General features: G+C 35.6%; 2 protein-coding genes, 1 non-coding gene and 1 pseudogene across 4 annotated transcripts; 3 read left to right on the top strand and 1 right to left on the bottom strand.

The window, feature by feature from the left end:
- Window positions 1–25,598: 25,598 nt before the first annotated feature.
- Window positions 25,599–25,705, top strand: LOC149496769 (small nucleolar RNA R71). Its single transcript, XR_016320745.1, has one exon. It is a non-coding gene; the product is annotated as a small nucleolar RNA R71 (small nucleolar RNA).
- A 4,861-nt stretch (window positions 25,706–30,566) lies between these two features.
- Window positions 30,567–34,686, top strand: LOC149496768 (U-box domain-containing protein 5-like). Its single transcript, XM_089720166.1, has 5 exons — window positions 30,567–31,229; window positions 31,956–32,033; window positions 32,593–32,778; window positions 33,166–33,273; window positions 33,965–34,686. Exons 2-5 carry the CDS (start codon window positions 31,977–31,979, stop codon window positions 34,535–34,537), a joined length of 924 nt encoding a protein of 307 aa, XP_089576292.1. The 5' UTR covers window positions 30,567–31,229; window positions 31,956–31,976; the 3' UTR covers window positions 34,538–34,686.
- A 1,543-nt stretch (window positions 34,687–36,229) lies between these two features.
- LOC105634496 (putative disease resistance protein RGA1) lies at window positions 36,230–41,127 on the top strand. Of its 2 annotated transcripts, XM_089720370.1 has the most exons (6): window positions 36,230–39,677; window positions 39,770–39,836; window positions 39,920–40,015; window positions 40,112–40,243; window positions 40,516–40,583; window positions 40,676–41,127. In XM_089720370.1, exon 1 carries the CDS (start codon window positions 36,328–36,330, stop codon window positions 39,646–39,648), a length of 3,321 nt encoding a protein of 1,106 aa, XP_089576496.1. In that variant the 5' UTR covers window positions 36,230–36,327; the 3' UTR covers window positions 39,649–39,677; window positions 39,770–39,836; window positions 39,920–40,015; window positions 40,112–40,243; window positions 40,516–40,583; window positions 40,676–41,127. The 2 variants fall into 2 exon arrangements, with proteins under 2 accessions (XP_089576496.1, XP_089576497.1); XM_089720371.1 differs by lacking the exon at window positions 40,112–40,243.
- A 6,060-nt stretch (window positions 41,128–47,187) lies between these two features.
- LOC149496767 (uncharacterized) lies at window positions 47,188–66,610 on the bottom strand (annotated as a pseudogene).
- Between the last annotated feature and the right edge of the window lie 5,479 nt (window positions 66,611–72,089).

Below are 72,089 nucleotides of genomic sequence, written 5' to 3'. Positions count from 1 at the left end.
ACCGGTCCCTTTACCCTTCTATAAATGGGCGTTTCATTTCCTTCGCATCCAATCATTCAAAGCAGATCAATTTCTTAGTTAATCCCTTTTTCATGGCCTTCAGAAGCCAAGTCTCAACCTTCGTCCAATCCATCTCTGATGACTTGTGGCAGATTCCCCCTATGGATCAACTTGCCTGGTTAAGGTATTTCAAAGATCTAAAACCTAATCATGGCTTCTTGTCTTGGCTCGTTACTCATTTTAATCCGAATACCATGGTTTTCCGGTTTGAAGACACTGAAGTAACCCCGACTTATGAGGAAATGTGTGCTGTAATGGGTCATCATCCTGAACAAGATGAAACTCCTGCCCTTCCCCCAGGTCCTGGGTATAATCTAGCTGAGATCGTAGCCCTATGTCCTGTTTACCTCCCTGATGGCATAAACGTGGATCAAGGTCTTCCCTTGGAACCTTTCTTGAACAAGATTTTGTCCGCTGATCTAGATCTTCCTTGGATCCGAGCTTGCTGCTTCTTGCTACTGAATGTGTATGCCATGAAGAACCGTCAATCCGGAATTGGAGATTTCCGACTTTTGATCGTTGTTCGTGACATGCAATTACACCATCGTACCGTCTTTATGATGATCATGGGAGAAACAATGTGTTGGGTCAGAGATATTGCGCTTCACATCACCGACTTCAATGTTCATTATCGCGGTTGTCCATTGCTATTGCAGGCCTGGGCTCTAGACAAATTAAGCCTAATTCCTCCTGTTCCCGCTCGCTTGATTCCGACCTACAGTGCTGCCATTTTTCAATCTCGGTCTCAGAGACGCTTCGATTTTGGTGGTAATCCTACCATTCGATGGAGTTGTCCTTGGTGGAGGATTAGACTGGTCACGACTGGGAGTATGAATCTCAATTATGTGTTGTATGCCAGTCTGGACCGTTCCATGGCCTATTTCCCTGATAGGATCAGCCGTCAGTATGGGATGATACAACGCGTTCCCAGAATTCACAACTTTGAGAGTGGTCTTATTACGCAACATCTGCTGACCAATCTGGTTGACCGTTGGTGCGACCGAAACACCAGGTACCTAGGTGAAGGAGTGATGCAGGACACTGTGACACCCGCGTACGTGAACTGGTTTTATGCCTTATGATGGTGTTGGGTTCTGCAAGGGTCAGTGTCTGATGGTAGCCCTTGTTGAAATAAATGTTGTTATTGCTTTCTCTGTCTTCTTTTAAGCTCGAGCTTTGAGCTCCTATTTAATGTATCTGCTATCTTTGAATCAATGTATTTACTATCTCTGGCTTTATTAACTCCTGCTTTCTGCACATGTGAATAGACAACAAACTTTTTTCTTTCGAAACTATTTGTTGTGTTAGTTCTTTGGGCCTCCTGCCCTTGGGTTAATAAATGAAAGCTCATAAAAAAAGATTATTCTACAAAGACAAAAAGCTGACGCTTGGAAACAACAAAGAATGGAGTGATTGCTCTATCACCTGTACAAATAAGACAAAAATAACAAATGTAACTCCTTTTATGTATGCATGAACTTATGCAAGTGTAAATGTTTATTCATGGCTTTATTGATCCTTCCAGGGAAATTACTAAGAAATGGTATTCGTCCCTCTGATCATCGTCTTAAAAAAGTTCATTGTTTAGGCAAGGCCAACAGCCAGGATGTTTCAAACCAAGTGAGTCGATCTTTATTTAAATAAGCAGAGAGGAAGATCTTGCATTCTCTGACCACAACCCCGAAACAGGAAGAAAGACTTTGGAATTCAAATCTTTTATTAATCTTACTCCTTTTCAATATTATACAGAAGTAAAGAGAGTTTATTCTAATACAATGATCGTTCGCTCTAACTACTTGATTTCCTATTCTCCTTCGAGTCAAGTTGATGGCGTTGAGCAACCAATCACACATTTATCACGAACGCATGGCATGAATTCTGCATTTAAACTAAGCACCATGCGTTAATCCCGAGATTTTATCATTTTGCATTTTTTTATGCTCTAACTTTTGCCTAGGCCGCCCTTTCGGATTTTCAACCTAGCGAGCTCATCTCTTGCCTAAGCCGCCCTTTAGGGTTTTCAACTTAGCTGATTTTTTTTTTTTAAAGCATCATTTCAGACGTAGAACCTTTTCATTTGATCTTGATTAACGATTCGGTTGACAGGCTCTCCTTCCATAGTGACTAATTCAGTGGCGCCTTTAGGTAACAGCTTCTGAATTTTGAACGGTCCATGCCAGTTGGGCTTGAATTTCCCACCAGGATGATGTTGGGCTTCATGATCCAATAACCTGATCAACACCAAATCTCCGTTCTTTAAAGCCCTTGGATGCACTTGCTTGTTGTAGAAACGAGCAATCCTCCTTTTTCTCATCTGATCCTGGAATCGAGCATTCAGTCTTCTTCCAACTAAGAGTGCTAGGTCTTCATACCTCTTCTTGGTCCATTCTTCTTCGGTCAGACCCGCTTCTACTAACACTCTGAGAGACTTCTTTTCAAGCTCTACCGGTAACACTGCCTCCATTCCGTATACCAATTCAAAGGGAGAAGCTCCATTCACTGACTTGAAAGTAGTGCGATGCCCCCAGAGTGCGAAAGGAAGTTTCTCAGCCCAGCTTCTGTACCTTTCGCACATCTTTGATAGGATTCTTTTGACCTCCTTGTTCGCTGCTTCCACTGTACCATTAGCTTGAGGGCGATAAGGAGAAGAATGGTGATGCTCAACCTTATATTTATAAAGCAATTGGCCAACCTCTGCTTGAAAATGAGAACCATTATCTGTGACTATGTGATGGGGAACACCATAGCAACAGAAAATGTTCTGTTCAATGAATCTTGCCATATGCTTGGCGGTTCCATGTCCTGAATGGCTTTTATCTTATCGGGGTCAACCTCAATCCCGTTAGGCCCTACAACAAAACCTAACAACTTCCCCTTTGTTACTCCAAATACGCACTTCTTGGGATTGAGTCTCAAATTGTACTGCTTGACCCGTGCGAAGAACTTCTCCAGCATCTCTGCATGTTCTTCCTGCGTTTTTGTCATGATCACCATGTCATCTACGTACACTTCCAGTCCCTTATGGATCATATCATGAAATAACGTAGTAGCCATCCTCTGATATGTTGCCCCGGCATTCTTTAGTCCGAACGGCATCACTCTATAGCAAAATGTTCCGAAGTCTGTGGTGAAGGCGGTCTTATGCTTGTCCACTAAGGCCATCAGTATCTGGTTGTATCCGGAGAATCCGTCCATGATAGAATAACATCCCATTCCAGCAGCGCTGTCGATTAAAACATCTATGTGCGGAAGTGGAAAGTCATCCTTAGGTGAGGCTTTGTTCAGGTCCCGGTAGTCGACGCAGACCCTTATCCTCCCATCTTTCTTCAGCACCGGGACTATATTTGCCAACCATTCCGGAAAGTGAACTACTTCTAAAAATCATGCATCCAACTGCCTCTGGACTTCAGCTTTGATCTTGTCCTGCCATTCTGGTCTGACCCTTCTCCTTTTCTGTTTCACTGGTTTGATATTCGGATCAGTAGGGATGAAGTGCTCTGCTACTGATCTGTCAATCCCTGGCATGTCTGCATAACTCCAGGCAAATGCCTCTGAATTTCTTTTAATGCATTCTTGAAGATCCTGTCTAAGCTCGGGTTTGAAGTCTGATCCGATTTCAATTATTTTAGGATTTTCAGTGGTGCTTAAATTAAATGCAAAATGATGCAATGCATTTATGTCAAATATGCGCGTGGTATAATCAATGCCATGAACATGACAGTCAGGAAAACAAGAAAACAAATAGTCAAAGTTCACTTCCATTGATTGAAATAAAAAAGGAAAACCATCCATATTGTTCTCAAAACAAGCATCAGAAAAACAAAACACAGGATTAATTGCCTGTTCAATACATTCATTACAGGTATCTTTTATTGCCTGGATCACTTCATTGGCATCTGCATCTCCTTCATCTTCCTCCGGGGTAGCTTCTTTCTCGGCCTCTCCATGCTCTATCATCTTCTCCGCTTTCCTCTCTGCCTCTTCGGCATCTTCAGCAACTAGAACAGACTGGAGGATCCTCGCCTTGGCTTTTTGCTCTTGTACTAACCTGGAAGCTTCATCCCCAATCCCCAAAAAGTCTTCAAACTCGGATATCTTCTTCAACCAATCAGATTCAGTGCTTGCTTCTGTCATACCCACCATAAACTCAGTCCCATCTACTAGCTGTTCCAAGGAAGGTTTGGGTGACTTGATTAGCTTCTCCTCATAATCAGTCATATATATCTCTAAACCGGGATAGGTCTTCCCCCTACTCTGAAATTCCCCTTCAGCTTGTGGAACAAAGAAGACCTGATTCAAGTTTGGCCCTCTGACCGGAGATCGAATCTCATATCTTTCCTTTTTTCTATTTTCAGAGTATCCCAGTTCGCGCTTGTCTTGCTGCCCCAATGCCGATGAGAGAGGCTCAAATCTTCCTTGCAGTTCCCGGCCCAAACCTTTGCCGTACTGCCAGTTCATCTTCTTCATCATCTTTCTCGAAAAAGGACTCATGCTATTTACTGCACTTTTGCTCTTGGTGGTGGATGCATCAATTACTGCCACTTGAAAGCCCGATAACGGTACTGCCAGCTCTAAGCCCTTTATTGTTGCTACACTCAAATCTTCCTGTGCATTGACTGTCACCACATCTGTACCCCACGGAATTTTCACTTTTCTGTGCAGAGTAGACGGAACTGCGCCTAAGGGATGGAGCCATGGTCTTCCCAACAAAAGAGCATAGTTGGCTAAAATGTCGAGCACAACCACGTCTACCCAGCTTTCCACTGTGCCTGTGGATATCTTCGCTTTAAAGGTCCCTTTCGCATTCCGCATAGTATTGTCATAAGCTTTGACCACCATGTTTGATGGCTCAAGCTCTGATTCCTCGATCTAAAACTTGGACAGCATTTTCAACGGACATACACACAGTGCTGACCCATTATCGACCATCACATTCCGGGTGTCTCGTCCATTGACGGCAATCTGAATATACAGTGGCTTACAGTGGTTCCTTCCTTCTGGTGGAAGGTCTGAGTCAAAGAAAGTGACTTCGCATATTCTCCGCTGTAGCACATTGATCATGTCGACACTTTGAATTCGAGCCGGCACTCTGACGAATGTCATGGCTTCAAGCAAGGCCTCTCTATGTTCTTTAGATGCTATCAGCAAATCCCATATTGAAATATCAGCTCTTGTTCTTTGTAATTGACTCAGCACCGAACTGGCGGTCACCCCACTAGGCACCTTATTCTGACTGCTCTCTCCGATCTCGACAGTCTTTTTGTGACCTTTCACTATCTCCTCTTCTTTCTTTTTCTCTTTCGGCTCCTCTCCGCCTTTTTCCGTCATTCTCTTTCTTGTTCCATCAACAACAACCTCTTTTCCCTTAGCCTGCGTACTGCTCTCGGTATACTCATCCACTCCGGGTCAAACTCTGAACACCTACTTCATTCACTTCTTCCTCACTGTTGTAGTACCATTGTTCCTCTTGATCGGCTAAGCTCTTTTGAATGGCTAACTGGAGTTGCTCATCCTCATCTTCCGGCACATCACCCACCTTTACCGTGATGCTTTTCTCGATTTCGATCTTCACAGGCACCTTTTCTTCTTCATCGCTACTGCAATCGTCCCATATGTTCAACATGGCACACATCCGCTCTTCCCATTCTGCTTCAGCCAATACTACCTCTTCCGGTAATCCACTCTCGATTGCATTGACCGATCCACCTGACTGAGTCTTACGGGAGGGATAATTATACTGATATTGGGGAAGCGGGTTGTTCTTGGTGCTTAGCTTATTCTTGTCTGAAGGCTTGGTAATCTTCCCGCTATCGATCAAACCCTGAATATCATGCCTCAATTTGAAACATTCATCAGTTGAATGCCCTTTGCACTGATGATAATCACAATTTCTGTCCATGTACCTCCCTCACACGGGCTTAGTTGGATCGACTGGCAGCTTCGACAACACTCCGTTCTTGATGCATGACCTTAGCACTGTGTTCAAGGGTCTGCCTAAATCTGTGAATTCTCTTCTGGCTCTCTCATTAACTGCCCCCACTATGGCATTACTGTTCCCCGACTGGTTCTGATTACTGCCCCCGGCACCTCTGTCACCATAAGAAGTCCGGTAGTTGCCAAACCCTCTGTTCTTTTTCTTTTCTTCCTTATACAGCTCCTCGATGTTCAGGCCAGCGCTTTGAACTAGAGCAAAATCGGTGAGAGGCTGGGTCAACATTCTTTCCTTAAAGAAGGGCAACAGGCTCCTACTGAAGATATGGATCAATTCTTTATCCTTCGGCCTTGTCTGAACTCTATACAGCTTCGTTCTCCACCTTCTATAGTAATCAGAAAAGCTTTCATCTTTTCCCTGTCTTAAACTCTCCAGATCACGCAAACTGAACTCATCACTCTCGTCGGTCTTGAAGTGCTTAAGAAAAGCGGTCTGCAGCTTGATCCAATTCTTCTGAACCTCCTCATCTAGACCATCGTACCACCTTCGATAGTCTTTATGCAGTGTTTGCAGAAATGCACGCAAGACATCTTCCTCGTTATACCGGTTCATCTGTGATACTCGGAGGAATTCAGACAAGTGAGAACGAGGATCATTGTCTCCTTCAAATATAGAATGCTTGAATGTTTTAAACGAGGCTGAACTGGTCGGGTGCAAAACATACTCGGTTATGTGAAAGTTGTTGACCGGGTCTTTTTCTTTCATTGCAGCCATTTTGTCAAATTTTTCCTTCAGTTCAGCAAGTTGCTTGAGCACATCATTCTCAACAGGTGTGGCGTTTCCCACAGAAGTCTAATTATCTGACACAGGGTCGGGCACTTGTCTCTCTTCAACCACAGGCTGGCTGCTAGAAGGGGGAGTATTTTGGTTTTGAGCCCTGTCCTGAGCGAGAGCGGCGGCCACAATCTGAGCAATGGTTCTTATCTGAGCCTCAGAAAATCCGGTCTCATTTTCCGTGTTATCTACCATTTCTACTGGATCTGAGTCGGATTCTGAATCTGATGAACTTGGATAGTTTACCGAACTGACCGGGACGAACTCGGGGATTGGGGATGTTCTGAGTAGATGCTGACCAGGATGTCGGTGCCAAACTCTCGAAGCAGTTTCCCGGGAAGGATCAATTCTGATAAAAAAATTCTGAGTTAAAAGGGGGTCCTGCATGTATGCATGCAAAAATGAAAGCACATAGGATGAAAAATGCATTTCTAATGTGCTAAAGCTAGCATGGAAATAAGATCTCGAGTTCAACGACTGGACCAAAAATTCGGTGTGAATAATATGACAATAACTTATTTTGTATTTAAACATTTCGGGCATTATCTGTCGTCGACCGTTCCTTTTGGATTTACGATCGACTATTTTCTCTCAAATCCCTAACTTTTGCCTCGGAATGAAAGAATCTCCGAACGGGATTTTATTATTTTGTTATTATTTTTTTTATGTATTTTATTTTGTATCCTTACTTTTTGCCTTGGAACATATGGCCCCAAGCAGGATTTTCGTTTTATTCTATTACAAATTTTCTAATCTCTCACTTATTTTCAGATAATGCGAGGAATGTAGAAATACAATTAAATCGCAACCCCCTTATATCTCCCTTTTCTTTCGGGTTTTAATTTACAATAAGTGATTGCATAGTATTATTCATAACGAAGTTGAAATCCAGTCTCAAAATCAAGGTCAAATGTCCATGCCGGACATTAGCTCTTATTAATGCATGGCTGAAAAAGAAAAACGTTACATGGTGCATGAATGTCACAACATATGTACAGTTTATATCAAACAGGGGAACGGGAGTTGGGAAATGCATGCCTTCCAACCTTATTTCTCCCACACACGGATTCCGTTGGTATAAAATTTCGACATCTGTTTCCTAGGAATTGGTCTAATCTCGACAACCAACAGGGGGTTTTGAGATTGACGATATCAACTCTCGGAAATGAATGCGGCACAACAACAGCAAACAGAATCGGGTGCACCTTAGGGGAAGTAACTAAGGCTTTCCACTATATGCATTGGCTATAGTCTTATCGGGCTTAACAAAGTCTGGGTTCCGCAAATAGGATTCGGGCTTTGTTGGGCCTACTCCTTTTGACGCACCTTTAAGGTACTAGGCTTGCGGTTGGTAGTAATGTTAATTCTCGGATGGATGCACCTAAATCGCATGGTTTAGGCTAGATCCACCGTCAAACTTAACACCAGTACCGAAGGGTGATATGGGTAGAACGAGGCGAGAAGAGAGAAATGCAAATGAATGCAAAAATCCTAGAAATAAAAAGGAAAGCGATTTCAGCACATACGGACGATTAAAGAATTTTCCAACGGCTTTTCTATTCAATTTTATTTAAAAAGTAGGCTTTTTAGAGTCAATTCCTAATTGCAACCACTAAATTGTTTATCAAAAACAACCGGGGATTAATGGGTGCAAAAATCCCCAGCAGAGTCGCCAAACTGTTTTCGCCGAAATCCCAACCCCGGAAGGATTCCGAAAAACGTCTCCTTTTTATTTGGTTGTCTTGTTTATTTTATTGGAAAAGAGGTGATAAGAATTTTTGGTATGTGATGCCGATAAATCGGTCTTATAAATCATTTTGAGTCGCCACCCATTATTTCGGCAATGGGACCGTTTCCAATTTTATTTTATAAAAGTGACTTCATTTAACCCAATTTTATTCAAGGCCTATTATTTAGAAAAACTGGTCAGGCGAACCAATGAGATTCTAGGTAAGGGAATTGGGTACGTCGGCCCATTGGAAGCCGACGCTCGGAAAACCGGCCTCTTTTAACCTACGATTTCTAATTGATTTTATTTTAGAAAAGCCAATTATTTAAACCAAACCCGAACAAATCGAACCGAGTTCCTACATGGAAAATTATTTAATCGTCCCAATTAGAATTGTTCATTGCATTCATCATAAATTAAACATCACAACCATCATTCATCCACCACATTCAACAAATAAAAATTAAAAGACCCGCTCTTGCCTTATGGTTAAAGGCGGGCCACAAACCGAATTTAATAGTAAAATTAATGATAAAAAATAAATCCTAAAAATCTCATAATCATCAATAATTAATTGATTCAGTTTGGTTAGGACTCAGTTTGCCCATAATTGATCATTTTCCGGGTTATGATTAAAATCTATTTAATGAAATGACGTTAAAATAAAATAACAAAAATAAATTGAAACTGGGAAACAGTCGCGTCACGCGGGTGTTCTATGGAAGAACAGTCGCGTGGCGCAACTCTTGTCCTTTATTCTGGAAGCTATAAAAGTTGCGTCACGCAGCTGTTCTATGAAGAACAGTCGCGTGACGGAACTCTATCACATTACTAGTATTTAGAACAGTCGCGTCACGCGGGTGTTCTATGGAAGAACAGTCGCGTGGCGGAACTCTTTCATATTACTGATACTTAGGACAGCTGCGTCACGCAGGTGTTCTATGGAAGAACAGTCGCGTGACGCAACTCTTACCTACGTGACGAAACTATTTGTGACTTATTCCAAATCCTCAACGTTATTGATTATTTATTCAGGATATCACATTAAATACAAATATGAGAATAAAAGTATACTGGGTGTACAAATAGCTGCGTCACGCAGGTGGTCCAGTCCCAATCAAAGGCTTTTGGACATGAACAGCCGCGTCACACAGGTAGTAGCTGCGTGACGCGACTGCTCTGGTCCGCAACTACCTTTCAAACTACCCTTTTTTACGTTTCTTTTTTGTTAACAGTGATTTAACACAACCTAGAAATACTCAGAAATGGGCAAAATGTCGTTTAACCAATACCAAATTAATCAAATACTATAAAAATGGGATTTTTAAGAGATAGAAAATTAGAAACGAAAAAGAGGAGTTAGAATCGTTACCTAGCCCTCAGATTTGAGGATTGCATGCACTGAGATTGATTTAGAGACGTTGTTTCACGATTCCAAAAGTGTGATAGAACCAAGTGTTTTCTCTCTTTATCTCTTTTTCTTTTCTTATATTTTTTTTTTTTGCTTCTTAATTTCAAAACTAAATGGTTAATGGTTTGATCTTCCTCAAGTTTACTCACTTGAGTTCTTGGGGAAGAAAACCTAGCTGTTTTAGTCGAAAAACTTAGTTTTTTTAGCTTTTGGATTTTTTAGAGAAAAATGAGATAAAATGCAAAAAGTCCCGTTTTTGCTGTGAAATGTTGTATTTATATGGCTAGGGCAACAGGGCAGTCGCATCACGCGGGTGAAAACTGCGTGACGCACCCGTAAACCTGCGTGATGTGACTTACTATTCATACAGTTGCCGCGTATCCATACAAATAGTGCAGGCCGTTGCACGGGCGCGCGCCAGAGGTGTCAGCCCTGTTAGAGCTGCGTGACGCATCTAAGAGTGTCGTCACGCAGGTACTAGCTGCGTGACACAGCCCTAACACGGGTCAGGCTCCTTTGGGCAGTTTGATTCAATTTTTGGTTCAAACACTTCTGGTTTATCGTGATACCTTGTCCCCTTGTCCTCATATCATCATTGGGTCAGGTGGAGGCATAAAATCACTCGTCAACAGCAGTCTACTTAGGTGGTTGTTTTTCCGATCCAGCAAAGTTTTGGTAGGGGCGTTCTCAGTTTTGTCAATTTGGCGTTTCAGGTTATTTTTTTCTCCTGTTTGCGTTGAAAGGCTATTTGATTTTGGGTATCTCTTTCTTCATGATCTGGTTCATGCGCTGGCGCATGTCCAGTGATCTTTTTCACTTCGGTTCCTCTCTCCGGCGTTGACTTGAAGAGAGACGTGTAACCTAGTGAGTTGCATCGTCATTCTTAGGCTTATTCAATACGTTTGTTTGCTGCGATTCTATTGCAGCTGTGTCGGGCAGTCCTCTGCTACTGTTGTTGCTTTAATTTGCTGAGGAAACATATTTTTCCTTTACTGTGACAATTGGTTTAGGTAATTTTTGGTGATTTTCTAGTGATTCCTTTTTGCATTAGGGTTTAGTAGTGCACCTTTGCTGTAGTTACGGGTATTCTGCTTTTGAACCTTCTCCTTTGTCAAGAGCAGTGCAACCCCAGTGAGTTGCATTGTGTTCTTGGCCTTCAATGGTGTGCTCCGTTTGCCAGATTTTCCTTTGCTGTGTTTCTAAATATCTGCGCTATTGGGCTTCCTCTTTGAGGCATTGATTATGGAAGTTTGAAACAGCCCTATGAGTTTTTTTCTGGTTCAATGAGATTTGTTTCGACAACCTAAGTGTGTTGTCTTAATTCTGCTACTACTATTTGGTTTGGGATTCTATATTGCTATAATGAAGTGCGTACAGTTGCTGAGTATGGTATTGTGCTTTGCTGAAAGTAGTAATTTGTAAAAAGTTGAGCATGATTAACTTCTATGCTCCAACTTGAGGGGGAGTGTTAAGGATTAGTTGTAAATAGAGTTCTATTAGGAGTTAGATTCCTAATTAGTTTATGATTTATATTCCCAAATAGCTAGGTAGCATAGGAATTCCTTATATATAGACCTATGAAATCGATTGATAAGATACAAGAAATACAATTACAATATAATAAAGTAATGAAGTAGTAGCTAATATCTAACGTCTCAATACATGATCATCCATTCATAGTTCATTCTTTTTTTCCATTCAATAAGAAGTACAAAATCATCATTTTCAATTGTCAATTCATCATTACAAATTTATAATTACAGTTCAACAATATCACAAATAAAATTCTAGACCTTGAAATCTTTAAATCTATGTCAAAAATTAAATAAAATTATTACAATAAATACACAATTAACATCTGATAAGAAAAACCCAAAAGGTTCTAAATAAATCCAGTCATGAACTAATGAATGAATTGAAAAAGAAGCAAAAAATATTGTATGAAAATAAATTTTAGAAATTGCTAAAACCTAGGTAATACAATATATCCCTCTGTTCTCTTTATTTAGAGAAAACAGAAAAAACTCTTAGATTAAGAAAGTTAGTTAAATGAATTTTTCTCTCTAAAATTTCTTTAAAAAGAGTTCATTTCTTCATCAATTATGAGAACAATAGCTGACACAAAAGGCAATACCAAGAAGTACATTTGTTGCTTATTGCATCTTTTGGGCATCACTTTAAATCTTCTTTATTCACTCTATCGCACTTTATTACAATGAGGATGTTTACATAAATGTGCCCAGAAACAGAAAAATAACAATTACTGTATTTGGCCTCATAACAATTACTGTATTTAGCCTCTTAATAAGCTTTAATTTGAAAGTAAGAAAACTTCTGTGACTTTACTAAACTGTAGCTACATTTTAGTTTTAGTATGAGTTTAAAGCCACAATTTTTTTAAAAAAAGTGCACAATCTAGCAAAATGTGTGATAACTTCACATTTTCTAAAAAGTACAACTAATAATAATAAGTTATAGAGTAACTTACAAAGAGTACAAGGCCAGAAGATAGTTTACAGAAGTGCATGATTAATAATAAATAAGCAAAAGTGGCTTACAGAAGTTCACAATCGTTACCTAACATAGAAAACAATAACTATTGAATATGGCTAGTAATAACAAGGCCACAAAGTGACTCACAGAAGTGCACAACTAATAATAAAAATGCCACAAAGTGACTTACATAAGTTTATAACCGTTACCTAACACAAAAAAAACAATAAATATTAAAAAAGTGCACATCTGATAGTAACAAGGCCACAAAATGACTTACTGAAGTGCACGACTAATAATAAAAATACAACAAAGTGGTGTACAGAAGTTCGCAACCGTTAACTAACACACCTACACTTTTAAAAACAAAATGTGGTGGTTTTCAAAACTTAATTAAGTCTAACATATATTTGTTCCTGCAATCAATGGTTGTGGCCAAATTTAAAATGATAAAAGTTGACATATATTAATCAAATATAGAAATAAGGCTAACTTTGTATTCATGTGGCAATTATTTTGACTTTTAATATCATAATGTAATTTTCTAGCCAAATATAAATAAACGACCACTGTTACTATAAAATGAAATGAAAGAGTGAGTTGATAACTTGTCCCTTGAAACTCGCATACATTGAATGTTGAGAATATTTGTGCCTACCACTTTTCTTGATTGTTGAACTTCAATCCTAAAATAAACATATACACTCCAAGGGTATTCTAGCCTTTTTAACTTGGTTTGCATCCCAAAGGTACTATTTAGAGTAAAATTCTCTAAAAATATACACACAAAAAGGAAATTTTCTCTAAATAAAGAAAAAAAGGAAGTACTAAAAAAACAGAAGAAATAAAATTCTTTCCTGCACAGTCTACACTCCAACTATCCAACATCCTTCCAAGCTTCAAGTATGAGTAGGTAACTGATCCTTAATTCTTGGATTGCAATTTGGAGTCGGTTGGGTTACTTGGCTAGACCTAGGATATTCACGTTTCACGAAGAAGAATTAAATTTTTACTTTCATAGTTTGCCTTTGCTGTTTAGCTTCTTGGATACGATTAGGTAATTAAAAATATTCTACTAATCTTTTTTAATAGCTAATGTAATACATTTTTTACTTGTATAAATTTTTTTTTGTAAAAAAAAACACCTCCCTATATTATAGTGAAATTAACACATGACTCCTATGTTTAGACACTAACTCAAGCCTCCTTAAATTATAATTCATCTAAAATTACCTCCCTCCATCTAAAATTACCTTTATTTTTTGTCAGTGACAAAAGAAATATCCGTATTACCCTTTGACCATTCGTAAATTTGCTGTCAATTTACATCTAATTAATTAACAATAATAAAAAAAGTAAAAAAATAAATAAAAAGGAAACAAAAGAGCCGTAGATGGCTCTTTTAGCTCCAACACACAACCCATGGAAAACCCAACACAGACTGAGAAAAACTCAGATTGAGAAAAACCCAACGCAACAAACATCAAATAGGAAAAAAAAAATCCTTCATTGTGGCCACGATAATCAAGGATTATTTTTTGTTATTGTAGAGTTGCTAGGGCTTCGTCGAGAAGATTATTGTTTGCTTCACAAACTGGTGCCTAGTTCAATCAGATGTTTTCGTACTGTCTGGTAGACAATCTCGCTTCCATGAAACGATTCTTTATTGTTTCGGTGATGAGGACGTCATATTTTTTTCAAAAGATTGAAAAGAATTGAATTGAACGAGCTTGCTTTATTTTATTTATTAAAATGATTCTCTTTATTAAACTCGTTTAATCCTCAGAAAAAGGTTCTCTTACTTTGATAAGAATTATGTTTTGGAGTCGCCACCCTTATTAGGAAAAATTCTTGAATTAGTCCATTCTTTAGAATCGACTAATCTGATTTTAAAACAGAGATAGGGTCCGGGAGTTAGGTATAAAATGGAAAGGTGTTAGTCACTCATTTCGCCCGGTTAAGCCAGCCTCCTAATTGTCCATTAATTCACAATAATTTAGTAATGTAATTGACTAAAAATTGAGATGTAAAACCTTTTATGCATTTTAGAAAACATGTCAAATACACATTCAATCTGATTTATACAACATGAAATAAACCATTCAATCTCAACTTGTGGCATGAGCCACAGGAAAGTGGCACACACCATACGTAGTGGCACACGCCACTACTGTTGGCCTTGTGCTACAGAGGTACAGAAGCCACTGTTTGGTTGACCCTAGGTTCCCCTCACAACCAGACTAGAAATAGTGTTTTAAACACTGAAAAAGTAAAGAAAAAGATTAAGAAAGCGTTTAAAGGTTCTTAGGAACTACCTTTTGTGATTTCTTTGATGATTTTCTCAAAAATGAATGAAGGGAAACCCAACACTTGGTCCTTGATTCAAAAATCTGAGATTCGAGATTAGAGTTTGTGTTTTTAGGATTCTAGATTGTCTACAGGGAGGTTTTTGATTTATTGACAATAAGTTCTCAACTCAAATCCAAGGTTTAACACCAGTTGCGTTTAGATTTCTTTGGTTGAGTTTTCAAAATGCAAGAATTTCCCCTTGTTTCCAAAAGAATCCCCCCTTTTAACACACTCCCAATGCTTATTTATAGGTAAATGAGGGTGGGTGGCCCCATTTTATGGCTGACGTGGTAAAAATGCCACTGTTGGGCCCCGCAACGGGACCGAGCCCGCTTTTACAAAATGAGATCGAGTGGCACGCAAAATGAGACGGTGCATTAGAAGTGTGCCGGGCAGTCCCGACATGCTTGTCGAGCCTCGCTTTATCTCGAAACGTTCGGTAACCTAAAAAAGTAAAAATAGTTAAACACATCTACAATCTCAGCCACGGACCATTGGGTCCAAAAGCCAGGGTAATTGGGTTGGGAAGGGTATGATGCTATTAACGCACGTCATAAAAAGAGTAGTGAATCATATGACCTGCAGTGGTCAAGTTCATTAGCTGGATATGATCAAACCGAGGGAAGAAAATGAGAAAGCAAGCTCACCGAATGTTTCGAAGAAGGAATTAGAAGATGATGCCCCGATGAGACAACTGAAAAGAACCCATGCAAATATGTGTATGTGGGACTTATTTGTATCTTCTAAACAACATCAAGAGGCCTTACTAAAAGCCATGGTAGAGATTTCAGTTTCATCATCCATCTCTCTAGCAGATTTTGTAGGGATGGTGCAATATGATCCCTCACTATCATCTTTTCGGATGATGAACAAGAGCAATGAATCATATGATCCACAATGGTCGAGTTTATCAACTGGATTTGATAAGCCTAGGGAAGAAAATGAGAAAGCAAGCTCATCAGATGTGTCGAAGAAGAAAGTAGAAGATGCTATTAACGCACGTCATAAAAAGATTGGTACTATAGATAAGTGTAAACAATTATTATTAATAAATTTATTTTAGAACAAATATAATTTTAAAATTTATGACAGTGGTTTTCGCAAGTATACAAAATCGCAACAAGTAATATAGAATGAGAAGAGTATCGTATCCACATGAATTTTATACCAAGTACCAAAATTGTGTTAACCTATTATTATTTAAACGGCAATAAGGGAAATTATATTTAAGAACTAACTTCAGTAAATAGAAGATAATAAGAAGAAATCAAGCAAGGCAATTTTTGATTAAAAGAATCAAGGATTAAAAGCTACTAGAGATTTTGACTTCACTTAATTCTATCCAATTTATTTTATTAGTTCGGTAATCAATTTTAATTGTTCAAGTAGGGGAAACAACCCTAAATTCACTAACAAGCTCTCCCGATGTATTGTTAGCTATTTTAACCCAGCCTAATTACCTATCTTCCAATAGCGCAATCAAACATGAATTAAATCATTAAGTTTCATGGTTTGCTAACAAGGTCATTAACTTATGAAAAACCCCCCATGAGTCAAACCATATAGCTTCCGCATCAAGTTATTACCGTCTTGTTATTTATTACCTTTTTCATATCAAAAACCCTTCTCCCGATAGTGATTAATGAAATAAACCAATCCAGGGGAGAAATTCTGCCAAAAGTTTAATAAGAAATTATACTTTGAACAAAGAAAAACAAATCTAATATTATAAATTGGAAAAGAAATTAAGCTACATCAAATTCCTTGTATGAGAGTTTAGTTCGACATAGTAATTAAATAAAACTTAATAATACTTGATAAAAATTTCATAATCAATGTGAATAATAAAAAGTAAAACAAGATTAAGAGTTTAGAGATAAAAACTAATCAATAATTAATTCTAGATGGCTTCCTTGAATCCTTGCATAAATCTTGAATGCTTGAAATCTTGGAAAGAGAAAGAAACAATAGAACAAAAGATATCAAAACTGGAGATCTTTCTACAATGATGGCTCCTCTCTTTATATAAACTTCTTGGGAGAAAATCCGACTTTGTTTAGGAAATAGAATCCTCATTAAGTAAAAAATCTTTTTGGAGATAGGAAATTGTTTAGGCTTTGGATTTCTTCTCAATTAGGACTTTTCCATCTGCCTGAATAGGATTAGATCTTGATTTGTACGTTAGGAAAGTATCTGAGGTGGGCCCATACAAGTTATAGAGACTGGCTGGCGTTCTCGACTTAAGAAAGCACTTAATTTGTGGCACGGTCTGGGCGTGCCAGAGCCTAAGTTCTAAGGATGGTTCAGCACAGGTCGTGCTCAGCGGCACGTCTAGAGAAGAATGTGTGGCACGGGCGTGCTGGGCTTTGAGTCTCCAAGATGAACTGCATCACGAGCGTGCTTAGGCAAGCACGCCTTTGTGTTGATGTCCTCTTTAGGCACGGGTGTGCCAGATAGCACGGTCTGGGCGTGCTAAAGTTTGAGTCTCCACTTTATTTTCCTTGAGTCCAGTAGGGGTGTGCTGCTTTGCACGAACAGGGCATGCTAAAGTTTGAGTTTTTGCTTTATTTTGCTCTTTTCTATGCCAAAACCCTACAAATTTCCTTAAGATCAAGTGGATTATGATTTAAGAAAGCTTTACACAAAAACATAAATAAAATTGGAAATAAAAACTAAATAAGTAATAAAAATGCTAAAAATCCTAATATGAACTATATTAAAAATACTATAAAAATAACACTATCAAAATTCTCCAAACTCAAACCATTGCTTATCCTCAAGCAACAAAACTAAAAACTAAAGAAAAAATAAAAGTTAAACAGACTAACAAAGCTAGCTTATTATGGTTGGAGATAATTATTCACAATTTCAAGAGTATAAAAAATCATCAACATGAGAATAATTCAAGTGTTCCCTATGCTAATTATATTCTAGCAAAAATTCAATTTTCAATAAAACACATTCATTTATTTAATCATAAGTTAATAAGATTTTCAACACCAATAATTTATTCAATCTATGACAAATAGAATATGAATTTCTACAAAAAGTATTTAACCTTTAAATAAGATGTTTAACAATATAAGTTCAACATTCCCATAGGCAAAATTAGTCATTCCTTCTCCACAATTGAAATGTATACAATTTAAAAAGATCAAAAGGTCTTTATTTAGGTTGTAGTGGGGTTTTAGGGATATAACCTTAGCTAACAAAGAAAAGGATAACATTGTAGACAAAAGTGCAAAGAATGCATAATATCAAGGTTTTCTTTATATTAAAATGAAATTTTGTAAAGGGGGATTCACTTGAAGTTCTTTACTAGCTCAATGATTTGAGATGCTTTTGGCAAAGTCTCTTTATAATACTTTTGATAATTTCTTCCTTGCTTTATTTCCCCAGACTTGAATTCTTGATTGATTTTTTTTTCTTTTATTGGGTATTTCTTTTTGCTTTTTTTTCTACTTGCTTCACTTGCTGGTATTAATGAAATTTTCTCCCTTTTTGTTACTATGTTTTAATAAAAATCAAATCATTCAATTATGCATTATTGCACTTAGGGTAGGAAATTAAGCTGGTTTAATAGCTAGGTTTAATAATGACGAATAATAACATTTGGATATAGGCTTCAAATTGGTTGCAAATGTCATATTTTAATTTAGGTGGCCTTAGGCTAAATAAGGGGTTCAACAAAGAATGCCTAAATCATCTCTTTCTAAATGTAAGCATTTAAACTTTTGTCTCAAAGAGAATTCTAATTTGTTCTAGGAATGCAAAGATTAAATAAATTTTGATTAAAACACATCAGTATATCATGGAATTCACAAACGATTTAGTGTTTACAATCTTAGAAACAAATAGTTAAACCAAGGAATTATGTAAAGTCAAAAGTTAAAATTTAAGCTAAAAATAATTAACTTCGAAGAACGACTAAATTCAGTGCAAGTTAATGAATTATGATAATTTTTAAACTTGCTCATAATTATTCCAACCATATTAGACTAATGAAACAGAAAAAATAAAAAATTTTAACTAAAATTTCCCTTCCCCCAACTTAATCTAGCACATTGTTCTCAATGAGCTTTAAAGCAATTCCCCAAACTTATCATATTATCAATAATGTAAAAGAATAAGAATGTGTAGGAACCATTACCATCATTGTATTGAAAAATACAATAAGATTGAAGGAAAAGATATTGAAGGAGCCGGATGTTGGAAATTAACAAAGCTATAAAACAGAAAACACTAAAACAAGAAGATATAATATCCAATATACTTATTACACATAAAGAGGAACAAAAATCAAAATAGAAAGCAACCAAAAAAAGAACCATAAATCAATATTCAGATGGTGGAGGTGGATGTGGCTGCAACAATTGAATCACGGTTTTGAGTTGACTAGCAATTCCCTGATATTGGCCTTGCATGGTGTCGATCTGAGAGTCGAGGCTCCCATGCATAATCTCTATTGACTGGAAACAGTCAGCAATCATGGACTCCATTCCATTAAGGTGAGTATCAAACATGTCCATTCGGGACATCATATGTACAAGAGCTTCATCGTTGGACAAGTTAGATGCTTCTTGAAAAGGACCAGCTCTAGAAGTACTTGCACCAGAAGAAGTACCAAAACTAGGGAAAGGAGTCAAATTACCCTCCTCCATATTAGTCTCATTAGCAGCCTCAGCCTCCTCATCATTAGAACTCTCATCTCGAGTACCCACAACACAGTACGAATATCCTACCTTTTCCATTAACTTCATATGCACCATGACATCTAAGTCTAGCCTAGTGCCCTTTCCTCCTCCCACACTATCATAAACTGGTCTAGCTAGGTTCCAAACTCTCAAATACGATGCAATTCGGGTCACAAAACACCCCATCATAATACCATGATCAATTGCCCATATAAAATATAATTCATTTCGACTGAACACCCGTCACTCTCGCTTCGCCCAAAAATAGTGTTGGCTAAGAATTTATGAATATACCTCAAGGTTGGATTTCTTAATTTGGACGCTTTTGAAAACCTAGGGTTATAGTTGTGTTCCCCAGTCAGGTCGGTCCATGTACTGCGATCTATAAAATCATTAGGTATTTGATTTACAGCATTTTCAGTGGGGAAACCAAATATGTGACTAACCTCATTAATTGAAAGTTCAAAATTTCTCCCAAAAAGTCTGAATTTAATTTTGCTAGGGAAATTAACAGGCAACAGACGAATAAGAGAAGAATATGAACTCAAAAAATTCTAAAGTTAGAGGTTCATAAACAAGGTCTTTCACTGCAATAAACTGTTCCCACCCAATGCGCTTAAGGGGTTCTAAAACAGCATCTCTAAGCCCCACTTGTGCTAAAGCAGATTCATCAATAAAACGATTTGGCAAAATAGGGCGAAGAGATAGTTTATTGTACCTTTCTTGTTGTTTCAGTGAGGCGATCTCAAACAGAGGAGGAGCGGGACCTGTAGGAGGAGTGGGTGGAGGAGAACCGATCGAAGGACGGGGATCGACCGATTTCTCGCGGCCACTAAAGATGCAGGTCCACTCCATTTATACCTTGGTGGCATGGTGAAAGAAGGAGAAAAGAGAGAAAATTTGGTTGCTAAACTTTTGCTTTGAGAGAAAAGGTGAGAAAAAAGATGGAGAAGAAGGAGAGGGCAGCTAGGGCGTGCTTAAGGAGAAAGGATGTGTCTAGGGCGTGCGCTTTAAATAATGAAAGGTGCATGGTAACCGAAAAGTCACTTTTTAAAGGCGTAGATTTAGAACTTCGTACGGGCGTGCCATACGACACAATTAGGGTGTGCTCGCTATTGGATCTTTGAGGCGGTGACAAGCACGGGCGTGCTGAATAGCATGGCTCGGGCGTGTGAGCCTCTGACCTGCAAGAGAAAAATGTGTCTTACCTGGCACAGGCGTGCTTAATAGCACAGTTGGGGCATGCTAGCCTCTGACTTGCAAGGGCAACTTTTTGCTTTTCTGGCACGAGCGTGCGGATTGGCATGGCAAGGGCCTATAAGCCTCTGACTTGTGAGAGCAAAATTTCACCTTACTTAGCACAGGCGTGGTTCAGAGCACGGTTGGTGTGTGCTAGAGTCTGACCCTCGAAGCAATATCCCTTTTTGAAGCACGGGCGTGCTGATGGGCACGGTTAGGGCATGCTAGAGCCTGTACCTCAACTTACACATGAAAGAACATGACTAAAAATAGAAGAAAAAAATGGTGAAAATTATAAAAATAACTAAAATAAGAAAGCTAAGGAAAAGAAAATGGGTCATCTCCCACAAGCACTTTTGTTTAACGTCGTTAAGCTCGACGCACTAAACCCGATTTAGGCTAAATAAGACTTATAATGGTTTTGATTGGATCAAAGTCTCCATTTTGATAAACTTTTAAATGTTGAGCATTGAACTTGAAACTCCGATCACCATCCACTATTTCAACTGCCCCATGTGGAAAAATTTCTTTGATCGTGAATGGGCTAGACCATCTAGAGCGCAATTTACCTAGAAAAAGACGGAGTCTTGAGTTATAGAGCAATACCTATTGACCTACCTTTAGATTCCTTAGGATAATGTTCTTATCATACCATTGTTTGGTGCGGACTTTATAGATTTTGGCATTCTCATAAGCATTGAGTCGCATTTCATCCATCATATTCAATTGAAGTAACCTCTTTTAACCAACTTCCTTAGCTTTAAAGTTAAGAAATTGGATTGCCCAATATGCCTTGTGCTCTAACTCAACAGGGAGGTGACAAGCCTTACCATAGACCATTCGATATTGAGACATACCAATTGGTGTTTTAAATGCAGTTCTATAAGCCCACAGAGTGACATCGAGCTTCTTGGACCAGTCCTTCCTTGATTGGCCAACAGTGATTTCCAGTATCTTCTTGATTTCCCTATTAGTGACTTCCACTTATCCACTTGTTTGAGGGTGATATGGGGTACCTACACGATGAGTAACACTATATTTTGAAAGAAGGGAATCTAAGTACTTGTTGCAAAAGTGCTTACCTCTGTCTGTGATTATTGCTCTTAGAGTACCATGACGTGTGAAAATACATTTCTGAAAATATATTTCTTGATGAAGTTCATCACGCTCTTGGCATCATTATTGGGAAGGGCAACAACTTCCGCCCATTTCGAGACATAATCCACCGCTACTAAAATGTATTGGTTAGAATAAGAGGATGGGAATGGCCCCATGAAATCTAAGTCCCAAACATCAAAGATCTCCATTTCAAGGATATTGTTTAATGGCATTTCATGGCACTTAGAAATATTACCTAACCTTTGACAATGATCATAAAGACGTACAAAGTTAAAAGCATCCTTAAATAAGTTAGGCCAATACAAACCGCTTTCTAGGATTCGTGCTGCCATCTTGCTTGCTCTAAAGTGTCCCCCACATTCCATTGAATGACAGAATTGAAGGACACTTTTCATTTCCTCTTCCGGTATACAATGTCGAAAAAGCTAGTCACTACAATACTTGAACAAAAAGGGCTCCTCCCAATAGTAATATTTAAGATCATGAAAAATTTTTTCTTTTGTTGCTAAGAAAGATTGGGAGGAGTAATCTTGCAAGTAAGGTAATTAAGTATATCAGCTACCATGGAGTTTGTGCTTTAGCTAGAAGAAGAAGATGTTCATGGGGAAATTCTTTATTGATTTTCACTTCTACTTGCTCTTCTTCCCCCAACTCAAGCCTGGATAAATGATCTGCTACAAGTTTTTCAGTTCCTTTTTTATCACGAATTTCTAAATTGAATTCCTGTAAGAGAAGAACCCAACGAATTAATCTAGGTTTTGCATCTTTCTTTTCCAATAAATACTTAATAGCAGAGTGATCAGTGTACACTATTGTTTTAGCTCCAATCAAATAAGCCCTAAATTTATCAAAAGCAAAAATAATAGCTAAAAGTTCTTTTTCAGTGGTGGCATAATTCAATTGTGCATCATTCAATGTGTGACTAGCATAATAAATGAAATGCAATTTCTTTTTCTTTCTTTGCCCAAGAAAAGCTCCAATAGCATGATCACTAGCATCACACATAAGTTCAAATGGAAGACTCCAATCTGGTGTAGCAATGATAAGTGTTGAAGTCAACTCTTTCTTCAACCTATTAAAAGAATTCAAACACTCTTTGTCAAAATCAAAAGGAACATCTTTAACCAATAAATTACAAAGAGGTTTTGTGATTTTGGAGAAATCCTTGATAAATCTCCTATAAAATCTTGCATCGCCAAGAAAGCTTCTTATTCCTTTTATTGAATTTGGGGGAGGTAGTTTTTCAGTTACCTCTATCTTGGCTTTATCTACTTCTATCCCTTTTTGTGAGATTTTATACCCTAAAACAATACATTCACTAACCATAAAATGACATTTTTCCCAATTCAAAACAACGTTAGTGTCCTCACATTGTTGCATTACTAGAGAGAGATTACAAAGACAAGAATCAAAAGAAGAACCAAACATAGAAAATTCATCCATAAATATTTCAATGAATTTCTCAACCATGTCAGAAAATATAGACATCATGCATCTTTGAAAAGTTGCAGGAGCATTGCACAACCCAAAAGGCGTTCTCCTTTAGGCGAAAGTACCATAAGGGCAAGTGAAAGTAGTTTTTTCTTGATACTCGGGAGCAATACGTATTTGGAAATACCCTGAATAACCATCTAAAAAGCAATAATAGGGATAACCTGCAAGTCTTTCAAGCATTTGATAAATAAAAGGTAAAAGGAAGTGATCTTTGCATGTTCCTTTGTTCAATTTGCTAGTTATTTTTGTTAGAAATAACTAGCATACCTCCTTTCTTCGGGACAACTTGAACAGGACTTACCCAATTGCTATCGAAAATTGGATAAATAATGCCAGCATCCAAAAGTTTTATGATTTCTGCTTTGATTACCTCTTTCATGTTTCGGTTCAATCTTCTTTGATGCTCAATTCAAAGTTTGTGGTCTTCTTCCATTAAGATCTTGTGCATGCACACACTTGGATTTATGCCCTGCAAATCAGAAATAGACCATCCTAGGGCTTTCTTATGTTTTTGTAGAACCTGCAACAACCTTTTCTCTTGATCAAGTGTTAAGTTAGACAAAATAATAATAGGGAAAGAATTATTCTCACCTAAGAATGCATGTTTTAAATGAGATGGAATTTGTTTCAGTTCTTGCTTTGGTGATTCACTTTCTTTCTCATTTATGATGCTTGGATTATTAATGTTATTTTTATATTTAATATGCAAAGTGTCGTCAACACATTCATCAACAACATCAATCCTAAAATAGTCATTATAATCCATGGGAAGTTTACAAGATTTAAGAACATCAAAAACAACTTCCTCTTGACCTACCCTCAAGGTTAATTTACCTTCATACACATCAATCAATGCTCTTGCAGTAGCAAGAAAGGGCCTTCCAAGGATTAAGGATCCTTCTCTATCTTCATCAATGTCAAGAATAACAAAATCAACAGGAAAGATGAATTTACCTACCTTGACGAGCACATCTTCTATAATTCCTCTTGGATTTTTAATTGATCGATCTGTCAACTGTTGAGACATCCTTGTTGGTTTTAGCTCTCCCATCCCTAGCATCTTAAAAACTTCATAAGAAATTAGACTAATGCTAGCACCTAAATCTGCTAATGCTTTTTTAAAATCAAGATTTCCAATATTACAAGGGATAAAAAAACTTCCTGGATCTTTTAATTTTGGAGGCAACTTCTTTTGAATAATTGCACTACATTCCTCTGTCAACATTACCATTCCTTGATCATCAATCTTCCTTTAATTGCTCAAGATCTCTTTTAGGAATTTTGCATAGCTGGGCATTTGAGGAAGGGCTTCAGCAAAAGATATGTTGATTTGAAGCTTTTTGAAGACATCAAGAAATTTGAGGAAGCTCTTGTCATCTTGTGTTTTCTTTAACCTTTGTGGGAAAGGGACAGGTGGAACATAAGATTTTACTTCCTCTTTCTCTTCTAAGTCAATAATGGGAATGTTTTTCTGCTCTTCCTTCTCTTTCTCTACCCTGGTTGGTTCCTCCAACTGTTTGCCACTCTTGAAGGTAATGGCTTCTACCTGTTCTTTAGGATTTTTTTAGTACTAGGTAACGTACCTTGGGGTCGGGAGGCCATCATGTTTGTAAACTGTCCTAGTTGAATCTCCAAGTTCCTTATCGCAGCTTATTGGATCTTATTGTTTTCTCTAGTTTCGTTCATGAAGTCCATGTGCGATTTAGAGAGGGCAGTAAGGAGATCATCATGAGATTTTTTCTCTTGATGTATAAAACTTGGTGGTGCGTTCAAGGCGTTGTTCGGATTCCCATACGAAAGATTAGGGCGATTCCTCAACCTGTTATCATAAGAGTTAGAGTACGGGTAATTCTTCCTTCCTTGATTCATCACATAGTTTACTTGTTCCAAAGTTTGCAGATTTAAAGAATCTAACATGCATTCTCCAATCCCATATTGTCCATTACACCTGTCACAAGCTTGCACAATAGAATTAACTGAGTTAGTAGTCAACAATTCCAACTTCCTTACCATATTGTCTACCTTGGCATTGTTGCGGTGATGGCATCAATTTCATAAACTCCTGCAGTCTTCTTCCTTTCAGAGTTGCTTTGATAATGGCTATTGCTTGCCATCTCCTCTATCAAGTCATATGCCTCATCAATTCCTTTTCGTTCAAAAGATCCACCTGCAGCTGCATCTAGAGTAATCTTAATGTTAGGAGATAATGCATTATAAAAAGTTTGTACCTGCAACCATTTGGGCAAGCTGTGATGAGGGCACTTTCTCAATAAATCTTTGAATCTTTCCCAAGCTTCATACAAACTCTCTTGATCATGGTGGACAAAAGTCATTATCTCATTGTGCAGTTTTGTGGGTTTTGAGGATAGAAAGAATTTTGCTAAAAATTTTTGGGCTAATTCCTCCCATGTTGTAAAACTTCCAGCAAGGCATGATTGTAACCAGGATCGTGCTTTGTCCCTAAGAGTGAAAGGAAAAAGTCTTAATTTTATGGCATCCTCAGAAACTCCATTTTGTTTGAAAGTGTCACAAATCTCTAAGAAATTTGTGATATGGCCATTAGGATCTTCACTAGGTAAACCTCCATATTGAATTGAGGTGGAAAGCATTTGGATAATTGCAGGTTTAATTTCAAAATTATTAGCTTCCACCCTAGGTCTAGTGATACTCTAGGTTAGGTTGTTCCACTGAGAGAAGGTGTTATGTAATCCCACAAGGTTCGGACATGAGGTTGAAGTCTGTCCTGAGGATTAGCTTCTTCAGTCATGTTTGCTTGCTGTTCTGGTTTGTCCTCACGTGCTCTTCTAGCAGCTTTGTTCCTACGACAAGTTTTTTCGATTTCTAGATCAAAGATCAAGGGTTCAGTCCTATCTGTTCTTCTTTGCATAAACGCCTGAGAAATCTTCTTAGAAAAACTAATTAAGAATAAACAATAGACAAAAACAAATGTCTAAATTAATAATAGGGTAATTGGTATTGATATTGGTAACACCAATCCCCAGCAACGGTGCCAAAAACTTGACAGTGATTTTTGAAAGTATACGAAATCGCAACAAGTAATATAGAATGAGAAGAGTATCATATCCACAGGAATTGTATACCAAGTACCAAAATTGTGTTAACCTATTATTATTTAAACGGCAATAAGGGGAATTATATTTAAGAACTAACTTTAGTAAATAGAAGATAATAAGAAGAAATCAAGCAAGGCAATTTTTGATTAAAAGAATCAAGGATTAAAAGCTACTAGGGATTTTGACTTCACTTAATTCTATCCAATTTATTTTATTAGTTCATTAATCAATTTTAATTGTTCAAGTAGGGGAAACAACCCTAAATTCACTAATAAGCTCTCCCGATGTATTGTTAGCTATTTTAACCCGGTCTAACTACCTATCTTCCAATAGCGCAATTAAACATGAATTAAATCATTAAGTTTCATGGTTTGTTTTGTGAATTCATAATAAATTCATTAACTTATGAAAACCCTCCATGAATCAAACCATATAGCTTCCGCATCAAGTTATTATTTTCATGTAATTTATTACCTTTTTCATATCAAAAACCCTTTTCCCAATAGTGATTAATGAAATAAATCAATCTAGGGGAAAAACTTTGTCTGGAAGCATTAATTTTAATAACAAATTATATTTTGAACAAAGAAAAACAAATCTAATATTATAAATTGGAAAAGAAATTAAGCTACATCAAATCCCTAGTATGAGAGTTTAGTTCGACATAGTAATTAAATAAAACTCAATAATACTTGATAAAAATTTCATAATCAATGTGAATAATAAAAAGTAAAACAAGATTAAGAGTTTAGAGATAAAAACTAGTCAATAATTAATTCTGGATGGCTTCCTTGAATCCTTGCTCAAATCTTGAATGCTTGAAATCTAGGAAAGAGAGAGAAACAATAGAACAAAAGATATCAAAACTGGAGATCTTCCTACAATGAATGGCTCCTCTCTTTATATAGACTTCCTGGGAGAAAATCCGACTTTGTTTAGAAAATAGAATCCTCATTAAGTAAGAAATCTTTTTGGAGATAGGAAGCTGTTTAGGCTTTGGATTTCTTCTCAATTAGGACTTTTTCATCTGCCTAAATAGGATTAGATCTTGATTTGTACGTCAGGAAAGTATCTGAGGTGGGTCCATGCAAGTTATAGAGACTGGCCGGCGTTCTCGACTTACAACAGCACTTAATTTGTGGCACGGTCTGGGCGTGCCAGAGCCTGAGTTCTAAGGATGGTTCAGCACGGCCGTGCTGAGCGGCATGTCTAGAGAAGAATCTGTGGCACAGGCGTGCCTCACAGCATGGCTAGGGCATGCTGGGCTTTGAGTCTCCAGGATGAACTGCATCACGGGTGTGCTTAGGCAAGCACGCCTTTGTGTTGATGTCCTCTTTAGGCACGAGCATACTAGATAGCACGGCCTGGGTGTACTAGAGTCTGAGTCATCACTTGATTTTCCTTGAGTCCAGCACCGGCGTGCTAATGTTCACTGGCAGGGCGTGCTAGAGTCTGAGTGTTTTGCTTTATTTTGCTCTTGTCTGTGCCAAAACAATACAAATTTCCTTAAGATTAAGTGGATTATAATTCAAGGAAGCTTTACACAAAAACATAAATAAAATTAGAAATAAAAACTAAATAATTAATAAAAATGCTAAAAATCCTAATATGAATTATATTGAAAATACTATAAAAATAACACTATCAATTTAATAGTGGATAAAATGCTATTATAGCAAATAAATATTTTTAATAAGAGAAATATATATATATTTTTTGGAAATATAAGTCATTAATAATAAAATCAAGTATTACAAATACTCAATTAGTTCAAAAGAATTATCTATATTCTTTTGAATAATAAAACTAAAACTAAAATAAATAATATTGGATTTTTCCGCTTAAAGATAATTTTGACCGATATAAATCTTCATAGAAGCAACTGGTCCTTTAATTGATTTGGACGACAAAATAACTTCTCTGGATCTTCTATGCTTAAATTGCTTTTTTCAAAAACTTATTGCGTATGATGTACACAGATGAGTTCAAGTCACTATGCGTTAATAGCATCAATGGAAGAAGATGACATACTACCAAACTCCATTGATCGAAGATACACATCGGTAAAACAAGATCTAAATTCTCCAACCAAATAAAATCAAATATCATATCTTTTAAGAACAAACTTTCACAAATAAGGAACTAAACCCTCATAGACGAAGGGACAAAATAACTCCAAATATGGAGACAAAGCAACAATAATAATAAAAACAAAGAAAAAAAAATATCTATAAAAGAAAATAGATATGAGTTTATTAAAAATGAATAAAAGATTAGGGGGCGAGAAAAAAAAGAAAAGTAGGGGGCCACCACTGATTAACAACTGTAACCTCAAACAAAAGCTTGGGTTAGATAAACTAGAGAAAAAAGAGAGAAATATAATTATGATATGCATAAATTTATCATTTTATTTTTTGTGAAAAAGTTTTCACTACCTCTCCTTGATCTTTATTTGAAATCGTTGAACACTTAGAACATTTTAACTTATAAAATTATTTTATTAAATATTTTAATTTTAAAATTAGACTGATCAAATATTTTATTGGATTATATAGATCCAAAAATTATACTATCTACATTATTAAATTAATATTTTATATATATAATTAAAAATACTAAAAATTATTAGTGCAAGTAGGAGGAGATGTGGCAAGTGATCCCTCAATCTAGCGACAATGGTGATACCCTAGTACCTTTGAGTCAGAGGTTACATTCTCATACAAATATCTAATTGTAATTATTATTCCTTCCCTTGTAGATCGTATCGTCTTTCATGAGTTTTATTATGAATTTTCATGAGTTTTATTATGAATTGTAATGTTTTTGATGTACTTTGAAATTATTAAATTAAATTAAATGACTAAATGGATGAAGAAGTATAAATTTTTTCAATAATTAATTTCAGAATTTATAAAATAGTTAATTTTATACCCCTAATGTAATAGTTGCTCTTGTGTTTCAAGAGATTCCTCTAAAATCTAAATCATTAAATGCATAGGAAAAATTCTAATAAACAAAAAAAAAATATTCACAACATAATTATTAATTTTCATATAATTTCAGAAAAACAAGACAAGCGTTAAAATTTGAAAGGAACTAATGCCAACCTGATTCATATTTATTAGGATTAGTGATTAGGAATGGCCACAATTAGGTTTAATTTTAGACTACTTGATTAAATATAAACCAAATTAAATTTTTTTAAAATGAATTTTAAATTGCACGAACTTATTTTCAAAAAATAAATTATGTAAATCAAAGGATTTGGTGTAGCTTGATTTAATTTAATAGTTTAAACCATTTAAAGCAACGTACCATTTGCAAACTAAAATGATAAATTATGCTAATAAAATATTAATCGAGATAGTAGGTAACTTTAATCACACAATCTAGGGGGAACATTAAGCGGTTTAAACAGTAAAATCAAATCAAACTGTACTAAACTGCCAGTTGTAAATTTTAATTTTAAATAGTTTGGTTTGATTTATAATTTAATAAACCACTTTCAAAACAATTTGATTTGATTTTTATTTAATTAAACCATTTAAAACCCAATCAAAATCCAATTAATAACAAATTCCAAACCTGTAACTTAGTTTTTAATGTCATTTCTTATGTTCTTTAAGTATTGAAAGAAATTTGTTTGCTAGTTACAGATTTTTTAATGTCATTTCTTAGTTTTTAATGTTACATTTAATTTTATTGTTTTTATAAATTTAAATTGCAGAAATTGATATTTATATGTTATGTTTTATGTTATCAACCAATTGAGCAATTGTTTGCTAGTTATAGATTTTTTCTTATGTTTAGTTATAATTAAAACAATTTATAATTATTTTAATGATATCAAACTGCAAACCAAATCATACCAAACCGTTTTGTTGTGGTTTGATTTGATTTAATTTTATTAATAAAATGGTTTTATTTGGATTAACAATTTTACCCTCAGTTTTTATTTGATTCGAAAATCTTTTCAAACCGCGCCAAATCAACTCGTGCTCACCCACTACCGCAACCATCGGAACAAAGCTTTGCAACCCGTTAAAAAAACAATGGTAATGTGATAGTATTGCGTTTTTGATTTGTCGTGTACAGTGAAAGGGACAGCCACTGGCTCATGATGGCTTCTTTCCTATTCTTTTAGAGGCAACCATCACACTTGCATAATAGGAAGATCGGCCTGCAAATATTTCCTGGTTGACGCCTTGACGAGTCTCTTCTATATCTAAATTATTGGACATTACTGTTTCTCCTGTTTCTTTTTCTTTTCTTTTCTTTCTTTTTTGGCAAAGACTTGGATGTCCTGAGAATCAAACTATTTCTTTTTCCAATTTTTGGAGGTCTGAAAGCAGAATTTTCTCTTCTTCTGGTTCTTTTCGGGAAAAATAATTCTGGGTTTTGTTTCTTTGTTTAGTGGAAGTTGGGTTTTGATGAAAAAGAAGATATATGTGCATATATTCAGTGTATTGTTTAGCAGCAGCATCATCATCATCTATAAAGATTCTTGGCTTGTTCCTTTCTCTTTGCTTTAGCAACTTGAATTTCGCTCTTAGTTGGGTTCGCTTTGGACGGTCTTCTGTTGGTTTTAGAGCTGAGCTTAAAGAATTTTCCAAGAATTTGTATTTATTCCAAGAACCAATGTGTTTAAGGGAAATTTTGTAAGTCAAGAATTCGGCTTTTGCTAGCTTGGAGGTTGAAGTGCTAACTTTTTGTCAAGGAAAGGAATAGTTCGTGTGTTTTTGTTGCTTCCATATTAGCTGAGGAGGTGCTTCTCATAGTAGTTGTGTTTTCAAATTACCAGGTAAGGCTCTTTTACTTTTTGTTTTTTATTGTTTCTCTGCTTCTTCGCTTATATGATTCGCAGTAGTTAATAAGATGGATTCAATGAAGTTTTTCATCTTCTTTCAAATGTATGCATAGGAAACCAATGGGTTGGCCTTAGAAAATTTTAGGAATGCTTAAGATCTCTGATGTATGAGTATGCTATTTGGTTAATTGATTATTTTTTATTCAAAAGCGTCTTAAATTATGGCCAATGATGAGTAAGTCTATCTGGATAAATTAAGCCATCTATTTGTGTATGCACTTGTTTACTTGATTTTGTCGTTGTTGTTGGGACGGGGAAGATAGGGTGGGGGACACTCTAATTTGACATATCTAGGCAAATATCACCTCATCTTTCAAACGTTCAATTCTCAAATTTTATTCTGATAGAAACACAATTATGAGTCTTTCAATGACGATTATCTACCCTTATGAATTTTCAACTTGATAAACATAGGCAGATCTTTTTAACAAATCTTTTTGTTGTCTGGGTCTGTAGTGATTTTCATTCATAAACTAGTATCATAAGTTGTGGAAATCTGAACTCAAAATTTATTGTTAACTGCTAGTGCTGTTGATATTTGCTGCTTATAGGTGAGTGTAGTTATGTGATATCTCTGTCTTATAATAAATATCTTTTGATTAGTTATATGTTATGCTTTTATTTAGCTATCCCTTACCTTTTACTTTAATTAATGTGCAGAACCTGCATTCTTCACTTTGAATGGGGGATGAAGGTGATGATGTAGTGGAACCACTGCCATACCAACTTTCGTTTAAGGTATAGTGTCACAAGTCAATATATTTTGGACTTCTGGAATATCTGACTTCAAATATGCTGTTTAATTGCATTCTGCATTGTTAAAATTTACGTGGAATATCTGCAGATCAAACTTTATTAGTTTTCTTTCGTGTTTCTGCCATCTAATTAATGTACTTCTTGAACGAATTAGAGTAGATAGACAATAAAATATGTTCTTTGTTACAGAGGTGATTTGTGAACCAAACATGTCCTTTGAAATGCTTCTTTTATGGTGTTGTAGAGATTTTGTTGTCTAATTTGAACTTATGAGTATGAAAAACCTTGTGCCTTGTTGCTTTTTAACTGTTTATGGCATTTTTTCCTTTTGCTGCCAAATGAGTGAGTTACAGTGCTGTGACAGAGGAATGGCCATACTTTGGAGACTGATGAATGAACTGCTTCCTGAAAATGGTTGATGATTTATCTAGTAAAGGAATTTTACATTGCACTTTTTTTTTGTTTTTCTGTATTTGTTTTAGCCTTCATTTGATTCAGTTCTATTGTTTTCAAGCTATCTTAATTTTATTCATCTTTGCAGGTGCATCATTTGATGTGCACAGAATTAATGAAATTAGTTGATAGAATTGGAAAACTGTTTCCAGAAATAGAAGCAGCTCGGCCACGATGCTCATTCGAAATTCAAGCACTGTGCGTGTTAAATAACACAATTGAGAAAGCCAAGCAGATTCTTCGGTACTGCCGTGAGTCTAGTAAACTATATATGGTAAGTATGCTGAAATACTTTCAGATAAAGAAAGTATGCTTAAATACTTTCAGATAAAGAAAGTGGATAAAATAAGAAATTCATCATTCACGGATGCATGTGTATGCATATAGATTCACAAATTTGTCTGTGTCAGTTATAGATGTTAGATGTAATTTTTATCTTGGTGTTTGTTTTATCCTTAAATTTCATAAACAGTATGTTTTCAGATGGATTTTCCTTTGTCATATTTTGTCATTGGGAAATTCATGCTCTGAAACATTCAACATTTGTGTAGAAATTGGAATATTAATTTTATTTTTCCGTTCCTTTTACTCTTCGGTATCAGCAGTACATTCACTTAATCCATTAATTTGTGGTTGATAGTGCTTCTTGCATCACTTTTAGGTAATAACAGGAGAAGCGATGGTTTCAAGATGTCAAAGAATGAGGAACAATTTTGAACAAAGTTTAGGCCAAATCCAAACTATGGTTCCAACTCCGTTGGCTTCTGAGGTTTGTAAACATACATGCCTTTTGAGTTTTCTTTTTGTTCTCTCTCTCTCTCTCTCTCTCTCTCTCTCTCTCTCTCTCTCTCTCTCTCTCTCTTTTTGTGCCTCTATGTGGATAACAGACATTCTTCAGTGAGAAATTACAGAACCTGTTTGTCTGTAAAAATTCCTTGGTTTTCTTGCCTCGACATGTTTATTTCCCGATGCTAGAATATTTACATCAAACTTATTCAAATGTTGTTTATACCTCGTATCAATAGCAATAAAGCTCTCTTTATGCCCATCATATCTCTCTTGGTTTTTGTGATTTGTTTCCCTGAAATGGGGATGCAATTACTGCTGGAATAGTTTTCCGCGACAATCTGATTGGTGATTGCTCAAATTCAGGGTCCAAAGTACACAAAATGGAATCTAATTCCTTCTTTCCAGGTCATCAATATATAATCTACATGTTACTAACAAATGAACCCCCTGAATCCTGTTCATTCCACGTTGCAATTTGCAGCATTCTTTTTGTTGTTTTTGCTAGTTTATCTGTTATTTAATATTTGAGTATCTAGTTTACAGAAAACAACACCAGCGTCTGTCTTTTTCGATCAGCATCAGCTTAAGTCTATTTTGTAATTTCTCTATCATACTCGTATTCTTGAGCATCAGTTCTTCGGTAAAAAGGATAATTTAACTTTCTTTTGCAGATCTCTCGCATTATTGATGATCTAAATGCAGCAATATTTATGCTGGACTCTTCCGATAAAGAGGCTGGTAAGGTTATGCGCGAACTGCTTCAGCTGGGCACTTCTCAATCTGATTCAGTGGAATATTCTGAAATAAAAACACTTCAAATTGCTGCTTCAAGACTTCATATAACATCTGCAAGGGCCATACTAATAGAGAAAAGATCAATCAGGAAACTGTTAGATAAAGTTGGTGACAATGATCATCCTTCCAAAAAGAAGCTCTTGAAATACCTTCTGTATCTGCTGAAGAAATATGGAAACTTGATTATGGAGGAGCAAAAAGAGAATCCTACACCTCAGCCTGAAGGATCAGTTGGACCCATGAATTCTCCAAATGTTAATGTTCGTAGCCTATCCGGTGAAGCAGGTTTTGATATAGGACATCAGCAGTTTGAGGCTCAAACTGATTTTCAAGAGTTTCTAGACTGGTCGGAAGTATTTGACTGGTCGGATGTGCGTTCTATGTCCTACGCTAGCTCACGAAGTTCTATGAGTGAAATACACTGTCACGACCCATATTTGGGGCCTTGACCAGTGTAAGGCTAGACCTTGTCTAACCGCACAAGCCTACTGTGTGTAACTACTTGAATGAAAATACATAAGGAAATGCTTGAAAATTTTACATAAGAATGTAGAAATATTTCAACGGTTAATACTCAATGGGTTAGACTTCAACATAACCTGCAAGTAATTAATAGGGAAGCACTGTAGAGTACCATACATCATAACATTTCTTTACATTTTCGCAACAGAATTCCGAACTAAATCGGCATTGCCGTTTTGCTGGGGTTTTGGAGATTGGGCTGAAGCCCAATAGATTGAGGGGAGCTCTTGTTCTGATCATTGGGCTGATTTTAAATGACTACATTGGGCCTTTTTCTTTTAAGTCTTAGGCACTGTTTGTTTTCAAAAAATAAAATATATTTTAAGAGAAATATTTGTCTTAAAAAATATTTTTTAAATGATCTAATTTCCTTTGTTTGATTGTATTATTGAAAATTAGTTAAAAATATTAAAATTTTTAACTCATAAAATTATAAAAATATTATTAATAATAGAAATTTCATATTCTAAAAATTTTATTTTTAAATATGAGAACGCAAAAAAAAAAAAAAAGAAATTATGAAAGTCGCCGATGATCGACGATGGCTAGTGGTGAATAGTGATCGGTGATAGTACCTACTGATGATTAATAAATTAAAATATATAGATTTATAAGGTTATAATAAGTTTGTTAACGTCTGAAAAATATTTTATTTTTTTAAAGATGGGAAGTCATTTTCCTTAAAAATGACTTTATATTTCTTTGACTAGGAAAATTATTTTCATTGACTTATTTTTCTGAACGTTCTCAAAGGACAGAAAATTGTGAAAAATATTTTCATATAAGTTATTTTACGAAAATAAACGGAATTTTAGTATTAAATGCACGTATATGTTGGCCCTTCCTAATAGCTTGCGTAGAAACCATATGCTATTATCATCCCCCAAATCATTATTAACATTTTGATTATTTAAATCATTATTAAAACTTGATCATTTAAAATTGGAGAAGGAGATCCTGCAACACTCATAATTGCTTGATTTTTGATAATATTCCGCACATTGATTAGGAGTATTAAACACATTGATTTCTTTTTGATGTAAAAATGTTGATTTCTAGCATATCTTTCCCCGCTTTCCAGAATATCTTTTCCCGCTTTCTTCGCTAACATCTAAAGTCTAAACTTATTCACTGTCTCAATCAAGATAGGCGTTGTCGTTTTTTATGGCCGAAAATCGACGTTAATATCACTATCTTTATTAGAAAGCTGACAAGAGATGCACAAAAGCAAAAGCAAAAGCAGAATTGTTTTATTAGGAACCTCACAGCAAATTGGGTAAAGGAAAAATTATTGACCATGTTTCACGGGGAACCTGACAAGAAATGCATAAAGCAAAAGCAAAAGAAGAATTGCTTTTCTTAGGAAAGGAAGAATGATTGAACCTGCTTTATTAGGAACCTGACAAGAAATCAAGAACAAAACAAAAGCAAGAGTGTTTTATTAGGAACCTGTCAAGAAATTTACTAAAGGAAAAATTATTGACCATGCTTTATCAAAGTTTTTTCTTTCTTTAAGAATTGTTTTGAAATGATATGACCCACACGGTTGTTTTTTGAGAAAGACAAAAAATTTGTAAAAAATTGTTTTTATTAATCTTTTCTAGAAACCCTTGTTATGGATATAAACATTATTTCTTCAAAGTAGTCCTTCTTGTTCAAGTTTCTAATTAACTCCCTTTCCAGCTTTACAGCTTCTCTACTCACCTGAAATAAAGTAATGGCAGAAGCATACCTCTCCAGTATTGTAGGAGGCCTCATTTCAAATCTGGCTTCCCCAGCCCTTAGAGGCGCTAAGTTATGGTGGGGTGTAACAGATGAGCTTGACAAACTCAAGACGGCAGTTTCAACTATCCAAGCTGTGATACTTGGCGCGGAGAAGCAGTACTCACAGAGCCACGAAGTCAAGGTTTGGGTTGATTCACTCAAAGAAGCATTTTATGATGCAGATGACTTATTGGATGAGTTGTCCACAAAGGAATTGCAGGAGCAACTGCTTACCAGCAAAAATTTGGGGAAGAAGGTGCGTTTGTTCTTTTCGAGCTCGAACCAATTTCTTTATAGCATTAAAATGGCCCATAAGGTTAAGAAAATTAGAAGTAAATTAGCTGAAATTGCTGAAAACAGGAAGTTTCTCTTGAATGATGAACATCGTGAGAGGAAGGATGATAGGACTAATTATGAGGAAAGAGACCAAAGTCACTCTTTTTTACCTGGGTTAGTCATTGGCAGAAAAAGGGATAAGAAGGCAATGATGAAATTTCTTTTGTCGTCCAATTGTGAGGAGAATGTGTCAGTTATTTCTATAGTTGGTATTGGAGGTTTAGGGAAGACAACACTAGCTCAACTTGTATTCAATGATGAGACAGTTGAGTCACAATTTGACCTAAAAATATGGGTTTGCATTTCTGATAATTTTGATGTAAAAACAATACTTGAAAAGATTTTAGAATCTATCACTCGTGAAAAACCTGCAAGAAATTGTGAAATGAATACCTTGAAAAATCTTCTCCATGAAAAAATTGATGGGAAAAAGTATTTGCTTGTGTTGGATGATGTATGGCACTATGAAAAATGGTTTCTCTTGAAGGATTTGTTAGATGTGAGTGCAAGTGGAAGTAAAATAATAGTAACCACGCGTCTTAAAATTGTTGCAGAGAAGATTATATCAGATTCAATATACGAATTACAAGGTCTAAGTAAGCAGGACTCATGGTCTCTGTTCGTACAAATGGCCTTCAGACAAGGGAAAGTGGAGAGCCAAGAGCATGAGCTAGTAGGAAAGGAGATTGTGGCCAACTGTGCTGGAGTTCCTTTAGCTATAAGAGCAATAGGACGGCTACTGTATTTTAAAAATACACTATCTGAGTGGCTATCTTTCAAAGATAAAGAACTTGTAAATATAAATAAAGAAGATGCTAGTATTTTGCCAACACTTAAGTTGAGTTATAACCATTTGCCCTCACATTTAAAACATTGCTTTGCTTACTGTAGTTTGTTTCCAAAAGACACTAGAATTAATGTGATACATTTGGTTCATCACTGGGTGGCACAAGGGTATATTGAAGTATCAGGTTCAAAACAAAATCTTGAAGATATAGGATTACAGTATTTTGAGAATCTTTTATGGAGGTCTTTCTTTCAAGAAGTAGAAAAAGATTCATTGGGTAATATAATAACATGTAAAATGCATGATTTGATGTCTGATCTTTCTGTGGAAGTAGCAAGAGAGGAGATTACTTTATTAAATTCAGAGGCAGAGTTTGTTAATGTGAAAGAAAGAACTCTGCATTTATCCATTAATCCTGAAGTTCTTTCAGGGAGGCAACTTGCATGTATCTTACCCAATGCCAAGAAGGTGCGAACGTTTCTATTATTAAATAAATCAATGGCAAATGAAATTAGAGAAGGACAATTGGATATAATTTTTTCTGATTTTAGACGAATACGGGTGTTGGATTTGTCTAATTTGTCGATTGAAAGGGTGCCGCCTTCCATTGACAAAATGAAGCACATAAGGTATCTCAATCTTTCTCAGAATAAAGGGATCAAGGTCCTTCCTAATTCTATAACAAATCTCCAGAATCTACAGACTCTGGTACTAATTGAGTGTGGAAGGCTTGAGCAATTGCCTAAGCATATGAAAAAGTTAGTCAACCTCAGACACCTTTACATTCGAGACTGTCCTAGCTTGACTCATATGCCATATGGGTTGGGTCAATTAACTTCCCTACAGAATTTGTCAGTGTTTGTGGTGGCAAAAGATAATCGCATCTCCAAGCAAAGTGGTGGATTTGATGAACTTTGTAATTTGAACAACTTGAGAGGAAGTCTTCGAATATGTAATTTGCAATATGTGAAAAATGCAACAGCTGAATTTGAGGCTGCCAAATTGGAAGACAAGCAACACCTTCAAAACCTTCATTTAGCATGGAAGTTGGGTGCTCCCTATGATAAAAGTGAGAGCAATATAAATGATGATAATGGGGAAATATCATTAGAAGAGCTGCAGCCTCACCGAAATCTAAAATGGTTAGTTATATCTGGGTGCGGAAAAGTTAAGTTTCCTGGTTGGATTTCTACCCTTTGTTGTTTGGTGGATCTTCAAATCAATAACTGCACAAATTGTAAATGTTTCCCACCATTAGATCATTTCCCTTCTCTTAAACGTTTGTCGATTCAGAATTTGACAGAATTAGAATACATAGAGAATGGCAATCGAATGTTAGGATCTACCATGGAGGAACTTTGGCTCATAAATTGCCCAAATCTCAAGGGATGGCGCAGGCCTCAGTTACTCCAATTCCACTGCCTTACTTATTTGGATATCATGTCCTGCCCTAACTTGACTTCAATGCCATTGATTCCATCTGTCAAGTCATTGGTACTGAGAAATACGAGCATGAGGTCACTAGAGGACACACTGAAAATGAAGATTTCGGTGTTACAGTATAGATCCTCTTGTCCTTCATCTTCAAGTTCTTCATCTTCAACTTCCCCTATTCTGTCTCAATTGAAAAGTTTGTGTATCCATGAAATAGAGGGTCTAGAATTTCTGGCAGAGGAGTTGATGCAGAACCTCACTTCCCTCCGACAGCTCCATATTGCTGATTGCCCAACCATAACAACTCTACCTTGTGCTATACAACATCTTACTTCCCTTAAGGCTCTCCTCATATGTGGTTGTGAAAAGCTAGATTTTCTAGCTGATAAGAATGAAAATGGTATGCAGTGGCAGTGCCTTAGAAGCCTGAAAAGGGTTCAATTTAAAAATATGGCAAAATTGGTATCTCTTCCAAAGGGACTTCAACATGTTACTACTCTACGCAAACTTGGCATTGAAAGCTGCCCAAATTTGATGTCTTTACCTAAATGGATGACAAATCTCACTCGATTACAATATCTAGAATTGGACAAATGTCCAAATCTATCAGAAAGATGCAGCAAGAACATGGGTGCTGACTGGCCTATGATTGCTCATATACCAAATATTAAAATTGATGGAAGGTGGATTCAATTGGATGGCCATTACAAAACTTGATTAGAAAAAATCATCAGATTTTCATTCAGGTATGTCCAGTCCCTTTAATCTACATCTTTTAATATTCTGCATTTAAGAATCATGGATTTAACATGTTCTAATTTAATTTTTGATCTTGCAGGTTGTTAAGACAAAAGGCGAGAGTGGTTTCATGTTATAAGAGTTCTTGTTGAAAGGCGAGATTTAAGGTAAGAATTTACTCATGTCTGGTGCAAGAGTTAGTTCTTTTTCTTGCTTTTCTAATTTTTTTGTTTGATTTTCGTTCTTCTAGGATGTTTTGTCATGCAGCTTCTTAAACTGCTGAGCTGAAATAAAGGCAGTTTTCTCCATCAAATTCTTTTGAGTTTTGCCTTCCCTGAAGTTATCTGTAAGTTAAATCAATAACATTTCCATAACTTTTCACTTTCAGAATAGTCATCCAAGGTTCCTTGCAGTTTAACTTCAGTGTAATTTGATCTTTCAGAAAAAATTGCTAGGCATTTGCCCCAAATTAAAGCCATATCTGGAGGCTTTGGATGTATTGTGTTGAATATGCCACACCTATATCTTCTGTTTCTAGTTATCGATCCACTTTTCTTTCTTCGGAACATCATAGGTTTGTAAGCTTTAATACCAATAACCTATCATAAATTGTGGGCAGAAATCGAATTGGGCACTAAATCAATCATTTGATGTCCTTTCAGGAAATTCACTCTTCAGATATTTAAAATCTTTGAGTTGTTATTTGGTCATGAAACATTTTCCCAGTTGATTTTTTTTTTTTTTTTTTTTTTTTTTTTTGTTCTATCTTTTCATGTTATTTTAGAAGCCCAAGCTTGATTTTCATGAAGATATTTAAGTGTTGTTATTCTGTATTTGATGTTGCAGGCTGATCAAAATGCACCTTTCAATGCTTTCTTTTAATATCGCAAAAGGGATGTTAAGTGGTTTTAACGGTGAGAATTAGACTATTCATTTCATTTTCATGTCTTACACGACTTCATTTTTGCTTTTCCTAATTATTTTGTTCCTCTCTCATTCTTTTTAGGTGTGTTGCTATGCATCTTCGTGAACTTCTACATGGGGCCAGGATTCATTCAGTTCAGGAGCATTTCTCATGTCTTTGAGAGTAGGATTGCAGCATTTCTCATGTCTTTCGGGAAGCAAATTTTTCAGCAGATTGTTTGGCAAATATTGCAGCACTCTTGGGCACCCATTGTTTGGAATCTCCTCGAGCTGCTCTTAATCAATAGGTTCTTCATGATATGTGTGGTGTCTTTTATGTTAGAGACTGTTTGTAGTTTCTTTTGAGCTTTGCTCTTCTATTTGTACCTAAAAAAAAGAACGACTGAAGTTTGAACTTTGATATCAGAGGCATGCAGAAAACAATGAGAACAAGTACAACCACCAAGAGGGACATGTTCGCTAACACTGATGCTTCCTTGACTTAATCAATATTTTTACTTACATTCTATAATTATGTTCAGATTAGTTTGAAAAGTTTTCGGTGTTATACTGATAAATTATATAAAAGTTCGATGTGCACAGAATTAATGAAACTAGTTGATAAAATTGGAGAAGTACTTCCAGAAATAGAAGCAGCTTGGCAACTGCCCATCAGAAATTCAGGCACTATACTTGCTAAATAACACAATTAAGATAGCCAAGTTTCTTCTTCAGGACTGCTGTGAGTCTAACAAACTATATTTGCTAAGCATGCTTCAATAATTTCAGATGTGGATGAAATGAGAAACTCTTTAACTATATCTGTATGCTTAATTGCTTATCCACGCCCAAATTCTATTCAGATGGATTTTCCTTCATTATATTTTATTATTGGGATGTTGGTGGTCTGAAACATTTTCAGTGTAGAAATTGGAATTATTGATTTTGTTTTTCCTCCTTTCCTTTTATGGTTATCAGCAATACATTCACTGCAGCCATTAACTTATGGTTGATAGTGCTTCTTGCATCACTTTTAGGCAATAACAGGAGATGCAGCGGTCTCAAGACGTCAAAGATTTAGGAGCAGGTTTGGACAAAGTTTAGGCCAGATTCAAACTATGGTCCCAACCCCGTTGGCTGCCAAGGTTTGTCAAATTACAGGCCTTTTGAATTCTATTTTACCTCTTTCTCTCTCTCTCTCTCTCTCCCCTTTTGCCGGATGATAAACACTCTTCAATGAGAAAATTGCAGAACCAGTTTATGCCTCTAAAAAGTCCTTGGTTTTCTTGCCTCAATAAATAATCTAGATGTTAATAACAAATGAACCCCCTGAATCCTGTTTATTCCACGTCACATTTTTCAGCATTCCTTTTGGTTGTTTTTGCTAGTTTACCTGTTATTTAATACTTGAGTATCTAGTTTACAGAAAATGACGCCAGTGTATTCTTGAGCATCTGTTCTTCGGTAAAATGGATAATGCAACTTTCTTTTGCAGATATCTCGCATTACTGATGATCTAAATGCAGCAAAATTTATGCTGGACTCTACTGATAAAGAGGCTGGTGAGGCTGCGCGAACTGTTTCAGCTGGCTACTTCTCCATCTGATTCAAGGGAAAATTCTGAAATGAAAGCTCTTCAAAAATTGCCGCTAAATATCAGCCGTTAGTGGTTAATGATTATATAGCTGTTTAGAATAAATAACTGTTTGATTGAGTATTTAATCTAAAATGACAAAAAAAGATAGACAAACGAAGGATACAGGTGTCATAAAGAAATTAGTGTAGTTATTATATTATCGAACGTTATAATTAATTAAAATAATGCTTTAATCATATTAAAACACTAAACACTATTTCAAACAGAACATAGCATTCATATTACATCCCTAAGGGCCATACTAATAGAGAAAAAAATCTCTTCTCAAACAAAAAAAAAAAAAAAAAAAAAAAAAAAAAAAAAAAAAGAGAAAAGATCAATTAGGAAAAGTAGATAAAGTACGCAACAATAAATCTTCCAAAAAGGTCTTGAAATATTACATCATCAATCTGTTTGATAATCTCATACATTATCATTTGTAATTTATTTAACTAAATAATTAACTAATTAATTATTTTTATAAAAGATTCCAATTAATTTTTTTTAATGATAAATAAGTAAATTTGAAATATTACATCATTCAAATCTTTTTCAAATAAAATGTGTACTATTACTAGTTATAATAACATTGGTTAAGATTGATTAAAATTTTATTTTATAATTTTGCCAATAATAAATAAAGAGGATTGTTTTTTTTTTTTTCATCATTGAACTTTTACCAAGATAATAATAATAATAATAATAATAATAATATAGCGATTTTGATTTTTTTTTAATTTATAATATTTCTAATTATACTGCTTTAAAATTTTTTATTAGTAAATTTTTGCTAAAAAGATTCTATTATGATGATGTTGATTTTAATTAATAATTATTGTTCTTTTAATTATTGCTTTCTATTGAAAATAGAGAAGGTTAAGAAGCGAATAATAGAACATACAACTTCTATGTTTACATATTTTTTCCAGCAGGGAGTCCTTTTTTCTTTTTATTATTATTATTATTTTATTTCCTTCAAAAATATGGGAATAAAGAAAAAATCATAGCTTTTTACGAAATTATTATTATTATTATTATTTTAATAATGAGATGGAGAAAGAGGAGACTAAATAATACTATGATTCTACTCTATTTACTTTTGTGCTAATTATATTATGATTCTACTGTATTTCAGTTGTTTTATGTATCTTAATGGATACAAAATTTTTAGATATGATATTTATATGTGAAAGATTGAAAAGTTATCAAGATTACTAAGAAGATGACTCTTTAAGATAAGGTACAATCTGTAACGTCCCATTTTTCTATTGAATCGAGTCGTTGTTTAGAGTCGAGTCGGGCTGATCCAAAACCCGGTTCGAGCCATTAGAGTCTAGAGTGGGCTAGAATGAAATAAGGAGAAGAAGTGGACTTACTTGAAGGAAACAAAAAGATCAAAGTATAAGGATTAGGACTTGCTTGCACTAAAATATAAAGTTGAGGTAGGAAGTTGTACCATTTTGACACTTGAGGTACCATTTGGTAATTTTCACATAAAAATCCATGATATTCTAGAGACTACCCGTGAGTTCCATTTCATTTTCATTTCTTCATCCTTATCTTCATCTTCTTCCTCTACTTTCCTCTTCCACTTTCCTTTCTCCATCACTTTTAATGGTAGTGAAGATGTTAATGGGATTCAAACATTAATTCAACTTCTATTCTATCCAAGTAAGTAAACCTTCTTGAATTTCATACTTGAATCAATTGGTGATATTTTTAGATGATTCATAAGAATTCTCATGTATAGGAGAGGTGAGCTCAAAGGTAGAAGAAAAAGGAAGCTAAGAAGAAGATTCCAAGCTTGTTAAGTGAAGGTGTGATATCTCTTTTCATTTACCATTTTCTTTGCATGAGAAATTGTGTGGTGTGTTGCTAATGAGACAATATTGCTTCATGTTGAGTGGGAGGACTGATAATGGTGAGAAAACAGGGGAGGTATTGAATAAGTGAAGTAAATAGTGAGTTTATGCTGAAACAGGGGAGTTACTGGTACTGGAAATTTTACCAGTAACTTCATCTTGATTTTGACCCCATTTAATGATGGAATTAGGAAGTGTCGTAGAAGAGTTATTTGTTCCTCTACGTGTTAGCTTTACATGGGTTTTTGAATCATTCAAATCGGAGTTGTATATTGAGAGATATGATCAAAAGAGTACAGACAGTGCAGGCTGGAAAACGCCACGCGCGCGCGCGCGAATTGCATGAAGAGCTCGCGACTTGTGCCTGAAGCTCACTGACTCTCATTTTGCACTGTACGCGCTCGCGACTTTCACCTGAAACTCTCTGCCTCTCATTTGGCACTTCTCGCGCTCGCGACTTTCAAGTGCGCGCTCGCGACTTGGCCCTTGGCCTGTAAGCACTCGCGACCTTCATCGCGCGCTCGCGAATTTGGCCTGGGAACTCATTGTCTCTCATTTTGCACTCTACGCGCTCGCGACTTTCAAGTGCGCGCTCGCGACTTGTGCCCGATAACTCACTGTCTCTCATTTGGTGCTTTACGCGCTCGCGACCTTGCAAGGCGCGCTCGCGACTTGTGTTTTCATGCACTTTTGGACTTCTTTTTCTATGCAATTGGATTCCTTTGCTCACTTTGTATGCCTCCAATCATTTTACAACAAAAATACAACATTAAATCATGTATCAAAACAACATGCAAGCATGCAAATGATGTGAAATGAGGTAAACACAACTTGTAATTGTATTCTATGCAATTGTGAAATGATGTGAAATGGTGTATGAAGTTATGAATTCCATGCAATTGTATTCCTTTCTCAACTTGTATGTCTTCAACCATTTTAAAACAAAAAGACAACATGAACACATGTATAAACACAAAATGCAAGCATGCAAATGGTGTGAAAATAACATGACACAAGCATACAAATTATGACATAGTTACTTTGCTTTTGTTTTATCTATTGTCATTCCATTAATATGCTCCATTGAGGTTAGGTAGAAACCACGTAGATAAGGCTATGTCGCGATATAGAATAGCAGATCTGCGCCCCATACAGTTTGGTACTCCGGCTACAGGCCGTTGAGTGGATATGATTATACAGGCCATAGCAGCCAAGCATACAGTTTCATCCAGTTTCATACAGTTTTTCTTATCACTTCGGTTTCACTATAACCTTATGGAGCTATACAGTTATATCGACTACAAATTGCATAATCATACAGTATACTAAACAGCAAGAAAGATCATTAAGGGAAAATGAAAGTATCATGATATGTGTGCTTACATTCCATATGTGAGTAAATGTTTATTTCTACATATGTATGTGCTTATATGTTTCTTCATTCATTGTGATATTCACTGAGTTTAATCAAAGTTGCAGAGTTCATACAGCATAAAGAACATCAGGTAAGATTATGAAAGTATCATGTTATATATGCTTACAAGTTTATTTATTTAATTCTTAAGGAGCCATACAGTCATGAGATGTTATTAATCATAACTTATATGATGTGACTAAAAGTGCATAAGTCATACAGCATAATGAATAGCAAGTAAGACAATGAACATATACTGTTATGTAATCTTACATGTTTATTGATTTCATTCATACAACACAATGAACAGCAGGTAAGATCATGATAATATCATAAGGTGTGATTTAAGATTCATGTAAAGGAGTTATGAGATAATTAGAACTAAATTATTGATGTTTATGAATTAGAAGTTTATTCGTTGCTATAAAGAGACATTTATGTTGAAATTTACTAATTCTATGAGTATCAATGCTTTATGAAATTTGTATTTTAAGTTAGTTGCCATCGCACTTTGTTTAGTATGTGAATTATGAGCACCACTGAGTTTTATACTCAGCGCGTCGATTTTTATCACGCGTAGGTTGAAGATCGTGGTTGGTACTTGAAGACTTGAGGAGTACGTTCAAAGCAGAAGTGACTAACTTGGTCATAGTAGATTGAGAGTTGTAATATTAAGAATTATGGCATGTATTAAGATTTATGGCATGTATAATTATTACATTTGTTAGAGCTTATGTGATTGGAAATATAATTGAAGCATGTAATTATTGTGGTGTAAGTATTTGGAGGAAATGATTGAAATATTTTACTATAGTTGGTATGATTAGGTCATGAAGACTTGATATAGATCATGAATGCAATTATATGCTGGATTTTCAATGCTATTGAGGATTTATACAGTTATGACTATATATATATAAAGTGTTGTTGTGTTATGATGATTAGTTGGAGATATTGAAAGTTTGAAGTTTAATTGGGAGTCTTTTATATTCATATTTAGCATACAGGATGATATCAGCATGACATGATATAAGTTCAACCAGATTGTAGCGTCTCGGCTCGGTTCATTCGGGTTAACGGGTGGACCGGGAAGGGATGTTACACAATCTTGCTTGTACGCACCAAAAATTGCATTATACCCTCCCAGTATGTTTGTTGATAGTTCATAGAATCAACTACATATATTTCTTCTTTCTTGACATTAGCAATCATTAGAAACCAATGCTGAAAATATATTATAGGGAAAAAGACCTGTAATATCATACAGTAAACAATATCCAATTGACACGTATACAATTGTGATATGGTCTCGGGTTAAGGATCTGGTTATGGGTCGTGGGTTAAGGGTGTGGATGGTGTTTGAGTGGCTGGGTTGATGGATTTCTTTTTATGACCTATGGTGACTGTAGTTTAGGCTCTAAAGAGGGAACTTGGAACCTCTTGAGACTAAAGTGCTCAAAGACTTGAATGATTTTGAAGCTGCCTGTTCTCATTGTTGTTCTTGTTTAAATACAAAAGTGAGGCATAACTACCTCCTACATCAAAGGAGCACTACTTCTAAGTGGAGGAGCACCCTCCTCAACTAAGAACATGAAAAGAAAGTGTAGGAACTCCCTCCTACAAAACAGGAATCACAAAACAAAAGAAATAACTAAATGCATAAAGCAACTGAAATAGTTGAATGAGTCAACTCCATATGGTAGTTAGTTTAGGAGTTCAATGCGTGGCTGTTTGGTCTTTAGCCCATGAGTGAAACATGTGTAGACTTGCAGAGGCTTAGTAACATTATTGCCCGTCCCCAAAGGGTGCTTGTCCTCAAGCACAAATTCAGGATACCTGACTGAAAAATCTTGAGCATTCTCCCATGAAGCATCTGCTGGAGAAGAATTACACCAATGGACTAAAATCTCAAGTTGTCCACCCTTAACACGCTGATCTGAAATAGCTAGAGGTTGATAAGGAACATCTGGTGGAGTTGGTGGCAGCATTAGAGTACAAGAATCTTGTCCTTCATGATAACGCTTGAGGGAGGAAACATGGAAAACAGGATGCAACTTTGAGTCTGCAGGTAAGTCTAGCTTATAAGCCATGGAACCGATTCGCTCAAGTATCACAAAGGGTCCATAAAACTTGGCTGAAAGTTTTTGACTTCTTCTTTTAGCAACTGAACTTTGATGATAAGGTTGTAGACGAAGCAGAACCTTATCACCAACCTGAAATTCCAAGTGACGGTGAGATTGATCATAGCTGTGCTTCATTTTTTGTTGTTCTCGCTGCAAGTTTTGTCGACGCAGGTGCAGCATCTCATCCCTGGTTTTAAGAGCAGTGTCCACAGCCTCAATGGAAGAGCTACTGGGCAGATATGAAAGTAACCGAGGAGGAGGACGGCCATACACTGTTTCAAAAGGAGTGGACTTGAGAGCGGAATGGTAGCTTGTATTGTAGCAGAATTCAGCCTAAGATAGCCAATCAATCCACTTGTTTGGTTGAGCACTTGTGAAACAACGAAGATACATTTCAATGGTACGGTTAACGACCTCCATCTGGCCATCTGACCGTGGATGATAAGCTGAACTGAAACACAATTTGGTACCACACAAACGAAATAATTCCTTCCAAAACGAACTAGTGAAAGTTACGTCTCGGTCACTAACCATAGTCTCCGGCAACCCATGTAATTTAAAAATGTTGTCAAAGAAGGATTGAGCAACACTTACAGCTGTACACGGATGACATAGAGCAACAAAATGGCTATATTTTGAAAATCTGTCGATGACCACCAGCAGCACATTCTTCCCTCGGGAAGTAGGAATTCCCTGTATGAAGTCAGGGGAAATATCAGCCTAAACCTGAGTTGGAATTGGGAGAGGTTGAAGGAGACTTGCTGGCTACCGTTGACAGGTATCACAGGCTCCAACAAAATCCCGCAACTCTGCTTTAATCCGTGCCAATAAAAGTCTCGAGTAATTATGTACAATGTTTTTTGATGACCTTCATGACCCTGGTTATGGAGAGCACTAACCACAATTTGAATGGATGGAGAATTTTGGGGAAGATAAACTCTATTGTTGTAAAATAGTAACCCCTGCTTAAAACTCCACTTAGTTGTTGTTGTGCCATTGTTGATTGCAGAGATTAGTTGCTGGACCTCCTCAGAATCACGTTGTTCCTTCGAATTTCATCAAACAGGCTCAATTGTGGCATAGAAATTGCCATGAGAACAGATTGATCGGCATCTCGTCGGGACAAAGCATCAACAACAGTATTGTGTTTACCAGCTTTGTATTCAACTGTAAAATAAAAAGCCATCAGTTTACTGACCCAATGTTGTTGAGGAGATGAGAGAGAACGTTGTTCCAACAGAAACTTCAAGGTGTAGTGGTCTGTTCAGACAATGAATTTACGACCCCAAAGATATGAATGCTAGTGTTTAATAGCTTTAACCAAGCCAATCAACTCTTTTTCATATGCTGGAAGGCTTTTGATGTCGTAAGGCCATTGATCGACTGAAATAAGCCACCGGTTTATTTTGCTGTAACAGAACTGCTCCAATTCTTGTATCTAAAGCATCACATTCAATAATAAATGTTAGCTCAAAATCTGGTAGAATCAAGATTGGAGTTGTCATCATAGCCGTTTTCAATCTTTCAAAAGCAGTAATAGCCTCCTCAGTCCAGCGAAAAGAATTATTTCGTAACATAGCCGTGAGAGGAGCGGGTTTGATGCCATAGTTCTGCAAAAACTTTCGGTAGTAACCCGTTAGTCCTAAAAATCCCCTTAAGCCACAAATAGTGTTGGGCTTGGGCCACTCCATGATAGCTGAAATTTTGGACTGGTCCACCTGCACTCCATCTTGCGAAATGATATGACCTAAATAAGAAACTTGAGTCTGAGCAAAAGTACACTTGGAGTGTTTGAGGAATAATTTGTTCTGCGTCAACAGCTGGAACACTAGACGCAAATGGTGAAGATGTTCTGCCCATGTTTCACTGAAAACCAAAATATCGTAAAAGAAAACTAGGACAAATTTCCTCAAGTAAGCCTGAAATACCTTAGTCATTACGGCCTAGAAGGTTGAAGGGGCATTGGAGAGTCCAAACGGCATCACCAAAAACTCAAAGTGACCGTGATGTGTCTGGAATGCAGTTTTCTCAATATCCAAAGAATGCATGGCAACCTGGTAGTATCCGGACAGAAGATCCAGTTGTGTGAAGAATTTGGCTCCTCCTAACTCTTCCAGTAACTCATCGATTACCGGAATTGGGAACTTATCTTTGATGGTTTTGGCGTTTATTTCTCTGTAATCAATACATAAACGCCAAGAACCGTCTGCCTTTGGATCTAAGATCACTGGAGAAGAGAAAGGTGAATGACTAGGGCGAATTATGCCTTGTTGTAACATGGTAGCACACTGTCTCTCAATTTCATCTTTCTGTCCATGGGGATATCTATATGGCTGAACCACAACTGGCCTTGCTCCTGGTTCCAAGGCAATTCGATGATCACATGACCTGCTTGGACGCAGCCCGGTTGGAGAACTGAATAAGGAAGCAAATTCAGCCAATAATTTTTTGCAGTCAAGTGTCTGTGTCAGTGGCTTTCTGTATAGCTTTGAGTTCAAGCTGGTCTATAGAATGTGATGAGTTTATGCCTCACAATTCTATCAAATATCCCTGATGAAAAAAAGACATACACATGACAGCAAAATTCCAAAGAATGGGTCCCAACGTGCGAAGCCAATTAACCCCCAAACCACATCAAAATTAGTTAGCGGCAGAACAAATAAATCCACGAAAAAGGAATTAGATTCCAGCTAATCGACATTCCCTTACAGATACCTGGGCTGCTGATTTGTTCCCCATTGGCAACATTAACTTTTAAGCCATTCTTCTCATTCATTTCAACATTCAATTCAACTACCTTTGATGTAGACACAAAGCTGTGAGTACTCCCAGAGTCAATTAGAACTAAAAGCTGGCCACCATTCCAGCTGCCCAACAATCACATGGATTGAGGGTTTCGAATTCCAATAATAGCATGCAATGAAATCTCAGGTGGTAGTTCTAGATCCTGCTCATCTGAAAGTGTTTCACCTGCATCTTCCATTTCTTCTAAATCGATCCAAAATAGTTTTTTACACTGATGACCGCAAAATAACGTCTTAATCACAATTAAAACATAACCCCTTCTTGTGGGTCCCGTATATGTATGGCACAACCCAAGAGGGGGGGGGGTGAATTGAGTTTTCTAAAAATAAAAATTTTAGCTTTAAAAATAAAATATAGAATTCTAAGTGCAGCGGAAAAATTAATGAACTTATGAGAATAAATTATGAATTAGAACTTCCTCACAATGTTCCAAAAAAAATTATGCAAAGTGCAGCTATTAGTTAGAACTGCTTCACAATGTCTTATTCAATATTAGAACTGCTTTATGACGGAAAACTATTGTAATTAGAACTTTCTCATAAAGTTTAGAAAATCATAAAAGACTAAGTGAGAGACAATTATTGAAATCTGAACTGCTTCACAAAGCTTCAATGAAGTTTAGAAAACTGATTAGAAACCCAAATAGTGAAATATACTGAAAATAGAAGAACCGTTTAGAACTTGGTATATTCACTTATCAGAATTTCAGAGTTCTAATATTCAGAGAAGATAAGACTTATTTCAGTTTTAGAGCATCAAAACCATTAACAACTTTAGCATTTCTAAAATTTAAATAGAAGTGTGAGTAAAATAGTATCAAGCAAAACTTCAGAAATTAAAAAGATTAACACAGTGATTTATAGTGGTTCGGCACTAACTCGCCTACATCCACTCCCCAAGACTCATCTTGAGATCCTCAACTATGTTATCTCTTTTCAAGGGTAAGAGACAAACCAACAGTACAAGACAAAAGATCAACACCTAGATCTACCCTTTATCCTACTAGATTTTCCAAAGGTTCTAGTTAACCTCAACCCTTTCTGTTTTTGGCAGAGTACAGAAACTCAATTCAAGACATTAGAATCTCTCTCACGGAGAAGGTCGCTTGATAACCTCTTTCACAATAGCTTCTCACCTAAGCTATTACACAAATGTTTATCAAATAAAAACCTGTCTACTAAAGATTACAGAATCTAAATAGACAGACAGAAATGCAAATATAAGCACAGGAAAAACAGTTTTTCAGATTAGAAAATCATTTAGAAAACATAACTGTTTTTCAAAAGAAGTTGTGATAAAAATTCGTTTCTCTTTTAAAGATAAAAACGTAAAGTATAAAGATGAAAAGAAATAAGGGAGTAGAGAGTAAGTTTTGAGAGATAAAAGATATGGTCAATAAGTGAATACTCCTAAAACGAAAACTTTTTGATGGAGGTCCATCTAGCCTAGCCTTACAAGCTGTCCTAGACGTGGGCCTTGGTCTTGAGTCCATTAGTGAAGTTGATGAAGACAATCCAAGTGAAGATGGGCTTAATGGGAGTGACATGTTCAATCTAAAGCTACAGCTCCTTTTGGGGCCATTTGAGATCCTTCAAACCATAATCTTTGAAGACAATAATCATAGACCACTTGGTTGATCATTGAATATGAATTTCAGACCATTTGTGTTGTTCTCAAACTTAGTTAGGTGTCCTTTGAATTGTGTCTTTGAATGAGTTATTTTCAAACTTAGTTAGGTGTCCTTTGAATTGTGTCTTTGAATGGGTTGTTTTCAACCTTCTTTAGGTGTATCTTTGAATGTATTGTTTTCAACCTTAGTTAGGTGTCCTTTGAAATTGTGTCTTTGAACAACACATTCAAAGGGAGTTTATGGCTGTTGTTTCCCTATATAAAGGGATTTTGTGTAATTTGAAAGGGAGAGATTTTTGAATAACAAGAAGGTGTTAATCACATTTGGGTTTTATTAGTTTCCAAAAACTATTGGGTTTTGTTTGTTTCCAAAAACAATCATCTATCTTTGCCATTTTAATCTTCACCATCAATTACCTTAGCCTTTCATCACATTCTGAATCAAGTCAGACTCTAGCACGGGCACTGTAGCACGGGCGTGCCAACTGTAGCAGGGGGTACTGTAGCTGTAGAACGGGCAATGTAGCACGGGCGTACTAATTGGCACGGGCGTGCTTTTCTTCACTCAAAGAGTCAGAAGCTAGCACGGGCCAGGGCGTGCACTGTAGCACGGGCGTGCCAACTGTAGCAGGGGCACTGTAGCTGTAGCACGGGCATTGTAGCACAGGCGTGCCTTTCTTCACTCAAAGAGTCAGAAGCTAGCACGGGCCAGGGCGTGCACTGTAGCACGGGCGTGCCAACTATAGCAGGGGCATTGTAGCTGTAGCACGGGTACTGTAGCACTCGTGTTTCTCCATGAAAACCATAGCCTTTTTCCACCACGCCATCACTCTTTCTTCCACATTTTTCAAGAATGAAAACGCCTTTTTATAGAGAGGTTTGTGACTCTCGTTTTTAGAAAGTGAAGATCTCTTTTTGAAATTAGAATATTTGCTTTCCTTATTTAGAAGATACAGAAATCTTAGTTACCAAAAAATCGTTTTATCCTTTTGGTAAGAAAATCGGGGACGATCTTTCTTTCCTTTAAAATAAAGATTTTCAAAAGCAATTTATAAAGAAATATTTTTTGAAAAGATTCTATTTACTAAAAACGAATTAAAGTAAGATCTTTCTTCATTTTAGGTAAGAAGATAAATCAAGATTCTTAGATCTTCAAAAAGATTTTGTTTTCGAAATAGAAATGTATCAGGTCTTTATTCGATTTATTCTTATTACCAAAATTGTTAGAGACAATGTCTCTTTAATTTAGGTAATTCGAATATTTCGAATCTTAAGAGGATTTGAAAAACAATTTATTTTGAAGAATCTATTTTTTGAAAAATAATTTTGATGAGAGAAGAATTAGTTTTTGTGCTTATGATTGAATTGTCTCTCTATCCTACAATGAATCCTAAAGATCTAATCGCTAGGGTCTTCGGATGTCTTCATACACTTTGGATTTGTAGGACTTGCCTTGTTCGTTTATTACTTTCCATATGTATTCTGCATAAAATATTATTAGCACAAATAATGTAATTTAAATTTATTTATTTTGTTTTAATCATCAAAATTCTGAGATTAGAATTTGACCCTTGAGCCAACAATCTCCCCCTTTTTGATGATGTCAAAACCAATAAATTTAGCAAACATAAAACATGTGCTCCCCCTAAATTTTATGCATAAAAGAATGTAAATTCTAAGTATGCCAAATGATCTTAATATGAAGTGAATTTAGAACATGTATTATGCTCCCCCTGAATAGATGTAATAAAACTATTTATGAAATTTAGAGCTAAGGAAACATTTTAGAAACTGATTTAGAACTAGCAAAGTTAGACAAGATATTCTAAGTTCTAATAATCAGAGCATATGGTCAGAGCAAAAGAATAGAATAGAAACTGATATTAGGAATAGAACAGAAGATCTTAAGTCTAACTTGTAGAGCAGACGTTAGAATAAGGATCTAAGTTCTAAAACACTTCATCATGTAAAATATATAGCTCGCCAAAATATAACATATAGATAGATAACACAGATTAGAAAATAGTAAGCACTAAGATATAAGTACTTCAGTTACCACACATCAGCAGAGTACGTACTTAATCACCAAAAATATCACCAAAATAACCTGTGTTCTCCCCTTTTTGTCATCATACAAAAGTGTTAGAAGAGATTAGAGCATAATAAAAGAAATATAAACAGAATTCAAACGATATAACCTACAAAAAAATATATATATATTGTTCACAACACAAAAATCAGAGAGGCTTAGGATCAGTTCTAAGTCTCTTAGAACTTCTTAGATTCTGAGCAGGAGCGATTTTAGAAGAGCTTTCTTGCCGTTTAAAAGAAAGGTGCAATGGAGGCTTTCTTCCATGAGTATTATGTTTACCCGCAGTGTGCTTGACTTTCTTTGGTTTCTCTGAGGCATGAGTGTAGGGTGTTCCCTTAACTTTTAGAGTAGCTAGCTTCCTTTCATTAACATCTTTCATTCTTTCCAAGGACTCAATGAGAGACTGATTATGGTCAATCACAGTCTTGCAATATTTTATTGCCTCATCAAGCTCCTTATTATGTTCTTCTATAAGCTCTTTTTCCATTCTTCCTAGCATAGCTTCTCTACTCCTTTGAGCTGATAAAAACTCAGATTCCTTTTCAGTTTTGATCTCAGTTGACTTGTCTTCATCACTTAATTCTAGTTTTTCTGTCTCAGCTCACTGATTTCTTCTATTTTCTTTCCTTTTTCAACCTTTTCAGACTCCTTTTTCTCTTCTGTTCCTTCCCCTTTTTCTAATTCTGCTTCCTTCTCAGCTATTTTCTCTTTTTCTGTCTCTTCCTTCTTTTCTTCTAATTTCTTTTCTTCTTCTTTCATTTTCTCTTTCTTTTCATCCTTCTCTATTTCTCCTAATTTAGCTTTTCCTTTTTCTTCTCTCTTCTTCTTTTTCTCAGCCTTTTCTTTTTCTTTCTTTTCTTTTTTAGCTTCTTCTTTTTCTTTCTTTTCTTTCTCAACTTCTTCTTTTTCTTTCCCTTCTTTCTCTTCTTTTTCTTTTTCTTTTCCCACTGTCTAGCTTTGAAACATTATAGCCTTCACTTTCCTTTAAATCAACTTCAGAAATTCAAACATTGGTGTAAGTACCATTCCATAGGGTAGTTTCTTAGGGTTATTCTGCATTTTCAAAGATGGTATGACACAGGTTGAAAGGTTTCTTCTCAACTATGTGCCACATAATGCATAATTCAACCTGATTCACATATCTAAGTGAAGCACTTTTGGGATAAATATAATGCACAATCAGTTTGTATAGCCATTTCATGCTATCCGTCAAATTTGAGCATTCAATAGTGCCCTGTTTGTCTGCAGAGCCGCTTTTGACAATTTTCTTCACAAACTCTTCCTTTTTGTACTCACTAACCCTAGAAATATCCTTAATCTTCATTACCCTAGACCCAGTATTTGGCAAATTAAAAATCTTGCTCAAGTTAGCGTAAGAAAACGCTTTGAATTTTGTCTAAAACAAGATTCTGATAATGACATTAGAAAGTCACATCAGAGCAATATGCATTTCTTTTTAGACAGAAATATTTTTCACACATGTACAGAATAAAGTATTAGAACATAGCAGGTCTCTCACTTTTGAATATAAAAAACAGTTTAGAACATACTTACATAGTTCTAAAGTTAAGAGTTTAGAACTAACTAACATACCGAGTTCTCTTCTAATTAAGCAGAATTGACTTTCATTCAAAGGTTTAGTAAAGATATTTGCCAATTGCTTTTCTGTAGGAATGAACTCAATTACTATGTCACCTTTTTGTACATGATCACGTATGAAGTGATGTCTGAGTTCTATGTGCTTGGTTCTAAAATGCTGAACTGGATTTTTAGATAAATTGATGGTGCTTATGTTGTCACACTTAATCGACACTGTTTCTAATTTCAGTCCATAGTCTGCCAATTGTTGTTTGATCCATAGAACTTGTGCAACACAGCTTCCAGCAGCAACATATTCAGCTTCTGCAGTAGAGAGAGCAACAGATGTCTGTTTCTTGCAAAACCATGATACAAGGGCGCTGCCTAGAAATTGGCAAGTTCCAAACGTGCTTTTTCTATCTATTCTACTTCCTGCAAAATCAGAATCACTATACCCAACAAGATCAAATGTATCGCCTTTAAAATACCACAGACCCAGATTAGAAGTTCCACAAAGATATCTTAAAATTCTTTTTACAGCAATCAAATGAGATTCTTTGGGACACGATTGAAATCTAGCACATAGACAAACACTAAAGTTTATGTCTGGTCTGATTGCCGTTAGATATAGTAAAGAACCAATCATACTTCTAAACAATTTGATATCCACATCCTTACCTTTTCCATCTTTTTCTAATTTTGAGGATGGACTCATTGGTGTACTACATACCTTGGCATTTTCCATTCTGAATCGTTTCAACAATTCTCTAGTATATTTTTCTTGACTTATGAAAATTCCATTTTCACATTGTTTGATTTGAAGTCCAAGGAAGAAGTTTAATTCTCCCATCATAGTCATTTCGAACTCACCTTGCATAATCTTAGAAAATTCCTTATAAAGAAGATTATTAGTAGATCCAAAGATTATGTCATCAATATAAATTTGTACAACTAGAATGTCATGTGCTTTATTTTTGATAAATAGTGTTATATCAACTTTTCCTCTTGAAAAACCATTTTCTAATAGAAACTTACTTAATCTTTCATACCAAGCTCTAGGAGCTTGCTTTAAACCATAAAGAGCTTTAGTAAGTTTGTAAACATGATTAGGTTTATCAAAAATTTCAAAACCAGGAGGTTGTTCTACATACACTTGTTCATTTAGAAAACCATTTAGAAAAGCACTCTTCACATCCATTTGATACAACATGAAGTTTTTAAAATATGCAAATGCACAAAGCATTCTAATGGCCTCAAGTCTAGCAACCGGGGCAAAGGTCTCATCAAAATCGATGCCTTCCTCTTGGTTGTACCCTTGAGCCACTAATCTTGCTATATTTCTCACAACATTACCTTGTTCATCAAACTTATTTCTAAACACCCATTTTGTTCCAATAACAGAATGGTTTTTAGGTCTAGAAACAAGTTTCCAAACTTGGTTTATCTTAAATTGATTTAGCTCTTCTTGCATAGCAAGAATCCAACTTTCATCATTTTGAGCATCTTCTAAATTTTTAGGTTCTAATTGAGAAACGAAAGCAACATTACCTAAATATCTTTTATATTGAGCTCTAGTCATCATCCTTTCTGAGGGATTATCCATAATGTTTTCTTGGGGATTATACTTATGAAATCGCCATTCTTTTGGTAATTGAGAATCTTCATTTTCTGTTTCTGGCATTTGACTTTCAACTATATTCTGATCTTCATGTTCAACTTCTGATTCAGCCTGATTATTAGTGTTCTGCTCACTTTCTGGCTGTTCTAGTTGTTCTGATTGTTCATTCTGCTTTTCATAATTAGAATCTACAACATCATCACTTTCTAATGTTCTAGATGTAGAGTCAGATTCATCAAACACAACATGAATAGATTCTTCTACAACTAGAGTCTTTTTATTAAATACTCTATATGCTTTACTATTACTAGAATATCCCAGAAAAATACCTTCATAAGATTTAGCATCAAATTTAGCAAGATGATTTTTCTTGTTATCTAGAATAAAGCATTTACACCCAAAAATGTGAAAATAACCAATATTTGGTTTTCTACCTTTGTATAGCTCATATGGAGTCTTTTTAAGTTTAGATCTTACCAAAGCCCTGTTTAGAATATAATAGGCAGTGTTAACTGCTTCTGCCCAGAAATACTTTGGTAGTTTAGAATCACTTAGCATGGTTCTGGCCATTTCTTGAAGTGTTCTATTCTTGCATTCCACTACTCCATTTTGTTGAGGTGTTTTAGGTGCTGAGAAGTTATGGAAGATTCCTGAGTCGTTGCAAAAAGCATCGAATTTCTGATTTTCAAATTCTTCTCCATGATCACTTCTAATTGCTGAGATGTTGTATCCTTTCTCATTTTGTATTCTTTTGCAAAGATGAACAAACATGTCATATGACTCATCCTTATTTCTAAGGAAGAGAGTCCAGGTGAATATAGAGTAATCATCTACAATAACAAAAGCATAGAATTTTCCTCCAAGACTAGAAGGGGTAATTGGACCGAATAGATCAAGGTGTAGCAATTCTAAAGGTCTAGAAGTAGAAACCAAGCCCTTAGATTTAAAAGATGTTCTGGTTTGTTTGCCCATTTGACAGGCATCACAAATGTGACCTTTTTCAAATTTCAACTTTGGCAAACCTAGAACCAAATCTTTCTTAGACAGTTTAGAAATAAACTGCATGCTTGCATGTCCAAGTCTTCTATGCCATAACCAACTAGAATTATCAACAGAAACTAAACATACATCCTGGTTATGCATTTCAGAGAGATCTACCAGGTATATATTTCCAAATCTTTTTCCAACAAATAAGGTTTTATTATCATGCATGTTCTGAACTTCACAATGAGAAGGTTCAAAGATCACTCTTCTATCTTTATCACAAATCTGACTAACACTTAACAAGTTATAATGTAATCCTTCTACTAAGCATTATGAATACTCAAATTTTGAGGCTCAAAAGGCCAATTTTCCCGGCGGCGGCGGTGCCGGCCGCCCTTAAAGGCGGCGGTAGCCGCTATCGCCTGTGAATACCCATTTTTTTGAGGCTCAAAGAGCCAGGTTTCCCGGACTGCAAACAGTCCGGCCGGACTGGAGGCCATTTTGGAAATTTACCGGAAGTATGCCAATGTGGTACTTAAAACGTCCGAAATGTCGCGAGGATCGCGGAACTGGTCCCGGAATATTTTTTGGAGGTCCGGAACTCCCGAAAAACCCTCTGGAACGAAAAATAGCGGCCCAGCCGCCGAGACCCGGCGGCTGGAGTCGCCGAGCTCCGGCGACCAAGCCGCCGAGCCCGGCCGCCGAGCTCCGGCGGCCGAGCGAGCCACCGAACCCGGCCACCGAGCTCCGGCGGCCGAGCCGCCGAACCCGGCCGCCCTGGCCGTCGAACCCAGCGGCCCGACCGCCGAAACAGTCCGATTTGCGCTATAAATGCAGCCTCCGGGCCTTCTATTTTCCTCACTCAGTCTGTGTTGACGGACGCTCCTTCTCCCTACGCTCTTTGCGATTCTTTACTGCTTTCTTGCATTTTTTTTAATTTTAGTTTTATTTTATAGTTGTGATACTTGGTCACTTAAAATTAAATTAAAACTAATTCCCTTAACGAGGAGCTTAACCTGGAGTTAAGAAGTGGCCGTCGATTAAATCAGGTATGTAAATCAAAGCTCTGCCTATTTAATTTTAGCACTTCATGCATGCTTCTTCTTCTACTCCAAATAACTCTACAACTGCATAAATGCATTCACATCACAATTAGGCAAATAAATTGCCTCAATTAAATAAATTTAGGCTAAATGCCCGGTTAATTAATAATCGTGGTATTACAGCCTAAATCCGACAATGTTGGCTCAAAATACCTAGTTAATTAAATAGCTATGGTATAATCGCCTTTATTTCGAACAGTTCAGCTTAAGTCCAATTAACCAATAATTGTGGCTAAATAGCCTTAATTACACATGTTTTTCTTGGCAATAAATTGCCTATATTACAAATCAATTAATCACTCTTGGCAAACAAATTGCCTATAAAGTAAGATTAACCCCTTTTTTTTTTTAGCGACAAATCGCTTAAATCCATTTTTGGCAAAAATGCCTTAAATTAATCAATCTTTTGGCTAAAAGCCTTAAAATCAAGCATTTTGGCGACAATCGCCTAAATTACAACATTTTTTGGCAACAATTGCCTAAATCCATCTTTTTGGCTAAAAGCCATTAAAATCAACATTTTTGGCAACAAATGCCTAAAAATCAATCAATTTTCAGGCAAAATGCCTAAACAAAATGCACAAAGCATACACACACTCATGCATAAAGCATCCCCATTCAAAGCCCTTCAAAGAAGGCCTATCGAACTACGTTGACTTTGATCTTCCATTCAAACGGAAGTACGTAGGCACGTTTGGGATTTAACCCCGAGCGGCAAGTCGCAATCACTTAAAATTGGTCCAAATTACATTAATCACTTTACAAAGCATTCATTCATAGTTAGTTTTGTCAGCATGACATAGTCTCGGGATCCATCTCGGGTTTGCACACCATGCCTTAAACATTGGGTTAATTAATCTAGTAATTAGGTTAATTAAAATTGGAGTCACTTAGGGTTTTTCCTAGTTTTCCCTAAAATAATTAAATAAGGTGGCGACTCACACACACTCAAGTGCATTTCTTCCTTTAGTCACATGCATCCATTATGCATATGATGTTTGGGGAGGGGTTCACAAGCATACATCTTCTATTGAAGGATTAGAACCTACCACACCAATACCAACGATTTTACCTTTTGCTTTATCTCCAAAGCTTGCCGAACCTCCCTTTTTCTTTTCTAATTTGGCAAACTTCTTTCTATCACCAGTCATATGCCTAGAGCAAGCTCTGTCCATGTACCACATTTCTATTTTCAACTCACTCCTTAGGCACACCTGAAAAGATCAAGCAGATTTAGGTACCCAACTCATATTGGGTCCTGGAGGGTTAGTGGTAACAGGTGCATTTAGCTTACTATGATTTTTCTTTCGGTTGAAACCTTGATATTCTAAAGTCACAACATTAGAAACTACATTTTTCTTATTAGACACACGATTCAGTTTAGAAATGCTATCATAGCTAGAACTTGTGTTTTCTTTAGAAAACGATTCTGAAATTGATTTTAGAATTCTAATCTCAGTTTTTAAAGATTCATTTTCAGAATTCAGATTTTTACATTTTTCTTCAAGATGTGTCAGATTTTCAGAAAATCTATTATTACAATTTTTAAGATCTTTGATCTCTGTGATAAGATCTTTGCATGTAACTTCTTGATAAAAAGCATCTTTTAAATGATTACTTTCAGATTTTCATTTTCTAAAATCTTTCTTTAGAACTTTATGCTTTCTAACAAGCTTTTCAAACTCATTGCAAATTTTATTGTAAGTATCTAGAAGATCATTTTCTGATTCAGGTTCAGAAATACTTACAGTGCTTTCTTCATGCTTCTTGACAGTTGCATCTGTTTCATCTTTCTGTGGTGAAATCAGAGTGGTGATTTCTTTAGAGTCAGTATCGATAGTAGCCATTAAACAAATATTAGCTATTTCTTCTTAATCATTGTGGCTTTCAGAATTAGAATTATCTGAATCACTCCAAGCAGCTATGAATGCCTATTTCAGCTTCTCTTTCGTTGACTTCTTTTTCAATTTAGGACAATTGGGTTTGATATGTCTGGGTTTGTTGCATTCATAACAAACCGCCTCAGAAGCTTTAGGTAAGTTACTATTTTTAGGTGGAAAGTTCTTTTTGATAAACTTTTTTTGTGGCAATCCACTCTTTCTATAGAACTTGTTGAATCTTTTAGCAACAAGTGCTAAATCATCACTATCAAGATCGAAAGAACTTTCTTCACTAGAAATTACTTTCAAAGCCAGTCCTTTCTTACTCTTATCTTCTACAGTCAATGACAATTTCATTTCTTCTGAAACAAAAGCTCCTATAAGATAATCATAAGTGACGGGAGTTTCTTTGTAATTCATGACAATTCCTATAGAATCCCATTTTTTAGGTAGAATTCTAAGGATTTTCTTAACAAGCTCATCTTCAGAAATTTCCTTATCGAGAGTTCTCAAAGGATTAACTATATTAGTAAATCTAGAATTTAACTCTGCAATAGTTTTTCCTTCCTTCATACTAAACATTTCATATTCTCTCCAAAGGATATTTATTCTGGATTCCTTTACTCTATCAGTACCCTCATAGGTAACTCTAAGTTTTTCCCAAACTTCTATAGCAGATTTACATCTAGACACTTTGTTGTATTCTGTTGCATCTAAAGAACAATGAAGAATATTCATAGCTTTTGCATTTATAGCAATATCATTCCAATCAGTATCTGTATATTCTTCTTCTGTTTTTCTAATACTCTCATTTTCTACAATTTTCATGGGAATACGAGGACCAATAATAACATTCCTCCAGTAGTTTATATCAACTGATTTCATGAAGTTTTCCATTCTAGTTTTCCAATAAGAGTAATTAGAACCATTGAACAAAGGAGGTCTAGAAATAGATTGCCCTTCTAACGAAGTAAGAGGAAGTGAGGTTGCCATGGGATCTTATCTCTTAAACGGTTAAGCTTCGGTAAGTCAAGAGCCAAGGCTCTGATACCAGATTGTGGGTCCCATATATATATGGCACAACCCAAGAGGGGGTGAATTAGGTTTTCTAAAAATAAAAATTTTAGCTTTAAAAACAAAATATAGAATTCTAAGTGCAGCGAAAAAATTAATGAACTTGTGAGAATAAATTATGAATTAGAACTTCCTCACAATGTTCCAAAAAAAATTATGCAAAGTGAAGCTATTAGTTAGAATTGCTTCACAATGTCTTATTCAATATTAGAACTGCTTTATGACGGAAAGCTATTGTAATTAGAACTTCCTCATAAAGTTTAGAAAATCATAAAAGACTAAGTGAGAGACAGTTATTGAAATCTGAACTGCTTCACAAAGCTTCAATCAAGTTTAGAAAATTGATTAGAAACCCAAATAGTGAAATATACTGAAAATAGAAGAACCGTTTAGAACTTGGTATATTCACTTATCAGAATTCCAGAGTTCTAATGTTCAGAGACTTATTTCAGTTTTAGAGCATCAAAACCATTAACAACTTTAGCATTTCTAAAATTTAAACAGAAGTGTGAGTAAAATAGTATCAAGCAAAACTTCAAAAATTAAAAATATCAACACAGTGATTTATAGTGGTTCGGCACTAACTCGCCTACATCCACTCCCCAAGACTCATCTTGAGATCCTCAACTATGTTATCTCTTTTCAAGGGTAAAAGACAAACCAACATTACAAGGCAATACCTAGATCTACCCTTTATCCCACTAGATTTTCCAAAGGTTCTAGTTAACCTCAACCCTTTCTGTTTTTGGCAGAGTACAGAAACTCAATTCAAGACATTAGAATCTCTCTCACAGAGAAGGTCGCTTGATAACCTCTGTCACAATAGCTTCTCACCTAAGCTATTACACAAATGTTTATCAAATAAAAACCTGTCTACTAAAAATTTAAGAATCTAAATAGACAGACAGAAATGCAAATATAAGGACAGGAAAAACAATTTTTCAGATTAGAAAATCATTTAGAAAACAAAACTGTTTTTCAAAAGAAGTTGTGATAAAAATTCTTTTCTCTTTTAAAGATAAAAACGTGAAGTATAAAGATGAAAAGAAATGAGGGGGTAGAGAGTAAGTTTTGAGAGATAAAAGATATGGTCAATAAGTGAATACTCTTAAAACGAAAACTCTTTCTTTCACATTTTTCAAGAATGAAAACGCCTTTTTATAGAGAGGTCTGTGACTCTCGTTTTTAGAAAGTGAAGATCTCTTTTTGAAATCAGAATATTTGCTTTCCTTATTTAGAAGATACGGAAATCTTAGTTACCAAAAAATCGTTTTATCCTTTTGGTAAGAAAATAGGGGATGATCTTTTTTTCCTTTAAAATAAAGATTTTCAAAAGCAATTTATAAAGAAATATTTTTCGAAAAGATTCTATTTACTAAAAACGAATTAAAGTAAGATCTTTTTTCGTTTTAGGTAAGAAGATAAATCAAGATTCTTAGATCTTCAAAAAGATTTTGTTTTCGAAATAGAAATGTATGAGGTCTTTATTGGATTTATTCTTATTACCAAAATTGTTAGAGACAAGGTCTCTTTAATTTAGGTAATTCGAATATTTCGAATCGGAAGAGAATTCGAAAAACAATTTATTTTGAAGAATCTATTTTTTGAAAAATAATTTTGATGAGAGAAGAATTAGTTTTTGTGCTTATGATTGAATTTTCTCTCTATCCTACAATGAATCCTAAAGATCCAACCGCTAGGGTCTTCGGATGTCTTCATACACTTTGGATTTGTAGGACTTGCCTTGTTCGTTTATTACTTTCCATATGTATTCTGCATAAAATATTATTAGCACAAATAGTATAATTTAAATTTATTGGTTTTGTTTTAATCATCAAAATTCTGAGATTAGAATTTGACCCTTGAGCCAACATTTCTTTCGCCTTTCATCCATCTCCTCTCTAGTCAATCGTTTCACTGAACGGTTTGGACGGAGTTCTGGAATAAAAGTGGAGTGTCGATTATCCCTAGCGGCTGAGGAACGTGAGAACAGTTTACGTTGATACAACTTGGACATGCTCATTGTATTCACCAAGTCCTTAGGTTGATGAAGTTCCACTTCAACAACGATGGAATCTTGCAGTCCGCTGAGATAAAGCTGAACCTTCTGGGGTTGTGTAAGGACACCAGCACGAGACACCAGAATTTCAAATCTGCTTTGATATTCCACCACCGAGCCTGTTTGCTTCAGTTTTGCTAATTCGCCCAATTTATTGTTGTGGATTGGAGGACCAAAGCAAAGATTGCATTGATGTGTAAATTCTTCCCAAGTCGGATTAGGAATGTCATCTAACAGCTACATATACCACAATGGAGGCTAAGCTTACTTTTTCTTCTTCACGTGTCGATTGATGCCAGAAAAAATGCTAACAACGGTTAATCCAACCCAAAGGGTCTTCTAGCCCATTAAAGCAAGGGAAGTCAAGTTTTGTGAATTTTGGTATAATCGAGTTTCCTCCAGAATTTTCAGAAACTGTTGCACCAGAAATTCCCTTATCTCTCTGTGTTTTTGCTTGACTTTCAACACTTGAAGAAGGCAGCCGCTTCTTTGTGGATTCCAAGTTAAGAGACATGGCGTCCAATTTGGCATGAAATTGTTCAACCTTCTCATTACGGGTCTGATTAGCCTGCTGCTCGAATAAGAGTAAATCGAAGAGTTTGGTAAGCTGGTCTTGAATAGATTCGCCCATAACTGTAGGCTCTGATGCCAATTTGTTGTGGTCTCGGGTTATGGATTTGGTTATGGGTCTGTGGGTTAAGGGTGTGGATGGTGTTTGAGTGGCTGGGTTAAGGGATTTCTTTTTATAACCTATGGTGACTGTAGTTCAGGCTCTAAAGAGGGAACCTGGAACCTCTTGAGACTAAAGTGCTTAAAGACTTGAATGATTTCGAAGCTGCCTGTTCTCATTGATGTTCTTGTTTAAATACAAAAGTGAGGCATAACTACCTCCTACATCAAAGGAGCACTACTTCTAAGTGGAGGAACACCCTCCTCAACTAAGAACAAGAAAGAAAGTGGAGGAACTCCCTCCTACAAAACAGGAATCACAAAACAAAAGAAATAACTATATGCATAAAGCAACTGAAATAATTGAATGAGTCAACTCCATATGGCAGTTAGTTTAGGAGTTCAATACGTGGCTGTTTGGTCTTGAGCCCATGAGTGAAACGTGTGTAGACTTGCAGAGGCTTAGTAACAAATTGCTTGCAGCTCTGCAATAAGTGACACATATATACCCTAAAATAACGGTGATGCTTCTAATGCTATAGATGACAAAGCAATGAGAGTGAAATGATATATCTTTTCTGCATTTTTAATGAATTTCAGCTGGATTTCAAACCATAAAGTTCTTTATTTTAGGTTCTTTAGATGGATAACTAATCATGAAAGATAATTGCATAAAAGTGAATGACATACAAGAGTCAGATACAAAATTTTCTGAGCCACAAGAAAATAAGTAAAATATAAGTGCTTACTAAGAGTAAATGATTGAAGAAAGCAAATTGCTCATATTCTTTTTGGAGTAACTGAAGGGAGTGCATCACAATCTTAAAGTAATGGAACAATGAGTAGATTCAGTAAAATGCTATTAAAAGAATGAAAAAGGAGCTCTTAATGTTTAAAAAGAATAAAAAATTTAACTGTGTTATCGAGATACTGATCATCATTCATGACAGTGCTCCAAATTTTCTTTCGTCGTACAAAAAATATGAGTCACATCTACTGTCTTCACATAACTATTAATGATGAGATAGAAAATCTTAAAAATCACATAATGATGATATATTTTCAGCCACTACAATTCAACTTATTTTGCTGGAAGGATTTCTTTGAAATAAAAGTCTATAGTTTCTTTCAACTTATTTTCTAGTTTAATAGAATCCTTTCCCTGACACTATTCAATAAAGAAATTAGTAAACATTTGTGAACACTTATTTTTCACACTTGGATATTCAGAGCAAAGTCCAAAAATCAGTCAAATCGAACGAATCAAAATCAGTACAAAACAGATAGAAAAATCACATTGGTTCAGCTATAATTCTCTCTACAGTGCTGTTTTTGAGACAAGATCAGTGCCATTGGAATCTATACTGAAGAGCTTTCCAACAGTATATCTTGGGTAGAAATCGAAGTGTAAATGGGCCTCAAACCTGTCAAATCAGCCGAAAAATCAAACCGGACAAAAAATGCTATGCTAGGTTGGCTAGCCTAGCCTAACCGCCGGTCAGAGTCGGCCATCGCCCTAGACCAGTCTGTGTTAGCCACCCAGAAATGGAGAAATTTTTTCCCCACCCCCCCTAAAAAAAAAAAAACCCTCTTTATCACACAATAACTTGCAGAAAGACTTGGTGGAGCAATATAAGCAACATATTTAAAGGTCTTTGCTCTCAAAAGTCTTTAGTCAAGTGTGGATTCCCATTAACTTGGAAGGCTCCAATAGTTTAAAGGATTCTATACCCATTTTTTTGAGTCCATCAAGGATTGTCCAAGTTGAAATTTTGGACCTGTGTTAGAGCTCAAATCTGAAGCTTTGAGACAGAGAAATTATGCCTCCACCCCCACGATATTGTGAAAGCACCGCTTCAAGAGGTAGGCCTCACATCCCTTTCAATTTTAATTCTTTAATTTAATTAGGTTAGATTTAATATTTAATTAGGTTAGTTTAATTACATGTCTAGTTTAATTTAATGCTTAAGTTAGTGTAATTCAGTTAAGTACTTAGTTTATATTTAATATTTAAAGGTCTAGATTTAATATTTTTAACTGAGTTAGTTTAATTAAATGCCTAATTGGAATTAATTAAATTTAATGTTTAATTAGCTTAGATTTAAATGCATGTTTATTTGGGTTTAATTGGGTTGGAATTAAATCAAATAATTGCATTATCAATTAGAATTAATTAGCATAGAATTAATTAATTAGAGTCAATTAAATTAGATGCACAATTAAGATTAAACCAAGACATGATTAATCTAGGAACTAATTAGTTACATGATTAACTTAGATTTAACTAAGTTGCATGATCACGTAGCTTAGAATTAATTAATTGTTTTCTTAACTTAGGAAATAAATATTGGCATGATTAATTGGACCTTTTAAATTCAATTAAATTAAATGTATATCTAGTTTAGTTTAAATGTTTTAACACTTAGAATGATTAAGTTATTTAATCACATGCTTTAGGTTAGAGGCTTTGAATTTTTTTTTTTTTTTTTGGATTAACATCTTTACTTTGCACTAGCAAATAATTTAGAAACCACACATATGCTTTAACACTTTGTTGAATATGACTTTAAGCACTTCATATTTATTGCATTTTGTTGTAACTGCCTTCAATGTGAGACTTTAAACTTTTGAATGATATGAACATGACTTAGATGAATGGATAGGAATTGTCTATTTTCTTTACCTTGTTGTGCGTGGCGTTTTTATCTCCTTTACCTTTTCCTTTAAAACTTTTGGTAACAAAACACCAAATGAACCATTTTCACATAAATTAGCCGATGCCTTTTTCTCAAATTTTTGGCAACTAAAGTTGATAACAATCAAAATGCATATATTTTTATATACAATTTTTATTATTTTAGTTGTGTTTTGAATTACCTTAATTAATAAATTAGCCCCATTATTAGTAAATTCCTTTGTTTTTGATTTTACCACGAGCTGAACTAGTTTTTACTATTTTAGGTAAAGAAATCAAAGGAAATAAGCTTTGTTTGATAAATCCACATCAGCTCTAATTTATACTCCTGAAATGGCCTTGAGAATGATCATTCAGTATGTCATTTGGAAATTTATACTCTTGAAATATCTTTGAGAATGATCATTCGGTATGGCATTTGGAAGCATCAAATCAGCTTTTTGCATAGCCGCTAATGTTGTTCACTGCATTACCTTTTGCGCACAAGTTGATTATAGTTATCTTGTTATTTTATTGGATTGAGCAGTGGAAAAAGAAAGCCAACCCTAAAAGAGAAGTGGACCTTATAAATAGAAAAGAAAGCAATAAGGAAAGGGGGCCACAAAAACAAGACACTTTGCTTCTTCTCCCCAACACACAGCCGCACTCATCCAAAGAAAACCACCAAGGATCAACCAATCAAAGAAGCAGTCAACACTTGTCAAGGAAAAGAGGAGGAGCTTGCAAGGCCAATAAGAAGGAGAGACAGCAGCTGAATCAAAAGGCTTGGGCATTGAGTTGAAGGACAGTAGCAACAAAGAAAAAAAAATCCAAGTGTAACTTGAGTCTCAAGCCTTATTCTCTCCATCTTTATTTGAATATTATTATAAATGTTGTATTAATATTCGTGCAAGGCGAAAATCTAAATCTAGTTATGGGAACTATTTATTAGATTAATGTGTCCAAGAATGGTTTGATTCATTCTTATATATGCCTAAGGTTTCCTGATTTAATATGTGTAAACTTAATGCTTGTGGATATATTGGGCCCCATATTTGCATGATTTGAGACCGACTTGTATGGTTGGAAGATTCACTTGTTAGTCGGACCTCACGTATTAAACTTAGAAAAATAGACCTAGGGATCGGCTAGATTTCTTTGAGGGCCAAAGGATTAACACCAACTTATTGGGTTTCAATCAACATAGGTGCCATTTTGATTCTAACACGTCCATTTAGCCTTAGAACAGGAACTTGGATATTTTATGTTAGTCCTCCTTCAGGAACAAGTATAAACCATTAAATCAACCAATCATGGTACGCATTTAGCCAATAAATATCCCATATCTAGATTATCTTGATATTTGATTATTTAAATCCTTGAAAATTTTTAACTTAATCTAGTTGCTTTAATCTTATAGTTATTTAATTTTATTCCAATTTTATTTATTTCTTGCCAAAATAATTACGATCTTCATAATAATTATTAAATATAAAAATTAGTAATCTATTCCCCAATCCCTATGGATTCAACAACCTTTTTCACTATATTGCTTGTACGGCTCGTGCGCTTGCAGAATACGCATTCATAGCCCGTCAAAAGCCAAATGAATCATTTTCGTACTAAATTGGCGACTAAACCCACTTTTTCAAGCAATTGGCGATTAAAGCCACCCTTTTAATCAAATTAGCGCCTAAAGCCACTTTTTCAAATCAAATAAAATTGTTTCTTCCAAAATGGCGACTAAAGCCAACTTGATAAAAAAACACACACACTTTTCATAATTTAAAACCCCCATTTCATGAGGGAAAGAACTGTTTGGTTCTGATTCCTATTTGATGGGATAAGCAAGCAGACTTGATTAGTAAACTCGAGTTGCAAACCAAAAATCCACGAACCATTTTTCCCCTTTTCTTTCCTTTCTTGCTTCATTCGAACGTATTTATTTATTTCTTTCAATTAGGAGACTTGTGATTGTCCTAGAATCCCCATAAAAAGTTAGAGGCAATATTCCTTTAGATTTTTTATTTGCTTTTATGGATGTTTGCTTTATTTTCAGTTTGAGAAAAAGTGTGTTCATCCTAGAATCCCCTGTTGGATTTAATTTTTTATTGTGGGCTTAATATGTAAAATTAAATATGTACAGCAGTCCAATTGTAAAGTTAATTTTAAATGTGGTCTTGATTGTGAATAATTGACTATTGAGGTATCAACTAATTATAGATATTAAGTGTAGAGACCATTATATAATTCCTATTTCGTTAAAGGACCGAAATAGGAATTGTACTAACCCTACAGGTATATAAAGGTCGTGGTCCCCAGAGGAGTTGAATACGATTCAGTTTTACGTTCCTTTCGTATTGCTTCCGCTAAATCGATTCTTCAATTCTCTGGAAGGCTGCAAACCTAATTCTACACATCAAGATCGACGAACAAAGATGTCAGGTACACAACCTTTTCTTATTCAATCTATTTTGTTGAATCTAGTGGTTTGTACGATCTAGGTTATTATTGAATTATTTTAGATTAATTTTTAACAAGTGGTATCAGAGCCTTGTGCATAATTGCTAGATTTTAGATTGATTTTCGTATGTTTTTTTTTTTATTTGTTTACCCTACTGTTTATGGATTGAGGGTTTTGTTTAATGAAAAAAAAAAAAATTATTTTCACTGTTCTTCAGATTCCCCAAGAACAGGTAAGAGGTTTTGAACTAACGCCATTAACGATTAGTTGTTCGTTTGGTATTTTTTTTTTTTTTTTGCTGGCTGGATCTTTTTTTTTTTTTAAAAAAAAAAAAAAAAAAAAAAGAGAAACAGGCTGGTTTCTTTGGAGAGAGTCGGCGGCATGGAGGTTTCCGTCTCTGATGGTTTGTGTTTTTAGGGTTAGGGATGGAAAATTATAGTTAGGTCCCTGGAAAATTTTGTATTAGGTCCTTAATTTTTTTTATAACTTCAGATTAGACCCTTAAGTTTCTGTAACTTCAGATTAGGCTCCTAATTTTTCTGTAACTTCAGATTAGGCCCCCTAATTTTCTATTTTTTTTCGTATAGACCCATAAACATATATTTAATTAAATTAGACCCCCGAACTTTATTTATTCAAATTTATTTAGTCCAATTTTATAACTTAGTCTCTAATTTAGTGACTTAAAGACTAGATTATATATATATATATATATTTTTTTTTTGGGCTAAATAATTTTAGATTATTGAATATTTAGACAATCAATTCATTTAATTGCAATTGTTTTGTTTTAATTACAATTAAATGATTTGATTTGTCGACTTGAGATTAAATTTGGAGTGATTAAGTCCCTATTGTGTTTGATATTTGTTAAAATAAATTGATTTGATCAATAAGTCATCAAAGTGACCTCTATTGCTTGAATTGATTTATTTTAGAATATTAGACAGGTGTATTAGAATTCGTTGCGGATAGTTAATCGGCCCAAAGGAAGGTTACTATCTGGCTGAGTTTTGAATACATGTTTGGCAATAAGTATGTGATAATTGTTTGATTATTTTCCATGACAATAATATATCGGCCCAAAGGAAGATTTATTATTTGTCAGGACTATGTTATCAATATTTGATTGCTGCGTTGAGATACTTATTACAAGTTAATGTTTTACATCCAAAGATGAGAATGTTAATGTTGTGTCTGTATCTTATTTCCATTTTTTGATCTCTACTTATGTGAATTGTTTCATTTGTGGATTGTGAGCTTATACTTGTCTATTTGTTTATTTTCTCTGATGTCAGCTAACATGTCATTTAATCCTGATTGTGTCCCTAAACTTGAGGGATCAAATTTTGAGTCTTGGAAATCAGACATTATGATCTTTCTGGGCTGTATGGATTTGGATCTTGCATTCAGGATGGACGAACCTGCTCCTCTTACTGATATGAGCACTGATGTTCAAAGGTTTCAGTATGAGAAGTGGGAGCGTTCTAATCGCTTAGGTCTGATGATCATGCAGAAAGGAGTCCCAGAACATGTTCGAGACTCTGTCTCAGCTGAAAAGGACAATGCTCAAAACTATCTTGCCGAGCTGGAGAGGGCTTATGTCAAGAATGACAAAGCCGAAGTGGGAACACTTTTAGGAAAATTAACCTCCATGAAGTTTGCTGGCAATGGTGGTGTTCGAGAGCATATTCTTAGCATGTCTCAGATTGCAAAGAGACTGAAGGCGCTGGGTATGGCTTTACCAGATGACCTGTTAGTCCATTTGGTTATGAATTCTCTTCCTTCTCAGTATGGACAAATTAGGACTTCCTATAATTGTCAACCGAATAAATGGACTCTTAACGAGCTCA

The sequence above is a fragment of the Jatropha curcas genome, chromosome 4 (assembly GCF_041381405.1).
Source record: "Jatropha curcas cultivar XTBG-Jc1 chromosome 4, XTBG_Jcur_1.0, whole genome shotgun sequence".
In the NCBI taxonomy this organism is placed as follows: Eukaryota; Viridiplantae; Streptophyta; class Magnoliopsida; order Malpighiales; family Euphorbiaceae; genus Jatropha; species Jatropha curcas.
This window is presented reverse-complemented; position numbering and strand designations above follow the sequence as displayed.

Coding starts and splice junctions, on each gene's coding strand:
- LOC149496768 (XM_089720166.1), top strand. CDS start 31,977: ATGGGGGATGAAGGTGATGATGTAGTGGAACCACTGCCATACCAACTT. Junction 32,034..32,592: donor CATACCAACTTTCGTTTAAG/GTATAGTGTCAC, acceptor TCATCTTTGCAG/GTGCATCATTTGATGTGCAC. Junction 32,779..33,165: donor AGTCTAGTAAACTATATATG/GTAAGTATGCTG, acceptor CATCACTTTTAG/GTAATAACAGGAGAAGCGAT.
- LOC105634496 (XM_089720371.1), top strand. CDS start 36,328: ATGGCAGAAGCATACCTCTCCAGTATTGTAGGAGGCCTCATTTCAAAT.